The sequence below is a fragment of the Rhopalosiphum padi genome, chromosome 2 (genome assembly GCF_020882245.1).
Source record: "Rhopalosiphum padi isolate XX-2018 chromosome 2, ASM2088224v1, whole genome shotgun sequence".
Classification (NCBI taxonomy): domain Eukaryota; kingdom Metazoa; phylum Arthropoda; class Insecta; order Hemiptera; family Aphididae; genus Rhopalosiphum; species Rhopalosiphum padi.
Window position 1 is genome coordinate 38341180 of NC_083598.1, and position 72089 is coordinate 38413268.

Below are 72089 nucleotides of genomic sequence, written 5' to 3' on the forward strand. Positions count from 1 at the left end.
CTGATTACGACAGAGTGGTGGGTTTCAAGAATAATTATGACATTGGATGGTCGTTGTTAATATAGCTATATTAATTACGACTAAACGTATTTTACCAGTAGAGTATCTACGATTGATTTTAAGTGAGTTACGTTATACTGTACTGTAGTGAAAGTATCTTAACAAAAACTATATTTTTGAACCAACTTGTATCGTGAATTTGGATCAATAAACAAAAATATAGTTTTTATGCGGAGAATGGCAAACGCTATCATGTTGTTATGTCGTATTTATGTGTACGGAAAACAAAACACAACAATTCTGCTATGATGTATATGAATAATTCATAGGCTTAACAATTTGTTTTTTATGAGAAGCATATTTTACACGTCATTAAGCGACCGTATGGTATCGATATTAGGACATGCCATTAATAAGTTAAAGCTAGTAAATAATCTGTATTTCATCATTCATGCATTTTTTCATTTAAATTAAATTAAAAGTTAAATACTTTAGTCACTTGGATAAAATAATTTTTTCAATAATATCTAAATTAAAATATAATTATTTATTTTATACGGGTGCTTGTTGCTCGCATCATGCAAAATAACTATTCAACCTTTCAACCAAACATCCAAATACAGTTAAACCTCTGATAGGCGGACATTTTTTGTAACCGAAATTTCGTGAGCTATTCAGAAGTTGGTATCCGCTATTCTGAAAGGTACATTTTTAAAATTTATAAGTTTACCTAATGTGTTAATAAAATAATTATTATTATATATTTAAATAAGTATAAAAAAAATTTTTAAAAAGGAGTGCAAATACAATAATTATACATGCATAAATAAAACTAGATTTCGTGTGAATAATCGGTTTTTAAACGACTTTGTCATCGTTGTACACTAGTATAAGCGCTTTATTCTGTCGTTATTTTTAAATTATGATAAGAATAGATATCCGCTAATTGGATAATTTACTATTTAGAGATTTATCCATTGAAAGATAATGAAAATGCCCCCGCTATCAAAAAAAACATCTGTTATTGGGTGGTAACCTTTAAGGGAGGTTTCACTGTATCAATCTATATTATATTATATGGTTGACATTGTTGTTGCTTCCAAAGTTTATTGCCGTGTATTATTTAATTAAAAATAATTGTATACAATAGTCCGTACGTAATAGGTTACACATAATGCACTCGAATCATTATTATTAAACAAAAAAAGTATAGAGTTGACTAGTGACTATAGTGAACTAAGCTGAACTGATATGATGTTTAATCAATTTGGTCGGGACGGTGGTGGTTGGTGAGGTTTGGAATGTGTATGTAACTAACGAAAGTAATTTAAAATAAATGCCAAGCAAAGTTTGCTAGCCTTAAACTTTTATTGTGAAACTTTACTCATATATATATTGTGTTATAGTGATGACGACGATTTTTAAATAATTATCAATTATCATTATTACTGTTACTTTGATCATTATAATATTATTATTATTTATTAGAGCTGACATTTTGATTTAATGTATTACTTTTTCTGACGTTCAGCAGTAGTTGCATAAGTGGAAAATGTTTTTAATGATTTATTTATTTTATAAATGTATGCCTGACGACTTTTTTAAGTTAAATATTACAGTTACATATTAATAATATTATAATAAGATTGAAGAATTTGATAATATAATATACAAGTGATACAGATTAAAAATTAATCTTATAGATTATTGTTAACAATAAATATTATAAATACGAGAGTGATTGAGAATGATCGAGAATGATTAGAAGACATTAATAATATAATAATATGTTAATGCTATTTTTATTTTTTATTTTTATTTATTACAACTTTTTAAGACATTTTCAAGTTTTTTTATAAATTATATATTTTTGTAATGAACGCACATTATAGTAAATGTATTGGTATAACATTATATGTATAATTATTATGTATACATATTTTATGATTTTTTAAGGAAATTCTTTTTTTTTTTTTTGAGCATTAGTACAGTCCTAATAATTATTATTTGCTTCATTACTATTCATAAAGGTATCTATACTGTTAATAGGTGGTACGCTCGCGCGCCGCGCAACCACCACATCGTCATAGACGTCGCATTTAATTGGCAATTCTTTTTTTTCTTCTCCCCGTAGGTTGCGATCCACCGCCGGAGAAGGCCGATTTTTCTTTTTCTGGAATCAGCCGCTCGACAACCGGTTGACAACCCATAACTAACGAGTCGCGATCTCCCGCAATAACGACGAAAAACCGCTCACGATATAAACTCGCTAATAGTCTCCCGGGAATGTGCTCCGAATGTTAAAAAGTTTTTTTTTCCACCCCGCCGTGTTATTATTTATTTATTTACTTTTGTCGTTTTTTTTTCGAATAACCTTTAGGCGCGCGAATGGTTTGGTCCGCCTTTTTTTGCGATGTGGCCGACCGCTAATGAGCCGCTTCGGATAGGATATAGAATTCATAATTAATTTCCGACAATTCGTGACGATCGCCATAATAATACGACCATCATACACGCTGGAACCACTGCTGCAGACCACAACGGCGGAGACGTCCGCGCGCTATCACTAATTGGATAGACATTCGCCTCCGCCGATATTCACGCACACACACACACACACACGCACGCGCGCCACACGGTAATTGGGTGGAAATAATTCAGCTATATGTTATTTATTATATTTTTTTCAAACTTTTTTTCCGCGTACAACCCATCTGAAGTACGCTGTATTGTCGTCGTCGTCGAATGCCGTACACAACCACATATTATGTACGGCTATAGTGTACGGAGACGATGTTCCGCCGAATAACCGCTTAATAACGACCTCTCTATAATATGGATAATATGATGAAGTATGTTTTAGCAATAGTATAGGAGGTGCCCACGTAAGATGTACCTATCTATTAAATATTCGAATTTCTATGCAAATACACCGACGGTAGCTATATATACGTATATTATTATGTTATTACGGTAGTCGATATATTATTATTATCGTGTGTGATATATGCAACAACACGCCGACACCGATTTTTTCGACTGACTAGAACGAATATTATACTGCAGGTGACCCTTTATTATGTCTACATCGCACACTCGTACAACTAACACGGAAAAACGGGAAAGCACGATGGATCGTTCTGTATATTATTATCCTGCCGAAACAGTCATTCAATACTTCACAGCTGTAATAATCGCTCGATATTGCAAGTCTCTTCGGGCTGACTCGGTCCAATGATTTATTATACCTGTGTGTGTACTATTATATAATATAAATCTGCATCCGTGGCACATTGGTGCGCGATGTCTGGCCGAGATGAATGACTGCATTAACGAGGAAATACAAACAATATCTATATATACGATATATTTTAAAACAAGTAAGTTAATGCAGTATATGCGTATTATTCAAATCATCTCGAGGCGTAACTATTCGAGTGATGGCTAAAAAATTAACCTTACCGAATTGGTGGTGAAGCTACGACTTGAAATATATATTATTTAAAACATTTAGATTTTATACATAAATCATAATACGACGAAACAGTTATCTTCAAAACGCTATTCAGTATAGGTTTTTTAAAGGTTAAAAGTCATAAAAAGGAGTAAAATATATTGGCATATTGAAGGTTTTCTAGAAAACAAAGATCATTAAACAACAATCATGTAACAACATGATCTATATGTCATATTTAATTTTACACGAGGTGTTGTATACATTAAGTTATTTTTGTTTTATAGTCTTCCCAAATAATAGGCCTAATATACATAGAGCAGAATGGTTGAACGTGAACTTCTAACCTAACATAATACGTGGAAAACTATCGGCATTTATATCATATTATACATTTTTTATTTATGTTAAGCTTTAATTTAATAGTATATAATTTAGCTGAGCCCAATTCGTCCATTATTCTCTGTACTATAATAATACTATGGTTTAATTCAAGGGTGATCCGATGTGATAGAATCTAAGGTGTTTAACTCAAATACAAAAAATCAATTTAGAAAAAATTAAAATTTAATTTAGATATAAAATACAAAATACACATACTATAGTTTAAACTGAAAATCATTTATAAACACAATTACACGAACATTAATAAATAATAATACGAATAATCTATATGATTTAATTTTAATCATTTCATAATAAAATTGCAAGCAATATATTTTTGAGAAATTTTTAATTTAATAGTTTGTTATCACTTAAAGTAGCTTTATAATACCATGATCATTATAATAGATTTAAATTCAGCCATTTGCATTAGACTATAATATTTTAATGTTGAGTTCTACTACGACTCGGTTCTCGATACTTGCATTCGATGCAATGTGTATTATACTTAACTAATTGAATACGGAATTCGTATACAATATCTAATACAATGATGAATTGATATAATTAAAGTGAACTGGTGGATAGAGAACAATGCACGCACATCCATTGTTTTTTTATCGAATAGCTAAGAAGAAAAATTATTCATGTATGAAAAAAAAATAGTAACTATACTTAATGTAAAAGTTGTTTTTACTTAGTGAACATACGATATTTTTGAGTGGGTACGTCGATATTTGCAGTTATTATGAAAGTATTTTAAAATATTCTTATACCTATGTCCTATAAATATATTTAAAAATAAATGTAAATTTCAAATAAATGAATATAATTCTGTGTGTAGTAATTATCGTTACTTGCATTATATTGTATTATTTATAAGTATACATTTAAATAATGTTTTATTAAACATAAAGTGATCATTTAAAAAAAAAAAGAAAAGTGATTAGGTTTTGTGATTAGAATATTTGCTAATCTATTTGAATTTAACGACATAATTTATACTGCGTTTTACAAAATCGTTTCATTTAGAGTTTAGACTAAATTAGCTATTAATAGTTCCAGTAAAGTGAATCTTTTATTTTAATATACAATACTATTTGATTATACAAAAGTGAATTAGTGTTTATGATTTAATAATAGGCAGGTATAATAAAGAAAAGCCTTATCATAGTCTAAGGAAAAAATATATATTTTTAATAATTTTACGTATCTTATAATATGAAAAAAAAACAATTACAATGTCACTGAACTCTTAAAGATTGCAAAACTTCTAATATTAAACTTTCTTTTATTAAAAAACGTTCGAATTTTATTTTGAACACGTCTATTAGATTTGATAAATTATAGTAACAGTTCAAACTGCTCCAAACAAAATAATTATACACCAAATGGCCTGATCGAAAATCGATAGATTAATAATATTTAATATGTAATAGGCAATAACGATCGAATCTATAAAGATGATCCGTTGTCCAATGTTCTGCTGTCGACTGGAAATGTATACCTACGTCATATATATATATGTTATTAATCATTAATCGTATGGCACGCAGACGTATATAAATCATATCTATTTCGTCGCGTGTCCATTATTCACGTCCAAAAGGTTTTTATTTAATTTTAATCATTGAATTTATTACGATATATATATATATAAATAATGTACATACATCACCTTGTGTACATATACTGACCAATGTAGGTTGCGATTTTTCACCGATCGTTGTTGTGGTCCCGCCCATACGAACCGGTTGCATCTCCGGGGTGAGAGGGGAGCCTAGTGCACCAGACCTAAGCCCATGTGCAACTTTTCGCATACGCTCAGTACACACGAACCGTGTCCGTTCGCTGTCGATTTACACACATTCGGGTAGATGTGGTCCGATGACGACGACGACAACGACGACGACGAAGAAAACGACAACAAAAACAATAATAAACAATGTCGATGGGGTGCGCGTATAATAAAATTATATCATAGTGTTGTGTGCGATCCGCCCGTGTCCGGTATTAAACTTCGATAATGTTTATTGTACTAAACTTTAATCTATATCGAAACAGCATATAACATTTTTATAGTGTTCTGCAGTTATTGTTCACAGCGCACGTCGACGCCGAGAGCCGTGCGAGGAGGAATTAGTGCGCTTCAAAGGACCTGAGGTGAGTCCGGCGGGCGTTTAAGTCTCTTGAACACGAAAATCATTATTTCATTATTCTATTATATTTTAAACGTATGACTTTACGATGTTACACAGCACCTATTTGAAACGTGCCACGTACGTTTCGTTAACATTCGCGTGTCTCGTCCATAAACCAAAATATCGTTAAATCCCACAATCAGAACAATGGCGACCTCGTTAAACCAAAATATTCCAATAATTTTAATAAACATAAACTCCGTTTTTGAAACGACCATAAAAAAAATACTTTATAAAAACGTATATAATATACATATATATGCGTGTGTATATGTGTGTAGTACTTACTACACATGCGAAATCATTCTCGTTTTAGTTCGCATAGTAATAAAATTGTGGTTATTTAAAGTATACACTCCCTACAACATTAATTGACATCATAATATTAATGGGAGAAATTTTTTTGTTTTAAAACATTGGTATTTTTGTACATTTAATTCCGTATAAAAAAACATTATTTTATTATAACGTATAACCGAGCGCATCGTTTAAGAAAAATCCTTAAATAAATCGTATACTTCACTTATTTTTAGTTCAATCCGACTAATTACAACTATATAGCTCACGCTACATGTTTCAATAACAATAATTATCTAATTATTAGATCATATACGAACTATAATAAATATAGATTCTCTCCGGGATTTTCTAAACCCGACGGCGATTAATGATATTGAACTGACGGGTCACAAGATCATTACACATTCAATTATAATTATTACTACTATTATAATAAGTCCAAAAGTTATATTTTAACAACTACCTTTTTAATCTACTTGTATTTTAATTATATACCATAATTTGATAAATGCTGTCTTAGCGAAGTTCTTAGTTATTATCGTTGAACTATTCTTAAGTGTCTTTAAATAACATTTGTATTTAAAACAAACTTACACATGGTGTGGTTCACGGCGTAGCGTTTAAATCTCCATACAGGTTTTGTTGACCACGATACATTCCAAGTATGCGTATCCTAGCATTTACAAAAACCGTAAATTTGAAATTATGCATAATTTAAAATAAAACTTATGCAGTAAAAAATAAATTATTACCAAATCGTACATTGGGATTAAGTGCATAACTTTTGATTTATATTTTATTTACTCGTGATCGATTTGTTATATGTGTATTTACTGTTCGTTAGTTTTAAATTTCAATGAGATATATTATAGAAGTTTTTAATACATTTTATTAACTTGATAATGTAATTCGAGATGAGCTTTATCCTGGATAAAAAAAAACCTATCACTCATTTAGTAACAAGAATTGTATTCTTTTACAGCTGTTAATATAGCACATACATTAATACATCACACGCGATTTAAAATATATTGCATATCATACAGGATGAAAGGATCAACAAATATTGAATTCTAATAGCTATGCTCTTTCAAACTAGAGAGTCTAAAGAGTGTGCATGTTAATAGTGTGAGTTAAAAATTAAAATAAACTGCGTATAGAAGCCTAAATAATATAAAACCATTTCCATTTAAATTGTAGTTAGTGTAATTTTAAAAGTGTCGAAAAATTAGAAATAATTAATTTATAAATTTGTACAGATACCGACAGGTAATGGATACAAATTTCGATCTTTATAGAAAGTTAATGAGTCAATTTATATCTTGGAGTTGCGTCAATGTTATTAATATTTATCACTAAAATACATAGTTTTACACTAAAATTAATTTCTAATAACGAGATAATAATATTTTAGATGTATATTTTTAAATATACATTTTATCTAGTACGCATCAGCTATTTGTTTCGTTTTTCTCAGTCTTAAATTTCAGCGTGTCATACTTGAACGACACCTTGCAATAATATTATAACTCAAAATAATTACCATTATATTACATAAAACAAAAAAAAAACAAACCTAAGGTGTGGTTAGGGCCGAGATCGTATGCAGTTATAGAGTGTAGACCGTAGGGCACCGATCAATACATATTGTTAACGGTGGACAAGCAAAACGCTTACATAATAAGCAATAATGTACACTGTACAGTGTACACAACTGCAAACCGTTATTGGTATTTATTCGAACGGAATTTCGTTTGACTAACAAACTCATTCAAAACGTTCTTCCTACACGCGAGCATATTATGCACATCGAACTCGATCGTCGTCGTATACAAATTATGGCACACGTCGCGGTGTCTGTATAAATATTATTATCATATTATTATTATACACAGTGGCCCCCGCTTGAATGGAACACAAAACCAGTTTACACGATGACGTTATTTAAAAAAATAAACTACACGTAAAATACGACACAAAATTAAATGTGTATATTATATATTATTATACACATATATTGTATATAGCACACGTCGAGCCTATATAATAGAAAGGCGATTTTATTTTCTTACCAATTTCGTGCTGCATAGTTCACTATTTGGCTGCGATTAAGGCGAATACGGTTAACCGTATGTGTATGTAAATTTTGCCACAACCAGCCGGTCCGTATAGTTTATATATAAAATATGAGTTATAGTAGTTATACACGTATTTATTATACCGGGTGATTTTTTTCTTTATAAGAATTAAATTATTAATTACATAGAGAACCCATTCGAATTGTGTTTATGTTTTTTAAAAACTTCTTACTTTATATTTTACAAATATATATTTTTTGAAACTATTATAATATTTATAGGTATATTGTGAAGAAAATTAATCTTATAACCTGTGTTTTCTAAACTTAAAATAAAATAAAAAAATACTTACTAAGCATTAATTGTACTCTATTAGCTTTAGTAGTCAAATTCAATATACATCATATCAATCAAATGGTATAACCAAATATTTGAATTTTAAATTTTCGAAATAATATATTTTAGTACTTTAAGAAGCTTTCGATGTATTTTCGTCTGTTCCAGACATATATATTGTATTATACCTAGTCAAACAAATAATCGATTAATTGTAATTAATAATAAATCATATATTGAATATTAGCTATACACGAATAGAAAAGGATTAATTACACTTCATTCCATTCCTCTGGCCAAAATTTTAAATAGCTATAAAATGAATAGGTACAGCATTAAATCAGATATCAGATCTACACACACGTTATTGCCACATAATAGCATATAATATTATCAACATTTTATAAAAAATATCTTAATGAATAAATATAAGCAATAAGCATATACCTAAATACTAATTATGGGTTGCTATTAAAAAATCGATAGTTGTTACAGCTCTAATCAGCTAATGAGATGGCGCGGGAGATACGATTTATTGTGAAAAGCAATAATTAAAAGCAAGAAAAAAATGAAGAATAGCGTTATTTCCGTACGTGCATATACTATGACCTGGCCAGGTTTCAAAAGAATCACCCTGTATAATACGATACACGACTGAGGCAAGTCGACATCACGAGTGAAACACCGGCTCTCTGGTGTCGGTGAGCTTGACGGGTGGATCGTGGAGAGGGAGTGGAGGTATCGTCGTGGGAATACGTGACAGGGGAAAGTACACGTGATCTAGTGAAGTTTTTAGATTTTTTTTTATGTTTTTATGCCCATACGAATTCCCACATCTGGGAAGAAGCGAACCAACTATACGCCAGATAGGGGAAAATCCGCATCGGCAACCGGTTCAGACAACACGACGACAACTACGCGAAACGAGTGTCACAACGTTTCCCTCGTTCGGCTCGGCAATGATAATAATAATATAGCCACGATGTCGTATAATATTGAAACGCGAGCGCGCCGTGTAAAATATATTATATTATTATATATATATACTTTAGACGTGAAATCAGCGTCGTGCGACGACCATATATACAACGTAGTCTATACAGCAGGTACCTATCTCGAAAATAAAACGTAGCGTTTATTATTGCGTCAGTAGATGATAAAAATAATATGCCTGGACACGCTTATCCGTTTTGTGATCGCATAGTATGGTGTACATAATAATAATAAAAAAAACAATAACATACAGAGTGAATGATCAAGCATGTTAGCTCTACGTGTTTTCCTTCAATAATACATTTATTCAAATTCTGATTTTTTTTTTTTTTGATTTTTCCAATTTTTGATATGAGCGTATTTTCAATTATTTAGATTTTTATGCCATCAAGGAGTACACTGTGATGGTCATTTTTTTCATATGAGAACCAACTTTCTTTCCAGTAAATTGTTAATCAAATAATTTTGTTTTTTAAATGTTAATCGTATCAAAATCAAAATTCGAACAAATAGTGCCTGATATAATATGATTAATGTTAATTAGGTACTATAATAAGTATAATGCTATTATATAGCCTCAAGATCTTCAACACAAATTACCTATCAAAAAAGTAATTTTATTAACAATATTATCTAAAAAAAAAAATGGTATTTCTCATTTGAAAAAAAAGGTAATATCGCCTCAAGGCAATTCTCAATAGTAAATTAAAATTAAAGTTCTTCACTATACTTGAGTGTTCTAAAAATCAGAAATAGAATATATTCAAAAAGGAAAAACTAGGGGTGAGCGTAATTGACGAATCACCTTGACGTGCACACAACACTGAAGTGACGAAAATCAAAGATTTACCACAAAGTCCATAATATAGATCTGTTATGCGCGTATGAGCTTATAGACAAAATAATACATACCCGAAAGTCGCTGAGATGATTAGAAATATGTCGATTTTAAAAACAAAAAACAAATAAAAAATTTAAAAAATTGCGTATATACAATAATAGTAATAATGTAATAATAATATCATAAGAAAATGTCATTAATAATAAGTATATTAGTTAGCAGATTAAATTTCTGTGGACATATCTAATATAATATTATAGTATCTAAGTACTGCAACTGTTTACAGTGCACGATTGGTTCCAATTTTGGTTTTTTCGGGCATTAAACATAGAAATTTATTTTATTTTATTTTTTTACGTATTTGGCATAGTAGAATCAAGGCTTTTCCATTTCTTTTGAAAATATAGTTATTGATTATTTATTTTTATTTAATTAATTCAGCGTCCGACGGTTGGTTTTAGGAGGCCTTGGATGAAGTGATTCCGTGAGTCTCTGATATGATATGGCAATAATATGAAAATTCTAATCCTAGAAGTTCTCGTGAGTCGTGACACAGGGAAAGCCAAATCCATCAAGAATGCGCTTTCGTAGCATACCAAATCATTATAGATTATGAGCGTATAAGACGACATATTTATAGTGATTAGTGATATAAATTAAAAGTATTTTCCTAATAATATAAGCCTATGAAACAGTCAAACAAATGAGCTGAGACATAAAAAATGTAATGATTGTAAAACACCACAGTCATGACGAAAGGAGGTGAGTCTCTAAAACACTAAGGGTGTGTGTGTGTGAGTGTATGTAGTTTTATTGAATGTAATTATTATTCACGCTAATCGTATTGTTCTAAATTTTGGATTCCCGATATTGTCCTTACATTTGTTAGATTGCGTACAAATTTACAATATAATCTGTAATGGATATTAATAATTAAAGATTCAGATTAAAGAAACCAACAGGTAAAATATACGACGAAGTTCAGCCAAACATATTTTGTGATAGTCTGGCTTACTGTAAACTTCGTTACCAATATCATAGTTTGGCTATTGTAGTCATATTTTCCAAACTGGTTAGCAATCACCAACCATTAATTTCATGGATATTTTTCCGAACTATATATTTTACAAGTGATACGCAAGTGCCATGTACAATATGTACTTTTATAACTTATTTTAGGAAATTTAATGTATTGCAATAAAATGTAAATTCACATTAAGAATAAAATCATTTTTTTTTTGTAATTTTTTTTATATATTTTAATTTTTAAATGTATATTTAATTTACGGGCCATTTTTGTTTGGAATTAATTTATTTTAAATGCATTTTTAGTGTACTTTTAAGATATTTTCATAATAGTTATACAATCAATTTTAATCACTTTTTAATACGATAAAGTTTGAGTCTTAGTAATTACTGTCAAACGATAGTTTATTTCTTAAATTATGAAGTGAATAACATTATTATTAATAGCTATTTTGTACGTGCCTAAGTATATGAGTAATAATTTTAAATCGGTATTAAAATACATCCTCCTAAATTAACCCCCCCACTTATACATAATACGTGTAGCCAAGTAAGTAATACTTGTTTTTCGATTTATTTTAGTGAGTGATAGGTACATACAAACACAAATCCGTCATCTAAAAGTATAATTTATAAATAACGTTACGCAGACTGCTTTAAAGATAAAATTAAACGTTAATTTTTACGTTTTGCATCATATATATGATAGCAGTAAATCTATCTTTTATTTCAGATCGAAAACAACTTGCTAATTTAAACTTTAAAAGGAATTTTCTGACAAATGAGGTTAATTATCTTGCATTGCATTCCCATATTAATTTTATAGTTCCCCATCGCCAAACGAGAGCCAATTTTCTTTTCCATGCTCCCTTTATCTAAACCTACTATTTATTGTACTCTCCCTAAACTCGTCTTACGTGACTTTCAAATGAGAACCCCATTTTTCTTTTCGAGTTTTAAATTCTATTTCAATTTTCAAGTTACATTTTAAGGTATATTATTCACTTCAAAAATTATGTAACATAATATTATTTCATTGGGCGTTGGTCTCTATATTGTTATAAAATAAAAATAAAACAAAAATACGAACAATAATAAAATACCTTATAGAATTTCAATTAAAACAGAATATGAGCCATTTTTCATTAATTAATTTATCCGTCTAGTAAAGTGTTTATGCTTTTCAACTCATATTTATTAAAATTAAACAACTATCGGTAACTTATTAAACTAACTAGATTATAATATAATAACAAATTCTTAAATGTATTCTGTATTACAAATGTGATTTAATATTTAGATCGATTTTTAAATTTGACACGTTCATTTAAGGTACAAACATACGGAATATAATGTATATAATATGTAATATATATATTACATATTTATTTTATTATTTAGCGGTGATTGGTAATAACAATAACTAACACATTACATAAATCCTTGTCTATGCATAATATTACTTATTTGCATTAATGTGGATGAAAAAATCGAAGGCGTATAATATTCCGATTCTGACCCTAAATTTAAATTAAATGTATAAATAAGTTATGTTTATGATTAAAAACTTGCGTGGTTCTGATGATTGCAAAAATTAGATTTAAGGTAAAAGTAAGAAATTAATTCAATTTATTCGATATTTTGAAACAACAAAAGTGTAGGCAAAAAATTACCATAGTAATGTGCATACTTTTTTTATCTATATGAATATTTCATGACGTTAGTAAAAAATTAAACATTATTCTTATCTAAAGACACCTATAGACTTCAACTATAAAGTAATTGTAGATATTTAATTTTTCCATATGAGATATGAATATTTAACATAGTTCGTGTATAATAACCATGATTGATACGTAGGTAAATCATACATCAACTACACTGTAAATATAGACGGATTTTTCGAAAACTGTTATATTAAATATATTTTTATAAATATAAAAATAATTTTAAAAAATAACTTTATTCTTGTTAGTTTATTTTGGTTTCTAATATGCTTAAATATTCTTTTATATAATATAAAACGAAAAAAACTCATCCAATGCCGATTTCGCTTGTTCCAACTCGCGATTGGAGGAAATAACCAATATTGACATAATTCTGAAACTATTTGGATCGTAAACTGTCACGTACTAAAATAATATAAAAGGTAATATCATCTTGTTGCGAGCAGCCGCGAAATATAATTGATCGGAGCGACGACGCAAACATCGCGTGTGGATTTGCATATTAAGTTGTAATTCTCAAGTCGGGCGGCGGATCACAAATACAACGAGATCGATCGACAAACAAAACTGTTGTTATTCACTTCGACTATATTGGTATAATAGTAAATTGCGACGACGAAATCAGTTTTCCGTTTTTTTTTTTACGTAAAAACAAGTCGAAACAAGTCACTCTTCCATAAGTTTAGAAAGTCGACCGGTGTAAAATATGAGGTAAAAATAAACAACTATGATTGAATTTTTTCTTTTCCCGTTTCGCGTGTACACAGAACTTGTGCGTTTGGTGCGGCGTGGTTGTGTGTTAATTGCATTAACGTACAACCGATAATAGCGCTATAGACCGGTTTTTCGAGCAAACGGTTCGCGTGTGTCCCATAACAAGTAATCGTATAACGTAAGATATACACCATTTTTATATTATAACGAACCTATACGCGTAATATAGGTAGAACGTTATATATCCTGACTGTAGTGAGTTAGCACACATAATATTATTATTATTGTTATCTCGTGTTGAAAACTGTCGAGAGACTTGAGAATTCTTTGGGATTTCTTTGTGCGAACGAATGGTGCACTTCACGAACAATTTATTATAATTTTCCGTTCGTGTTTTCGATAAGTACACACGCATATTATCATGTTTTTTGTTAGTTGTACGTTTTCCTATAATATGCATTATTAAATTAATTATAAAATGTAATTACAGAGTTAATTTTATTTCTTACGAGATTTGGTGATTTGCGATTTTAGATTTGAGTAGAATACCCTGCAAAAGCACTTAAATTTAACATACAAACTTTCGGCTATCTACAATACTTTCAAAATATCAAGTATTAAAATATGGATGTACTCATTTTAAATACTTATAAGTCAAAAGGTTGTATTATCTGTAATCGATGACAACACTTAAAAAAGTATCTCAAATCATTAAAATGTATTTAATATATTTTTATTAAAAAAAAAAACTCTTGATTAAGAAAATTATTGATCAGAAAGTATTTAAAAAACTTATGCAGTGTTTTCATTACACATTATAATATATTCCATTTACATTGTGTCCGTTTGTTTATAAGCTATAAAATACACAATGTCAGCATTTAGCCTATAGGCTAATAGGAATTATAATCTGTTTGAATATTTGATTTTAATATTACAAATGTAAAAACAATATAAAGAAAGTAAGTTGTTTTGATAATGTTAGTTCAAACCACCGGCCATATTACATGTGGTTTTTATTATATTAATTATTATTTAATACAAAATTCAATAAATAATAAATAATAATATATTATTATTTATTTAAATCATTTTAAGACTATATTTATACTTAGTTCATACACAATACACTTATTATAGTGTTTAAAATATTTTATTGTACGATGGAAAAAAAATTTACAAGATTGTAAAATTCTTTTTTTTTTTGATACACCGATTAGCCAATTATCACGGGTTTTTTTTATCATTTATAGATTCAATTAGGTAAATCATCAATGAAAAAAATGAAAAAATAACTGAAAATGTGTACCGTATTCCTAATGTTTTTGTTAAAATTTTGTAATTATGTGCAGCATATTAATATTTTCATAATATATAATATTATATAGCATATTAGCTATAGGTATTCTAAGTAAACATTCAAATAACCAGAAGTAATTAGTAAAAGTTTAAAAACTTATAAATCATAGCGTAACAAGTATACCATTAATTTATTATAATGATTTAAAAATAATTTAATACATTTTCCTGGATATTCTATATAAAATTTATAATTTAAAAAATGTATAAATTGATACCTATAAAGTCATTATAATATGAATGCTAAGGTCTTATAAATATTTAAATATTTTAAAAATATATAATTCGTGAAATTTTCAATCATAATCTTAGATATGTTTGAGGTAATTATAAAATTATTATCATACGATAAAAAAATAAGAAAGTTACAATTCTGATGTTTGTATATTTTATTATAATATTTTTCGATATTTTGTCCGAGGAAAATATCATTAATCAATTCATAAATACACATAAAAAAACCTTCAGAAAAACACTCGAAGCAGTCGTAGGAACAAAATAGATACCTATTATAGGAGCGTAATTAAATTACAGTGGAATAGTATCAACAAATTTATGTCGGTATTTATATAAATATAATATATACTCGTACATTAAATATATCGTATAAATAAGAAACAAATTTTAATAAATTATTCTAACACCAATTAAAATCAAACTATGGCATACACCTTGACTTGAGCTTAATTTTATATTACAACTAATTATGTGGTTGTATCAAATTATTTATAATAATAATATTATAATGAAATAAAGTTTACTAATTACGCATATGTATATCTGTTATGTATTTGCTATTTATATGTAATATTAATTGGATGTTACATAGGTACCTAAGTATTGAACTACCAAATGTTTAGTGGTATTAGATGAAAAAAAACGTTGTGTATGTGTATACTACATCGCGTAAAATATTATACATCGACGTTAGCATTTAGCAATAAGCACGTCGCCATTTTACAAGACATAAAAAACAAATTATTTTAACAAATTTTCTCTTACTATATAACCTAAAACTAATATACAACCAATTAAATAATTATCTTTGGTAAATTAACGTGATTTAATAAAAAAATTTGCAATTCCTGATCTGTAAATTTCAAAATTAATAAACACTTAATGTCTTATATAATTAAATAATGTATTTTTCACTGTATCAAAAGAAACTTTAATAAATCTGAATCATTGGTTTTATTTAATGTTTTGACACAATACCTATTATATCTTACCTACTCATAACTTGGAAAATACGCCATGTATGTTTGACATATAAAATCAATTATTTTATATATTTTGTAATATTAGTGAGTTCTGAGTTCTGTTCCCTGCTCGCTTCGACCGCTACTTTCACTGTGAGTTTCGTCCCCTGTAGAATATTGATTTTTTTTCTTGGATATTGCCATCTTTTGATACGACTATTGTAACATATTCATCACCAACTAATTTGTTATAAATTATTGGATAATTAGTACTGCTCATACACATTTATAAAATAAACCTTTATCAAAGTTATCTTTAGGCATGTGTTTTACAAATTCTCAAACAGGACTGCATATAAATTTTGATTCAGTACGTCAATAATGCCAATTTTCAAACTACGAAGCGATGTATAAAAAAAAAGTTGTTTAAGTTTGTAGCTTAAACTAACTAATAGCTTGGCGTATTAAGTCACAACATTTAACTTGTAAAAACGTTATTTGATATAGGCTTTACTTATAGGTGTACTATATATTGTCTCAAATTTAATTCAGTATTTTAGATAATATTTTATTTATTAAAAATAATCTGTTTAATATAATTTTAGATCAACTACCCGATCAATTAAATACATTAAAACGTTTTACATAAATTTATATAAATATACAAAAAATAAACAAAATATATATATTAACTCCTATGAAAAAAATATTATAGTGTAAATATTATTATGATAAAATTATTGCTTTTTTTATTTTTAAGATATTCTTTTTATATAATTATTATCTGTGTATATAAACTATATACATACTATACGGAATACAAATAAAAGAAAATTTTTCAAATACTCGTTTGTTCAAAATCCTAAGACATTCCTATATATTTCAGTTAATGAACTGTGTCTATATTTTAATACATTCGAATGTGATAACATTGTAAAACAAATTTGAACTATAATATTATATGAAATATATATAGTATACCAAAGCTGTTCGGTAGAATAATATTTGATACAGCCTTATTCTTTTTTTTAAATTGTTATGTGATCCAAATTTTAATATATAACTAAAAAAAAATAATCAACCACATGATTTATTCCAATTTCTCAATATTTAAATTTTAGTTTATATTATAACAATGTGCTATTTGAGTAAATATAAAAGGTATATAAGGTACTTATAAAATAATTAATAAAAGTGTATTAAAATTTATATTTTTAATAATAAACGTTTATATCAAACTTTTGGTTTTCCATTGTTACATTTCAAAGCTTATTGTGGATTATACCTAATAAAAACAAATGTCTCAGCAATAACAGTAATAATACAACATTGATTGCAAAACGTCTAATGGCTTTTTTCACGAAATGGCAACAAATTATTTACAATCTTCGGGTTTCGCGTCTATCATTTATCGGTTGTATAGGTACCTACGAATTCAACATTTAGTTACAGGTATTAATTAGATATTTTTTTTCAAGCTCCCTTAGGGTTGGCTTCTCTCAAGTACGTCCGCCTGTTTCCAAAATATAACAATAGAAAAATATTGTAATTGCCTATCATCGATTTTCACGGTACACAGAAATGCATACTCCGTCAATCTATACCACTTTTAGTACTCCCGAAGCTTTTGAATGCTTACAATATTTTTCTGAATATAATTTCAAAATAAGCATAGCAATTTACAACACGAAGTAGTTATTACATAATTAAACGATTTGTTAAAATTCAATAGAACCGTTATTTTATTTTACTTTTATTTTTTTTTGGTTCATTATAACAACTAGGCTACAAGGCCCATTATTGGCCATTAGTTATAATTACTAAATACTTAGATAAGAAATCACGATTATTTACAGTACCTATTACATTAGATACATTTTATTTTATTAATTATGTTGTAAGTTATAAAAAATTAAGAGTTAAGAATTTTCTTGTTTTTCATGGTTTTGAGTTTTGACCGAGTGTATTATTATTAAGAGTTTCGGTTATACCGTGGTTTATTCGATCAAATCCGTCGTGTTCATATCTTTGGCAATTCGTTAGTTAATGTTTTATCGTGAATATATTACCACATGCTTCTCATCAAGGTTGTTCTTCTTTGGCCATGAAAAATCCACGAGTTAGTCTGGTGTGTCCAATTTTTAATGGATTTAAAATAATTTCTTCGTTACTTTAAAAATAAGGGTTTTCCCATCTAAATGATGGCTTCTTAATTTGATTCAGTTCTGTGTTTTGATTATCCCAGAAAAATTATTTAATTCAAATGTAATGCTATATTTATTCATTTCTCTAAAAACACGTAATAGCATTTCTTTTCTTTTTTTGTAGCTTAAACCCATTCGACAGAGCACGAATAACGTCGGTGTTTAAATAACTCGTCTCTAATTAAGATGATTCCTATGAGATTATACCTTTTGTTTTGGTTAATACTTAAATTATTCAACATGCAAATTTTCTAATACTGTTCAACTATAAACTTAAATTAAATTTTCTGTCGTATTATTGTTAAAGCGCAGACATAATATGTTTATTACTTATATGCTAAATTCATAACATACAATAATATTCGTATATATACCTCTAGCCATGTTATCGATAATTAAAGAGACAAATACAGGTACAATATTATATATTCGTGCCCTATAATATTTGTTCTTACCATGAATAGTCATCGTTTAATACGCTCGTACACTTACTATAGTAACTCATATTATACTGACTCATGATTATATTTAAGTGTATAGTATATAATTTAACCGTGATTACATGGTAATTTATTTTCATTCTTAGCGATGTCGACTAAGAGGCTACGTACTTACAAATTATGTAGGTATTCCAAATTTGAACACAATTCGTATTATTTTCTTAAAATATAAATATTTTTATTGTAAATTCGCTTAATGCATCCATATTATTTTTTCAAAAACATCATTCAGAAACTTAACTATTTCGTCTGTTTTACATTTAGCGTCAAATTAAAAAACATACCAATAAAATTATGTTAATAAACATGAAACTCAATTATCTTATTAAACCAACCAATTATAATAAAAATCGTAATTTCGGACATTCATTGACTCATGGCTAATTAATTTATCACTAATTAAATTTGATAATATATTTAATTAGTTTGTAAACACACATATACCATTTTTTTTTTACGGTTAATTAGAGCAAATAAAAAATATCTTAGTTAAAAACGACAAGATCGTTTATTATCCTTACACAAATTTCAGGCGATTAGTTGTATCAAGTTTTATATTCTTATCTTGTTACGATTTAGATTTAGTAGTTTAGTACACTATTATATACATTTGAATGTACCAATACATTTAATTTTTTATATTAAGTTCTAATCCTTATTGCCGCACTTAATGTCTTCATTCGATACATAATGGTAAATAATATAATATTACAATTTAAAATAAACTTTTCTATATCTGTAAAAATAATAATTTATGACCAATTAATTTTAATGACAATTATTTGTTTTAATTATAATTATTATTATCTGTATTATTTTTATAATATACTACTGTGTAATTTAATTTTTCCAGATGGGAGACGCCAAGTACGATAATCACGAAAACAGACTGATGTTCAGTTTACAGCAAATGATGAATTCTGAACATTTCGCAGACGTCGTTATATGCTGCGCCGACGGATACAAATTAAGAGCCCACAAAGTCGTACTAGCGTACTGCAGTTCGTATTTGCAAGTAAGTTAAAAAAAATACTTAGTTTTTTAATTAAATATTTAATATAAATATATAATCATTAGTGTATTTAACACCGACCTTTGTGGTTCCATTATTATGGTGTATAAATGACACTATGTATATACCTACCTATCCGTACAGCCATACCCACCCATTTTTATCGTTGAGGTCAGATACACATATACTTACTATAGTGTAAAGTCGACTATTTTTTAGTCGGCAATGTTTTTGATTTTCACTAGAGTAAACTGGTACAAGTTCACAGGGAACAGCTAACTGATCGCATACATAGAAATTAAACTATTATAAGGTTATCGCTTTAACGAATAACGACTATGTACACGTGTGTACAAATTGATACGATATTACAATATATTATTATTTAATAACAGCACACCTAGAGATAAAATCATTTCCCGACGTATGTATGCCATTATTATTATAACAGCTACAATTACCTAAGAAATTTAATTAACCATAAAATATAATATTCACAATGTACTATGTAGTAACATTTCGTAAGACATTGAATCTAATCAATGTAGATATTATTCTATATGAAGTCCACGAACTTAAAGCTGTTACCACACAGAATAACTACTGATACTGCCAATACTGATAATCTTATTGCACGTGGCGTTCGTATATTTAATCAGAGCTCCGTGAAGTATTTTTTTCGTTTTTTGTTATGGTGTAAAACGAACAGCGGACACGTGGAAATATAATAAAACACTAATTAAATTATAATAATATACGACATAATATTATTATTGTACCACTCGTTTATGTTTGCTTAAATACCTACGTAAATACCCACCGTAATCGTAAAACATTATTCGGCGCGTAGTGCGTTCGGTTACCGATGTTTCGTCCGATTGTCAGTCACCGACTGGTCGAAAACCGCTAGTGAATAAATTAACCCTCGTGGTGACGTACCGTTCGAGATTCGCTGCCTTAAAACAGCTGATATACGTCATGAACTCAGAACGCATCATATACATGTGTCTGTGCCGTGCCTGTCGGATTAATTGCTACCATAGCGCGTGTATCGCGAGTTTATAGGTCATTTTCCGATTCGACGGTGGACTTAGATTTATATACTGAACCCATAACACTGTACGCGTAATCGACACCATTGAAAGGCGCTGCAGCCGAGAAATATAAATGAGCGAAAACGAATTTGGGGGAGGGAGGAGAACGGATTTCACCACACGGAGTGTATTATTATCTATCGGCAATCGCGCACGCGTATCATCCCACTCCTCTGACACCCCGCCCCACTAACCCATTCCTTTTTAAAGCACCGGAGACGAATCTGATGTCAATACATACGGACGCGATAAATAAAACTGAAAAATAACCATATAGACCGTGGGACATAACCCGCGTAAGCCCGTACTATACTATACATGACGTGTATTAAAATACCTACAAAATAATATTAATAATATTATATTATTGATTGATGTAGGTACGTACCCGCAGTCATAATATTAAATAAATCGCTACGAATGGCTTATTCGCAGGCTCTCGGTTGGCGCTCGTGACCCGATATCATTTAACGCTAATATTATCATGTTTTGTTAATATATTATAATATAGGTGTTATATCATATTATCATTTAAGTAATCGTTGTCATGTGCCTCCGTTGCAGACACTGTTCCTCAGCCATCCTGGACCGGACGACAGCGTTACGATCATCCTACAGGACGTTGGGCACGAGGACGTGGGCCGCGTCCTGGAGTTCGTATACACGGGTGCGGCCGTCGTCCCGGGACACAGGATGGACGGTTTCGTTACGGCCGCTGGAGCCCTGGGAATCGGGCCGCTCTTGGATCCGCGACGGCATTTGGAAATGTCCTCGGTCCAACCACCGGCTTCCCATTGCCACCCGTGTTCTCCAGCTACAGTTGTGAACGGTCCTACGCCGCTGACGACGACGCCGCCGCAGCAACAGCATCCTTATTGCAGGGTCCGTCAGCCACCCAGGACCACGGGCATTCTGACGCCGTCGCCATGGATTCAGAATTCCCGTCCACCGTGCGCCACTCCCAGATACTCGGCTCCAAAGACCGTGCAATCTGACTCCCTAGTGATTCCGGTGCACCCTCCGACAGCAAACCCGATTCAGGTAAGTTGTAATATTACATGCTATCATTTTCGGGCATTTCTTAATACCACTGCTTTAAAATACTATAACAGTTATTGCAGATTTTGAAATTTCACTTATGTCAGTAATATGCTATTTATTTTTCATTATGAAATTTTCATGGATCCCCGATTAAAAAAATTTAAACAAAAAACACCCAGATATTATAAATATTTGTGAAGTCTGTATGTCATACATATTAATGTTGAATTATTCTTAAATCAAAACTTAGTTTAGAAGGGAGAAAACCCCTTATCTGTTCGGTGTACACAAAATATTTAATTTCAGCATAAAGAGAGAAATTGAATAACTAGATAATAATCTGTATAATGTGTAAGTGTGTGTGTGTGTGTGTGTGTGTGTGTGTGTGTGTGTGTGTGTGTGTATGTATGTTAAGGAATAAAAAAAACTATAAATAAAAAAAAACACTTTTTAAAATTTACGAATTCGTTTAGCGGAGTATCTAAATACGAAAGTACAGTATAGTGCAAAAACATTTTATTTGATATCATTAATCAAATGTAAAAGTTAAAGTAACAAAAAATGTATACAGGATATATTTTCCATATTTATCACAGAGTCAAACTTTATCTACTCAATACTTACAGTTTTTAAGCTGGAACTTTTTTTAATTTAGTATGTGGTTTCATAGTTGTAAACGAAATGATAAAAACATCGTTTCTCTCTTTTTCTGACTTGTATAATTCTATAAATATCTAAAACTAAAATGTGTACCAAAACTATGATCTTTCTTATTGTAAATGTGTAAAGATATACAAAATATAATATAGTTATAATAATTATTATAGAATTAAATTGTTCTGATTATAGTTATTAATTTATTATGAAAATAAAATTAAATTAAAATTTATCGATTTATGGTGTATCGTGTATACATAGGTACAATTGTTTCCTTGTAATCGCATTTTAGTATCAAAACTCGTTTAAGCATCAACAGTAATTAGTAATTTCAATTTGAATAGTTTATAACGTAAAATGTTACACGTGAATTTTTTTAAATTAATTCACTAAATATAATATATATAATTTAACCACTCAAAATAATCACCCGATGACACGAGACGTTGTCAGCGCAATTTTTGTTTAGTATTAGTTATTACAGATTTCGTTTGAATCTCTATAATTTATAGTCTCTCAAACACAGCGATTATTACTTACGACCGGTCGTTTAGGTCGTTATATACAGAATACAGATAGATACGCGTCTGCGGTCGATAATACTTGATTTCTATACTGTCCGACGTATATGCAATAATATAATTTAGAAAACTCGCATTTACATTGATGAGTATACGTTTTTACTTATGTCGTGTACCAAAATATCACGGGTTTGAACGTATATTTTATAATTGTTTTGAAAAGTTTAAATTATGAAACATACGAAATAAACATGAGTGATGGTAAAAACAAAAAATTACATCGACCCATTTCATCGAACCCGTATCTAAATAAATTGTTGTGTAAATTGGACGGCCAATGTGGACAGGCAGACGGCTAATTATATAAAACATATTATCTGAATTTTTTCCGTTATTAAAACAAGTACAACAACCGATGAATTTAAATCAAAAAACTGAACTAAATACGGCCATGTTTATTATATTTTAATACTTGGTTCAGAAAAATATTTACATATTTATGACCCGAATATAAATTTAGGGCCTCAAGTGATTTAAATGTAAACGTATTCAAAATTCTTAAAACAACATGTCTACAAGACAAAAATGTTAACTAAAAGAGGCATATATATGATGTGCTACATGAAGCTGTATAACACATCCTGCAGTATTCATGCAATATGTGGTTCACTAGTATACCTACTACATTGTATTATTATTTGGACGACGACCGATTTTGTGAAAATATGTATGGCCTGCTATAAATTCAAGTCCCGGAAAAGTAATCATTTTTTCATATGATAAATCGACGAACGCAAAATGTGTTAGGAAAATGGTCTTGAAATATACGTAGCAAGAAAAATGACTGTAGTTGGAATCCACAGCTATGAAATATTTTGTGGTTGCTATTTTACTATATACTTTTCTACTACTTATATTTCAGTGTGATACCAGACGTTCGTATAATATCAGCGACTGTATTGTACAAGTGTTTATTATATAGGTACACGCACGCGCAGCGGCAGCGATGACAACATGACGGTTAATGTTTTGAAAGACGTAATTGTAGAAAGCTCGGTAAACTAATAAATTAAATATAATAATGTGTACTACACTTTCAAAAACAACAAGCCCGTTGAGAGATTCCAGATTCTACTTCTTAACGTAATTACTGCACAGTAATAACAGTTTAGAGGTATATTCCAATTAAAAATTCACAATAATATAACATAATAGGTAATACCAAATAATATTACAATAAGCAAATAACGCTTAGTATTTTTTTTTTTTTTACTTACTAAAGATGTTTGATTAATATGAGACTACTCGACTATGCATGATTTGGCAACGTTGATGCAAAATTTACAGTTTAAGATTTCGATCATCAAATAAATATCAGATTTAATTAAATTGTAAAGGTCAATGGTTAATAAATATAAATAATTTTAGTCTTATATTTTAAAGTGATAACTAAAGTATATAATATTTTTACATATTGTTATTGGTTGGAAAAAATATAATTAGTTTAAACTGAAAACATTGTTTAACAAAGTAATACCTAATTTAAAAATAAACATTGTCACAAATAATTTGTCAGTATATTATATTTATGTTCTGGTGCCAATTTTCCAAAATTTCCACAATTCTGTAAAATTTGAAAATTATATTATATATTTTAGTTGCCGTTTTGATTATAATACTTTTCACTAATCTACATGCCTGATATCTATTTTGGGTTTGTTTATTATATTAAAAAATGTATATCACAGGAAAAACACTTAGAGCTCATAGGATTACCGTATTTTTATAACTGTTCTATAAAAAAAAATTTTCTGAATAAAAAAAGCTTTCTACAGTACACATTGAACTCCGATTTTTTTTAATTTGTAAAAAAAAGCTGAAAAAAATGTCTTTTTTAAGACTTATTATAATGAATTATAATAAAATATTGAAAAGTGAAGTTCAATGTGAGTTTTATAATATTCTAATCTATTAATTAAATAAAATAATTAAATTTAGTTGATTTTATAGGACTTGGTCGTTATAATTCCCGTAATATATTTTTAAAGACAAAATAACATTAGCATCGGGCACCAAGTCGACGTAATATGCATAATTATTTGTATTTTAGTTATTTAATTATTTGTCAAACCGATGAAAACTACTGGCATGTAACGACATGTAAATTTTCTGATAAATTAATTGATTTAATGAATTTTAATTTTTGTTAAACAAAAAAAAAAAATAGGAAAACCGGAAAAACCTGAAAATTTTACTCAAATTTATAGCAGCTACACTCTTCAACAAAATTGCTTTACTTATTTTGCTGTAATACAAAAACAAATAACCAGATATTTTTAATTTTTAACATATGTTTAGATTATAATTTTCTATACAGGTATAATAGTATAATTTCAAACTATTTAAATTTTTTTATGCTATTTATAGACATGTTTTTATAGTTTATATTCAATAATATCGAAAATAATTTCTTACTAGGTCAATAAACTTGAAAATTTAGTACGAGGTTTTTCATAAGTTGTTCTATAGCTATTTAAAAATATCAAAGATAAATATACATTATTTTTTATATATATATATATATTATGAGCGTTTGAAGTTCACATTTGAACAAAATTAGATATTAAAACGAAGAATAAAAATTTCAATTATTTTTATGCGATATTATTCGTGGAAACTTGAAACTCTTGCATACATATATTTTTTTATTTTATATACATAATTATATACATTTTCAAAACATTTAGATTAATTAATAATTATAATATGCCTATTCATACGTACCATGAACCTATTCGCACCGTACTGCTAAATACTGTATTAACCAAAAAGCTTATATCAATAATAATAATTTTATAAATGCAATGTTTTCGAAATTTAAAAATTAAATTAAATTATATCAACCTACCATATTACTAATTGTAAAATAAATGTCTTCAATTGCAATATCAAAAAAAACAATAAAATATAGGTATACAGTTGTAGTCTGACAGATCGCCTTCGCTCATAATCGTTTTTCGTATGCAATGATTTATCATTGAATTCAAATTTGACACATAGGTACATTACAATCGTTTATTCAATGACGACTGACGAGGTGCACTTGACACCTACTGTGTAACAGAGTGGTTACCTACCTACTTTTCACCTTTTTAATTTTTCTTTATTGATTGGTAGCTGTCGATATTGTTATTATTTATTATTTAATATTTAATAATTAATTATCGATTCAAAATTACAAATCATATTAGTACGTCTGCAATAAGCCAATAAATAACCGTAAATAACCGTAGATAAGTGACAACGATGGTACGGTTTGAAATGTGTGATGTCGCAGAGAAACGGGCACAACCGTCAACGGATACCGAATATGGCAACGTCGCTTTAAATACATTACGCTCAATGGTATAACAAAAAAAGTATATTGTCAATCGTACCCATATCAAGCTTAACTTGCAATATAGTAATATTATACAATTTTAATTTAGTATTATTTATTTTTAATTGCAGTAGAATTAAAACAATATATCGATTTTGTTTACTGGTGTCTGGCATATATAATTTATTTTTCCTTATGCTTAAAAAACTTTTGAGAAATAAATAAAATATTTTCTTACAGGTAATACGATAATTCATATTTATACATACTCATATTAGTCATATTATATTCTTATGAATTAAATATATGTTGAAAATTATACGTATACCTACAATACCTACCTAATACATATAACTATTCAAATTATTTTAGACTACCAATGTATGTAATTAAATATCTCTTTTCGTTGATAATAATAATAATTATTATTATTATTTTAATATTTTATAATTACTAAATAGACCAATCTTTTCAATACCTAATCTAGACTGAGTCTCTAACGTCTAAACATTTATGTTGTATGAAGTAATTACTACTATTAATTTATCTGATCTTTAATATTATGCACACTACACAAATGTATCATGATTGCCATATACGTAGATTTATAAATATGCTAAAGTATGCATTAACTAGATAATATTTAGTAACAAAATGTAAAACATACTCTTTACTAAATTTAAACTAGTTGATATACAATTTTAAAATCAACAACATCAAATTATTATTATTTTTAAATTATTAGGTATATAAATAGGCACTGAAGTATAAATTAATGCACATATAAATATAAAACACAATCGCATTTCGAAAATTTTATAATACTAACCTCTCCTTTTTTTTCTTAACGTTAACGTAATTATTTTAAACATAAAATCATTCAGTAAATGTTTTTATTTTACGTCCAAGAACCGAGTGAAATTGAATTTAATTTACATCTACATTCTATAAACGCACAATTTAAATATATGTAAATATAATATGGCACAAGCGTGCAATTAACATTTGATAATCGACGTTTGTCCTGTGTAATAATAAGTGATGTAAAATGCAAATCAATGAGTAGAGGCATCTAACATATTTTGTACGTGTGTTCATGATGATTTATTGTTTTGTGGTTATCAAACCATAAACATTAAACACACACACGCATAACACGGGTGATTTTGCGTAATGCCACCGTCGCGCCGTGTCGAGTTAAATCGAGAGTTGTCTTTAGAAATTTTAACTCATTCTGTAATGAAAATAATTATTATCGAATTACCCGATTAACAACATAAGTGTACATAATTATATACTATACACGCATCACAGCGTCAATGTGCAAATGGCATAATATTATATCCTAATGCAGCGTTTTGCGAATCAATAATAAATATATAGATATATTTATGTGTGTACGAGATTGGACTTAAGATAGTACATTAGGAAATAAAAAATTCAAAACTGGCCTTTCTCTCTGCATACTTATCTTCCGACTCCGGTACCATCGTCGTAGGTATATAAATTACAAATGTATGATTTCGTTTAAGATATTTGGATAGACTCCGATCGTGACTGGTCTCCGACGTCCGTGGGCGATATTCCATATCTACGACTTAAACAAAAGCGCGTTGATACTTTCACAGTGTTTGTATTTTATTTTCATAATTGTTATTTTTATTTTTTTTTAATACATTAAATTAAATAAAACGTGGCTAGAAGAGAGTAAAAACTATCAGCGTAGCGGATTGTATAGTATATAGTGGATAAACACAAATCGTATTGATACATCTGTACTAGTATAATATATTTTGTGATACTTTTTTTTTACGAATTTCGGATAATACAATTATGGGTGTAACGTTAAAGCACTTAAAATGGCTTCGATGTTACAACTACTTTACGTATACTTATCACATAAAAACCTGAATGACTTATGTATATAATATAATGATGGTGTTCGCCATTGTACGTAATTTCTATAACCCATGAATCATTTCACCCAATTCATACACATAATTGATACGTTACCGCCTCTGCTATTAATCTTGTCAATCTTATATAAACTCCAAAAATTAGTTTTAATGATATGTACAGTGTTCTATTGCTTTCTATGTGTTAATTTTAAATAATTCTAAAACCCGTTTTCTTTTTAGGTTACGGAAATCCAAAGAGGACCGCTTCCTATTCCGCTGCCACTGACGCCACCGGAAGAGCCTACGATTGTTTCGATACCACCGTCACCGTCAACCGACAGTGACAGAGACACGAACCAAAAACTTAAAGTTACCAGTGATGCTAACAATAATGGAATCCCGGAAAAAGACCGAAATGCGAATCAAACAAAAAGTCATGTTTGTGAGGAATGTGGAAAAACTTTCGTAACCAAAGCATCTCTTAAGGTATAATTTACCACACTCAACTTATCCAACTATGTGTGGAATTACACACTAAGATTTAAATATAAAAACATTAAAACTTTCAAATGACTAATACGCCCGTATTCTTTCTAAAAGTTATATAATTAAACATCTAAAAAGTGCGAGTCAGTAACCGTCAAACCATTTATTGGCCAATTTACGAGGTAATCGGGTAATCTATTATTATCTATTGCCAAACACTTTGAATTAATAATTAGATATAATTTTAAAAATATTCGAACATTTCTATATTGTTTACGATTATATACATATCCCATAGACCAGTGGTTCCCAATTGGTGGTCCGTGTTGATGTTAGGGGGTCCTTGGTTATTTAGTACTAAAGTGATATTTTTATTTTACTTTAGTGGAATTATTAAACACGTATAGTAGTCATAGTATTTATAATATTTATATTATTACAAAGAGGGGTACTTATGTAAAATTAAAATAAATCTTATAATTTTTTTGTCATTTTTATAATTAAACAAAATCGAAAAGTAATTAATCACAAATAAGGGGTCCCCCTTCCCATTTTAGTTTTAGCTAGGGGTCCGTGGCTCAATGCTAATTGGGAACCACTGCCATAGAGTATCGTCATGTGATGTTGGCCAAGTATAATTTGTTTCTTCCAAATCACTATTATGATGCTTAAAAAATAATTAATATGTAATTTATACGGAAGTGAAACCAGAGACTGTCATGGTTAAAAATCAAAATATTCACTGGGGATAGAAATACTACCAAAATATTTCGTGATACAATTTTCTAAAATTCTACAGTTGGCGTGTTAATAAAAATATAAAATGTTATAGGCAGTGAAAATTATTTAACTAATTTTTTTTTTTTAAACAAACCCAGTTAACTGAAAATTATAGAACGTCTATTATAAACTTCTGTTTCAAATCGTAATAATAACGCGTAAACACAGTCATTATAGTAAGAACACACGATTAGTCATAAATGTTATAAATATAATAGTACAAAACGTATGATTATAATGACTGTGCGAAATGCACAAAGCTTACTCCTTTTCGTCGACCGTATACAAAAAACAATTACCTACGTGTCTTATAAGGTGTCTTTTCTGCCGGTACAGATCCACCAGAGGACCCACACGGGCGAAAAACCGTTTGTGTGCGAGTCGTGCGGCAAGCAGTTCAGCCAACTGCGCAACTACAAGTATCACAGGTCCGTACACGAGGGCACCAGAGAGTTCTCTGGCAGTTGCCCGGAGTGCGGTAAGTTATTCAACGACCGCGGTTACCTGAGCTCGCACATGAAGATCCACCGGAACCGAAAGGAATACGAGTGCGAGTACTGCACGAAGAGCTTTAACCAGCGGGTGGCGTACAACATGCACGTGCGCATACACACGGGCGAGAAGCCGCACAGTTGCCACCACTGCGGCAAGTCGTTCACCAGGAAAATGTTGCTCAAACAGCACCTGCGCATACACACCGGCGAGAAGCCGTTCTCGTGCGCCGTTTGTCACAAGCCGTTCGCCGACCGGTCCAACATGACGCTGCACATGCGCCTGCACTCGGGCGTCAAGCCGTACGCGTGCGCTGTGTGCGCCAAGTCGTTCACAAAAAAGCACCACTTGAAGACGCACATGAACTACCACACGGGCGTCAAGCCGTACTCGTGCGACAAGTGCGGGCTGAGCTTCAGCCAGAGCAGCAACATGAGGACACACTTGAAAAAGTGCAATGCCGTAGCGACACCACAGCCGACGCCACCACCACCTCTGCAAGCCGCCGTCGCAATGGTATCGTCGGCCGCGCAACCTGTCTGAACGAGTACGGCCACTGCTGCGTCTCGTCCGGAACGCGTGACCGAAAGACAACGTCGCCACTCGCGTTTTTCAAACAAATCGAAACGGTTTTCATCGCACACTTTCCGATTTCGGCCTTCTTCCTCTTACTACGCTCGCGACGGATTTTCGACCACAAACTCCGTCGCTCTGTAGCTATTATAAACGTTATTATAATTTATGATTTTGTGTAATATATTATGTGTATAAATTTTATATTTTGTTCTATCGGATCGATATTCAGAAACGGTCAAAATCGATTTAAGTTTTAGTCATATCGTTTATCGAAACATGTCATCACTATCGTACACACCGCAGGCCGATCCTGTCGAAAAATTAAAAACGCGTAATCCACAGTTTCGTACAGCGGCGTTGATAATGCACAGCTGCAATGTTATGAAATGAAATATTATTATAGCAATTACAGTGAATTACTCACGTATGATTACGACCAGGTACCTACCTATAATTGTACGATAATTATTGTTAATTCGCACCTCGCGATTTCCACGAGTTAGGTATACTCAGCCCATAAACTTTCTACGAAGACGAACGATCGATGACCGGTTGACACGGTCGCGTGAAATATCATTATAAGTGTAATGCGATAATAGTAACGGTCAGTCTCGAATGATCCGAAATGAAGAAGTGCCCAGAATCATCAACGAAGGGGGGAGGGGGGTGGTTTAAAATATTATAACTGTATATGAATAATAATTATTAATTTAACCAATTAGGTCGTATATATATACAATATACTGTATTAAGGCTAAAACATGCGTAATATAAATAATTATCAATACTATAATTACAAATTATGTGCATTTGAACAACTCTATACAATGAATGCGTAATTACATATTATTTTAATATCTATCAAGATTAATAAAATACTAAAACCGTTTAGTGCAATCGATGACTTGCAAAATCTGCCGGCGTATCGACTTCACGGGCGAGATTTATTTCTTGATATGCGACATGATGACGTTTTCTAATCACTTAAGCAATTTGACCGGATACGTTTTGCTTGGCGAACGACCAGTGCGTATCCGTTCGCTCTCAGTACCAGTGCCAAGTTGGTGATTAATCGTCACGCACGAGTTATACCTAGTAATCAATAATAGTATCTAGCTGGACAATTATTATTTGTCGACCGGGTCTAGGCAGGTATTATTAACTCAATCCGAGGACCACGAGATTCCTGTGAAATACGTTGTTTAGCCTCGCGTATCGAAATTAAATTATTTTATTTTATACATACTATGGTACGAATGTATGATAATAATAATATTCTAAAATGTATACAATAGTATTTGTTATCAAAACGTACAACATTTAAATCGGACCATATGGTTTATGCCAGATCAGAACTGGTTCATAAATACCCCCAATGTTATTATCCTGTATTGGTATGTTATGTACAAACAGTAAAAATCTGTATTATATTTTTAGTAAGTATAATATAATAATATATAATAGTAAAGTATGATTATTGATTAGTATGAAGACTCGATCTAGGTTTGCTTAAATTGAGTTACTAATGTATTTTAGGCTCGAATATTTATGGTATTATAATAATTATTATTATGTGAACGTTTTTTATGTAAGTATGATCGTATGATTTAAATAAATAAAATAGTTTATTAAATTTGATACGATTCTTTTAATTTGATCTATCGCATTAAATTCTTTTATAATTAGTATCCAGACTTTTATGTTAAAAAAATTAAAATACAATGCACTATGCAACATTTTTAAATATTAAACTTAAGAGGACGTTATACCCGCGTGTTAATTTTTAAGCGAATTACGAGCATTTTAAAGTTTTAATATTTTACATAACTATAACTCACTTAAAAATTAAGATATCAATAAAAACCTTATAAGATGTCCTAGATAATATTATTACCTTTAAGTTTGATAATAGGTAAATTTATTCTAATATCAAAGCTAACATCACAAGGTTCTGCTGAACGCAAATTTACTATGATCTACATTACTAAGACAGAGACAACACATGCGGGTATAACATCCTCTTAATATAGTGAATTCTTAAAATAGGAAAAATAATATCAATGGTAAGTATTTTTTGACTTTTTCAATTAAATACTATACATTTAACATTTTTATTCTAAACTAATTATAATCAATATTATGAACTATCTACGTTTCTCCGCTGCAATTATTTTCATATCATGGGTTACAAAAAAAGTTATTTTTTAAATTATCTTCTTAAATCATGATTTTTATTATTTCATTATTTATAATTTTAATTTTTCTATTAAATTATTTTATTTTACCAATAGTGATAGAGTAAATTTAATTGTTTTTTACCGAAAACAAAGCGTATTTTGGATACTAAAACAAAAATAAATGAAAGGAAAATCTGGTTTTTCCAATCACATTTTTTCAAATATGACTAATATTGTAATAGAACAATATATAATGTAAAAATAATAATGGCTACCTGACTTTTAACTATGTATATAATATGTCTAGTGAATAAAAAATATAATTGCAAAGCACACTCCGCCAAGGAGGAAGACAGAGTGCCATTTCGGCAAAACCGATTCTAAACGAAATCGAAAGCGACTAATGACTATGGTGTTTATTATAATTTAATACTATATGTAAAGTGTAACATTTTACAAGTGCATATAACATATATTTCTTTAGTATGTTGTTTCAATCGTACGCCGATCGTGATACAATTATAATCAAGATAGTCTTACACTCTTACGAATGTTGTGTCGCCGGAGTCGGCGGTCGTCTGAAAAGCTGTACGCGCACCGGACTGTCAATTCTTTTTTTAACCGATTTTCGATTCCACGGCGGCGGCATCCCAATAAATCATTAACGCGGTGGTTTGTCAAACGCGATTTCGGCGGCCCCGTTCCTCGTGCCCGAGGTCGTAAATACGTCACCGTTTTAGTACGTCTCTATTTACAAATCAGCGGCCCGCAACAACCGGGGTACACAGGTCGTATCTCGTATCAGGGAACGAGGTATTACCATAACGCAAATTCAATAACCCGTAATTATTATTTTGAGCTGGAAACCGCTCGCTGGTACAAGCCATTACGCGGACGTGACGCGATCGTAAATCTATATACGGCACGTATGCATACAGGCGCGTATATACATTACACATATCATACGTATGCTACAGGTACGACGACGAGCCTCGGGAAACTGCGTAGGATTTACGAGCTGCGTGAGTGCCGCCGGAACGAGATTTTTTTGTTGTTTATTACCGTCGACAATTATTATTATTATTAAATGGGCGCGTAACTATAGGTATACACAGCAGAGATCGGACCGTGTATTATACCGACCGGTTTTCGCGCGAATAGCACAGTGAACTATATAATATTATAATACACGTCGAGTTTGTATAATCTATACGCGCTTAATATGAGGAGCTGTAGGTATGTGAAACAGTAATTTGTCGGTGTTTCGGCTGCGGCGACTGCGGTTACTGAAAGTCCTCCGAATGACCGAATCGTTCACGAACTGATCGAACGGAACGTTATATTATTATTATACTATTCCCTGAACTCTCGGGTCCATTTTAATCGTGAACGGCCACAGACACTATCGCCATGATATCACTATAATATAACATAATTAATCACGTTCAAACTGAATTTTAACTTAAATCAAAATAAACGATTGGCTAAACGAAAATACGTAACACTAGTATTGCTCTCTGAATCTTTTGAATATTTTAATAAATATTACTTCTACTTCAACGACTCCGAGCAATTACGTTCGGCTTGAAGCTATCGAGTCTCGATTCGGTTATCTCAGCGGATTCTTAAATCCAAACACGCCCTTTGTCAACTATAGAATCCCTGAGCAAAAACCATTTTTTCTGTTTAGAAGTAATTTACAAATGTCGAGATAAAACAACTCTATAATCGAATTCAGGCGTCTAACATCTCTATCGACTTGGGAATTAAAGCTATTCAGCTTGTTAGGTTAGGTTTAGAGTCAGTGAGAGACGATAGGTTATAAGAGAAGCGGAAATCGATTAGCGTTAGTCTCGAACTAATATACAAATAAGTACATCAAGATCATTAACACTAAAAATATAAAGTGGAAAGGTACATAACATTATGCACATTTTTTAAATCTATATACATTTTAACATTTTTTTTAGGATTTAGGCGTATTTTAAAACTAAATAACTAATTATACATTGTCTAATTTCTCTATTAGTAAAACATGTTCCACCGACTTCTCTTGTATAATTAGCATATTAATTAAAGTACTCATATGCAAATATAGTAGAAACTTAAAACTTACAACAGATAGTATGTACCTACTGTATAACAAATTAAATAAACAACAACTTTTTTATCAACAAAATAAGTATTTGAAATAATTTTTTATTCAAAAGTGTTTAAAAAATATTTTTTTTTGCAGAAATTTAAATGTTTAAATTTATATTACCAGGTCTTATCTAAACATTGATTGAGAGGGAAAATAATTTTAACATATAAAAATGTGTCCACGTCATAGGCGTGTCTATGACCTGCAAAATTTAAAACACTAAATACAATTTCATAATATATTAAAGTTATTTATTTATCTAAAATTAATTTAATTATTATTAGATGATAAAGCTTATTTCGAAATTTGAGAGTCATATTCCCGAACCCTAACCTAGTTGTTTTTTTTCTTTTAGTGGGGGGGGTCTGTAACCTCTTCAGTCACTTCTCAGGATAGGCACTGTTATACATGACCTGGTAATGAGATCTAGACATGTCTATGGTCCATTTTATGATAATATATATTACGATAAAAAATTGTGTTTCATAAAATTGAATTTTCAAATGTAAGTTAATATTCCAATATAAAATACTATTTAAAATATTATTATTAATCTTAAAAAAATGAAAAATAAAAACATAAAATAATAATTTATCTTAAACAAAGTTCCAATTAATGGATTGAGAAAGGCTGATCAATCTTACACTATAAAAAAAAACTTAAGCTACCTATATAAATATTTTATGGTAATTAAAAATTATTGAAAACGTATAACTATTACTACTATTTTAGGATGTTATATTTAGTTGAATACATAGTAGAACTGATTTAAATTCAATTCATGCCTATTATGTCAGTACAACCATTTCATCATCAACTGATTCGTTACAACAAATATTAGTGTAATTTATCAATTTAAGAAAATAAATATAAAATAATTGCAATTATACGATCGTTCCTCAATTCATATATTATCTATATAAAATGTATACTAAATTGTAGTTTATATGTTTTATAACAGACGTAAAATTAGTAAATACTAATACTTAATTTAAATTACTAAGTTTTAATTTGTTAACATTTACTTATAAGAATTTAGTATATAAAAATGTCCTTAATTCTAATAAAATGTATAACAGCCATACAATACAATAATTCTATTGTTTAAAATATTTTACAGGAGATTTTATTTTTCAAAGGAAAGTAATACTTACTAAGAACAATTTTTTATTATAGCTGAACATTATAATACCATTCAAATTTAGAACAAAACAAAGAATCAATGGCTTTACAATGAATTATTTTTTTCGTCCTATACACTGCATTTTTATTGGTAAAAGTGTCATTCTAAAATGTGTGTTGAAAAACATCTGGTATGTGAGCATCAACATTCAATACACAGTTTATTACATTTTTCAAATATAACGTTTTTTATATTTTCTGCACCCTTTTTAGTTTTTAAGGAATGTGTGAAACAATGCTGATAAAACAGCTATATAATAATAATCAAAATACCATAAGTTTTAATAGAACATTTTTGCTACTAATTTTGTTTAAAAACATTTAAGTAAGCTCAAATTATTAAAAATATAAATGTACACACGTTATATTCATATTTATAAACGTTTTTAAGTATATTGCAGTAAACGTGTATAATACGTTTTATATGAATCATTTAACATGATTTTTAATAAAATATAAATTAATATTATTATGGGTAATACATACCGATTACGATTTGTCCAGGATCCATATTTAAATTTCTACTGAACAATTTAATCTTCAATTTGAAGCTTTTTTATTTAAAACCTATAATTATTAATATTTTTTAAATGCATAGCACTATAGTTATTTTATCCACGAGCCGCCACTTACATATTACCGCTTAAACCATAGCCAACGTATGATTATAACGTAATATAAAAGCTGTTATTATTTCACAAATTCACCATTATAAACCAAACCTTATGATTAGAGTTATGATAGTAATAATTTGTTTTTTTTTTTTTTGATTTCTAAGATACACTTCCGAACTATGTTATATAGTATCATATTATACAATGATAATTCCAGTATTTATTGCATACAAATGCAATTGATAATTTAACATAATAATAGTAAATCCGTCACAATATTATATTATTATAAATTATAATAATTAAATCAAAATAAAGGATATAATTATTAAACCACATTATACATGAAATTTATAGAACTACCTCGATTTTAGCAATACTTAAATAAAACATTAAAAATTTGATAAGGTAAAATTGTTGAAATTTTTAATATGCACCAGTAACTAGTGTAGTAGAAGTAGAACGTATTATTTCTTTGTACAAATATATTTTAAGTAATAAAAGATTTAATTTTAATGAATATAATTTGGAAATATATTTAATTATTAATTTTAATTCAAAAAAGTAATACATTCATCTTTTATTTTTAATTAATTTAATTATAGTTAAGAATTTAAAGTCTTTTTATATGACTTTTGTATTTTTATAGTGCAATTTATTATGTATTTTTTGTTATAATTATACTATTTTTGTATATTTTTATAAAATATATCCCCCCAATCGAAAATTCTTGGGGACGCCACTGTATAAAACTATCAAATAAATTTATTTTACAAAAATGGTTAATCGCATAAATTTAATATCCAGTTGCTTTCACTATACATGTGTGAAAGTATCATTCCACAACTACTCTGGGACAGATTTTACGAAAATAATAAAAACCGTTAAATGATATTTTATATGATTAAGTAGTACTATGATTAGTCGTATTATCTCGTCATGTTGTCATTAAATAAAATTTATAGCATATTTAATTTAGTCAATTTTTGATGTTCTCTAGTCTATGACTGACAAATCCGTGGCACGCAAAAAATAAAGATATTAAATTTTATTTTATAATTTCATATTTTATTTTTAACATAATAATAATACTACAATATAAATACTTTTTTTTTATCGTTTACATCTTATAAAAAATTAAATTGAAGGTTTTTTCTTCAACTTATTCATGCGAATAAATCTTTTGGGAAATAAATTTCATCAAATCTGATCTAATAAACCGACTAACTGATGAAAAGTTACGAATTATAAACCAAATATAAAATAACTAGTCATCAAGTGTACAAAAAAAATCACATCTAACAAATTAATAAATACTTAAGTATACTATAGGGTATGTAGGGCACATCATATAGGTGATTTATCGATATAATATTTTTTTCAGTCTTACCTCCTAAATTAGTTCCAATATATGTACAAATTAAGTATACAAAATTTCAAGTCGATCGGTGATGATTAACCCGTGTCCCCCAACCCCTAAAGTTCAAAAACATGTTTTTGTTCAAATAACCACGGTTTTTAAAATCTTTCATTAATTTCTTGTTGTAATTGTTTTTTATAAAAATACAAGTAAGATATTATCTATAGTAAATAAAATTTTCTATAACTTTTATTCTATACAGTTTTTTGATTAACGTAATATACTATACTACTATAGTATATAATGTTAAACACTAGTATTACTTATAAGTTATAAGTTTATAACCTATATTTATTATTTATTAACAAAAAAAAAAAATGAGAATTTATTACAATTTATATACAATTTATATACAATTAAATACAATAAGTAATAAGTATAAAAGGTTATATAATTTTACGAATCGAATAAAGGGGGTCCAGTGATACTACTTCAACTTGAATGGTTTTTTATTAGTACATTTTTTTTAGTTATTTGTTTAAATCACTAATGATAACTAATTATAGTTTAAGTGGCGAAGAATAATTATTTGGCAGAGTAATAGAATTTTCTATATAGGCAAAGCTGTACTGTACTTTTGGGATTACTTTTTTTCGGAGACTCTGTGTAGCTAAGACTATGAATATAATGGGAAAGTTGAATCAAAAGTATTATAACTCAAATAAGATTATAATAACATCTTATTTTAATATAATAGGTATATTATAAGGTACATCATACAATTTTCAGTTCAATATATTTTATATTCGTATATTATTATGTGGCATATAGATGAAAAGTTGTGTAATGCCCAGATTGTTGGAGTAAAATTATTGCAAATACACTTCAATGTCATAGCTGGTAATTTTATGGAAAAAGTTCAAAATAATGAAAAAGGAAAATGTATTACTTGATAAAAATATCTAATAAATTATTTGAAATTATTCGTCAGTAGAAGGTGATTTTATTGGAACTTAATAACATTATATTTATGTATCATTTTAATTATGTTTATTAATAAATAAAAATTGAAATTATCAGACGGGTAGAAGATAATCAAAATCAATAAAATATCCAGTAATTTGCTATTGTGTTGTGTATTATGTATTAAACAAGAAACTTAAACATATCAAAATGGAAAATATAAGAGAACTAATAAATATTTTGTTCTTATTTTCAGTTGCACCACTATAATATGAATATCACATAACAAGTTTGATACAATCATTTACTATTTAGTGACCTGGGTACTCAAGCACTGATACTAGAGAAAACCCTGAAACTTTAAGATAAAGTGAAAAGTTGTCTACTGATGAAATGGTCGAAGTAAATAAAAATTGGAGTGGTGTATTACAAAATCATCTAAATCAAATATGAAAACAATTAAAACCTACTACACACTTTTTATAAACATATATTTACGTACAATAATCGTATGAATATCTGTAAAAACTATAATAAGTATGGCGAACCTGTCACACGTGTATTCTCTTTTAGTCACATGCGTAACTATAAAAAAAAAGATTTTATGTACTTTGTAGGAATTTTTTAGATTTTAACAAAAAAAAAAGGTCATCAAATTTGAAATTAGTCGACACGCAGGTGAAATAAAATTCAACTAAAAAATTTTATTTGACACATGGGTACAAAAAAGGTACACCATTTGCACTTTAGCTACATAATAGGTGATCCAGGTACTCACTACTATTACTTATTCATTTATTTTACTGATGGAGTTACTAAACAGAGCACGAAAAAGGTATCTAGTTTTCACAAAGAACTTGAGAACGGTTTTAACAATTTCAAAAAAAATACTAGCTATGAAATCGTATATCTTTAGTATTTTTGTTATTTCATTTTTAGAGTTATAGAGAGTTTTGTTCACATAAACCAATTTTGCTTTACATTCCGTACATTATGTAAAAACTAATATTCAAGGTAAAAATGTTTGTTATTGAATAAAATATACCTATTAAAGAAATAATTGAACTATATATTTTGTTTGTATAAATATTAAAAAAAACAATCGACATCTTTAGTGCCGTAACAAAAATATGTAGAAATCATTGAATTTAGTCGATCAGAATCAATCTTCAAATATACCTGTATGGACAACTGTAGTTTTGTTTTTATTATGTTTATTATGTACATTAACAATGAGTTTTAATCATTTTTTTTTCAAATTTTAGATTACATTATTATTATTTTAAGATAACTGTGTGCTGAAAAGATGTGTCTCACTGGTTCGCAAAATCGAATTCAAACGATACACTTTGCCGTTACTTGATGAATTCAAACTAAATTAAATAATAATATATTAGATCATTCAACACCAAACACGAAAACTGGTACCACGAACGTATGCAAACAAGCTTATTGGCGAAGGTGCAAAACCGTTTGAAATCAATTATCAACGCAGAAACACATATATTGTACGCTGTTTCGCATTTATATTGTACTATCTCTAAATCCTGTACAGTATACGAAGTTTCACGCGTGAAAAATTAAATAATGTCACTTAAATGTAATCTACACATATTTTTAACACTTTCATTTGCTTGGTTTTGACCAAATATAAAATACAGGTTTAAAATTATATACAATTATAAGAAATATTTTATTTTATTGAACCAATGGCATTATGGCAACTCTATACAAACCAAAAAAATATTTGTTTTTCTGTTTTTCGTAAACCAACAAATCCCCTATGCAAGCCCCTCTTTAAAATTCAAAATTTAAAAATTGTGTTCGATGTACCAACACAATATACACATCCTTAGGTATGCTGGTGTACGATTTTTAAGAGCCATGAATATTATAGGCTTCACCGAAAATTCTGGTAGTAGCAATCATATTCTGGTAATCATTATAAATTGTTTTTTTAAGTGTGGTGGCTTTGGGTCGCTCTCTCACACACACACACGTATGTGCATATACACGTTGCCTCTTATTAATATAAATATTAGGTACCTTAACCGACGCTAACAGACTCATCGACGCGTCGTTTGAAACCGTCGATACTTTATGGACATTGCTGTAATTACATTGCATCATTGATATAGCACTGAAATTCTTATATTTTGTATAATATGATATGTAGATAGAAACATTAGAAACTTCTTTGGCGGAACTTCGTCAGCCGTAGGTATGTGCACGATAGACGCATCAGACACCACTGTTACACGCACTCGTGGAGGACGATAGTACAATTATTATTACGGAACGGGACGACGTGACACACGCGGATAGAAACGACGTAGATGACCGCGTTTTCCTTATTTTGACAGACCGACCAACGGAAATCATCGTGGTTACTCGCTCACGAGTATTATATACCATGTTCATACGACGTTTAGGTACCGTGGTCACCGAAAATAATTTATAAGCTCACTGACCATATTGTATGGTTTAAGTCATTCGCCGTCGTCGGTTGGAAAAGGGTACTACAGGTAACCGCCGACCGTTTTTCCACGTCCGACGCGTCGCACTAATGACTGTGGGCCAGTTGAAAATATTAAATTTCATACGGTTTACGTTTGATTGCAAGCGGGTAACCGAGATAATTTCCGCGTAGTCGATCCGAGTAAAAAGCGATCACCGCAGTTATTTTTTTCGCGTATACACAAACGCAATCACTGTAGTTTAAGCATTTAAGTGGCATGCAAGTAATAAAGTTTTCACGCCACTTATCAATCAATATTAGACTTCTCTAGTAAGAAACCATTAAGATTTTCTATATTTAAGTAAGTAACTAAAAAAATAATTTTAATAATCCTTAAATACTGTTAACAAAATATAATTCGAATTTTTGTATTTGCGAGAAAGTATTAAAATATAAGTAGATACAGAGTATATTAAGACTATTATTATGTTTTCTCCGACTATGGGTGCACAAATCTTGTTTTATTCGTATTTCTATTAAAAAGTAAAGCCTGTTGCACCAAGCTACGACTGTACCTTCATTTAAACTACCTTCCTCTACCAGCAATAAACATTTGTTTTATACGTCGTAACTCGTTTCGCGTTTGAAAACCTTTTTGGGGTTAAATGATATTATGCCAGTTCTCGATAGTAAATAGCACAACTCTCTTCTGTAACTGTCATATTAATAATTATGAGATTTCGATTTTTCTCTTTACGCTGAAATACTATAACATGGGTACAAAAATGCATTAATAAACCTATTCAATTAAAAACTCATAACATTCATAAATGTTTTAATTACACTTATAAAAAATATTTAATACTCAATTAAAATCGATTTGTTAACTTCATAATTTATTCATCCAATATTCAATGTAATTTAGCATATTTTACTATTATTTTAAATTTTTAAAACTATAAAAATTCTATTACTCAGTAATAAGTTATAGACATGGAGTTAATCGAAAATAATATCATAATCTTTAAACTATTTATAAAGCATCGTATACCTCCAATTACGCAAGTACCACTTACATTTTATATAAACTTTAAATTTATTTGTAAGTAATACAATTATTGAACATAATTAATTTTTCTAAATTGTGCTAAAATCAATCTCATTTATGATTATTTTATAAACTCTAATTACATCATGAATTTAAATAATCTTATTTATTCTTTTCAAGCCGCTTACATATTTCAATTATGTATTTAAATACTATCTAGTTGAACTCTGGAACTCAAAAATATATTATATTATACATGTTTAATTAAAATTTCAAATATGTATTGTTTAATATTACAGTAAGAACTATAAATTGAAAAATACTAAGTAATAGTATAAGCTCCTCGTAAAATCTTTATATAGTGTCTTGCGCTTATACGTGTATCAATATTTTCAATATCTACGGTCTTATGTTACACTCTTAACTTATAAATTAAACAGTTCTATTGTATAATAAAATTAAATTATCGTTGATATACCATAAAAATAAAATTTATTAGACAATCGATGCTTTAATAAATTAATCTAATTCTCATTTAGACCACCATTTCAGTATAAGTATTTAGTAATAAAGTAAATAAATACGATCATAATGTGTATTGTGTATAGCTGAGCGTTTCGACGAACTAATCTAACAATAAAACATATTTTGTTTCTTACCCACATATTCGAATACTGTTGGACCAATTTTATCCAAAGACAAAAAAATAACATTTATCATTTATTACATTATTATACTCGTATAATACTTTCAACTGGCCAAATTGTTTTTTTTTTTAAACTTATTACACACATAATGTTCGGTCGGTTGCAACTTTGCAAGGTATATCTTATTGATATAATATTATTATTATATCTAAGGCTGTTGCCCACAAACGCGAAATATGACCTAAATGCGACCCAAAAGCGCATAAAAAAATATCCCATAAACGCAAAAAATTACCTTTTTCAACAACTCATAAGCGCAAATAAATTTTACAAAACTAAAATGTATTTTATTAAAATAATAGTCATTATTAATTTTGAATAAATGAATTAATTAAATAAGATATAGTATTTAATGAAATATAATAATAATTTTCAAGAATACAAATAAACAATACTATAATACAGTATAGTAATTATAAATCCCGAGAATATTTGCAGAACCATTGCTGCAGATTAAATAAATCATTCGTTACGTCGCGGAATGCACGATAGTACTCATCGTGGCGGGTAGGCACATAGTATCGCTGACATGTTAACATAATATGTGACTTTCAAGGGGTGTGGAGAGCCACATGGATAAGCGAAGAATCGCATACAGTATAATGAATAATGATAATTTACTTCGCGCACACTCGCACGACAACACGTACGCGCGTTTAATATTATCTGGTGTCTGTATTGAAGTCCTTAAAAACGGTCCGTTGGCAATCCCCTTAACTTTGAGTTACGCGTATACATAAATCATAAATGAACATATGGGAGTATATTATAAGGTACCTTACTTCGCGGTGATTAATAGTTCCGTTTAGTATGATGTTTTGACATTCGGTAAATATTTTTGATCTTCAAGTTGAAAGAATATTATTTTATGAGTTACGACAAGCATATTATAACTCGTTATTGTCGTGATAACACGCCAGTGCGTCTTTCTGTTGTTGGAAAACTTTATTCCGAGCAGGTATCATAACCATATCATAAATTACATTTATTTCGGAAAGGTGCTTCTGCTACATGCCGTCTCTATTGCATTTTGTAGTAAATATTAAGAACGTCCGCACGTAGGTATAACAAAAACTTTGTAGATGTGTTTCAAAGTTACAATACCTACTAACGACTAACGAGTGATAATAATTTTCTTACGCACTAGTTCTCTTTAAGTGGCAATTGGTGTCTATGTAATGTCGAAGCTGCAATAATCTATACTGTAAACTCGTGTACTAAACTTCCAAGTTACTTACTTTTACAAACACAAATTCAATGGAATCGAAATTGATTTTTTTAAATTCTACATTAATAGTTCTGATATCGACATGAAGATGTCGACTAATGAAAGTTAGCAAGTGTTTACAATTAATCGATATGACGATAGCAATTTAGTAGATAAAATAATGTCGGCCTCTAGGTAGAAGACTTGCGGGAGTTAAGCTCTCCTTTAGTAATAATTTTAGTCCGAGAAGTGTGTTCCATCTACATTTATAATTTATAAAAACTGTGAAACCCTCCAAAACAACATATTAAAAATATATGGCGACATTTATACTGCAATTATTAAAATTTATAACGACTGCGGAGGTAACTGCTAATAGAATCCAATGAGCTATTTAATATACCAGTACAAAAAACTATATACCTTGACTAGAAAATTTAAATTGATAAAAAAAAAATAATAAACAGTGAAAGAAAATCAACCGTAACATGTTATTGCGCTTGTGGCTACTTAGAAACCAATAGTAACGCAAAAACGAGGTGTGTGGCACACGCATAAGATCGATTCAATGCGTATTCTGTCGCTCGGGGAGTCGTCTCTGGAGAAATATGGTATGTGTTTTATTTCTAAACCATTACGATAAAGGAACCTGTAATAACACGATTAATAAAATTAAAAAAATAATAATAATAAAAACGATAAATATTAACAACCAATTAACAGTGTCAGTGTAAAATATGTTTATTTCGGCGGATACTAAATTATATGGATGCCTACGTTGCTCACTAGACTAGTGGTCATCATTCAGTTTTTTTTTATTTTTTTTTTTTTTTTTACCAATCTAACAACCTATTTACTACAACTATACACTCCAATGTGGGAATCAAACACGTTAATAGTGAATACTTTATATCACTTTTACACAAATCTATTTTACTTTTACTGTAATATTTGCAATACTAAATTAATTAATTATCTACAGAAACACAAAAACGCCAAACAAATCGACCAAAACCACTGTGAGAGTTATTGTTGTAAACAAGTTTTTTTAAATGTACAATAAACTAAATGCACGCATGCTAGTAACCGTGTTTTTATTTTCTCTTTTTGTATAGACGTATGGTATTAAAATTCAAAAACAAATTCAATGAATTTACTACACTAGTAGTGAACTCGAATAAAGACTATTTGTCATTATAATGCTAGCCTAGAATCATCAATTTTTTCTAAATTTTCTAATAACTAAATAATAATATTTTATTATAATATTTTTTTTTTGAGGCCAAAGGCAGTAAAATCTAAAATCTTGTTATAACCATTTCTCGCCGCACTAAACACTATATTTGATGCATGCTTTATAATATTATTTTATAATTATATATACCTATTACCTAGTTATAACATATTGATTGCAGGTGTTTTCAACATAAAAAAAAAATAGATCTGAAGCCACAGCAAATCATTAACTATGCATATTACATATTAAGATTTAAATTTGAAATATTAGATTATATTTTTAAACGAATAACCTGTATTTTTTATAATAAAGAAAATATATTTATTGAAACTATTTCGAACAATCTTAATTACTAAATATTTATATGGAGCTATCAAAAATAAATGTTCAAAAAATACATGAAATGTTATAAGATTCATACAAGAACAAGACCATAAAGATTCTACCATTTATTTTAATACGAATTTCTGAGCATCACATATATTTTGTAAGTGCCAATAACTAATAAGTATAAATTTTATGTTTGATTAACGATGTGAATTATATTCAAATAATTATATTTAAATCTGAACAACTAAAACGTAAAATTCCAATGTCAATTCGTTTTTTTTTGTAAATATTCTTTAATATTGTTTGTTATGATTCAAGTTTATTGTAGTATAAACTATAGTTACTGAATCAAGAATAAATCTACTATAATTATATCTTACCTAAAACATTATTATGTATGAATACATATATACATGATACATTATGTATCTACTTAAAAAGTGAATTAAATTTAACATAAAACTATTATTTACGAATAATCGTGTAATTATATATTATTATATCTCGCTAAATAATATTGGTAACTGAAACATATTATTGAACATAATATATAGTTAGATGCGACTGATATTTAAAATAATAACTCTTTTTTCTTTACTTTTTATGACATTTGTAAGACCTTATTACATGTTATGTGATTTCTAGAAAGTAATTACCGCACTATATTATGTTTATATCACTATTATTCAAAAATGTAAACTATTTATTATTTAATCTACCTTTTTTTAGGTATATTATACTTTTTATATTATATTTTTCGATTCTTGTCACAACAATATTGATATAATAATTATTAACTAATTCAATTTTTTTTTAAGAACTTAGCCTTCAGTTCATACTCGTCCGTTTAAAATCATATTACCTATGTTAATTAGTAATTACTATTAATTATTATATTTATAGTTCTTATAATCTACATATTTGATATAATTGGCAAGCAATTATTTAATTATAAATCGTTTATTGTTAAATTAATATAACTACATTATAAATATCGAGCTCGACTTCCAAAACAATTGCAGAATACTGTGTTAAATGTAATAACAACATATTATCGGATACAAAATAATTAATTCAACTAATATTTTATTATAAAACGTAAGGTTTTAAATTCAAATAAGGTAACTTTCTATTTAAGCAATTATTTACTGACTAATTTTAAATTGGAACTTTGACGATTATTCAAAAATACTCCTCTACTATATAATAAAATTAAAGCTACTTGATTAGTTTGATGAGAAAGTGTATTTTGACAAGTTAACAGTAAAAAATCAATCAATTTTTAACTGTCATAAAATACAAAATAACATTCAATAACTACTATTTATATCTCTATAAATTCAATGCCCTCTCGCTAAAAAACTCGAAAATCGTGTTTAAAAACAGGACGTAGGTACTGTAGTACTACTATTAATATGTAGCAGGTACATTATTACCTATATATTACTCGATAAAGGAAATACTCAATAAAATATTATGTGCAACATACATAGGCATATTAATTTAATTTAAAAATTATAATTTTGGTTTAGTTTGCTTTAAAAACAACGAAATGGAAACGGATATTATATTCTAATTACTAATTAGGCTTTAATTTAAATGTTTGTCGACTTGTCGTGTTCTATAATTGGTTTTGTTAATTATTTCTATGTTGTTTCAGGATAAAAAATAACTGTGTTAAAATGTATACTATTAGCTGATTATTTCAGTTTATGTGATATACGAATTTCATTCAAATAATTGTTTATTACTATAATAACACTAAAAATATTAATAAATAATCATATTTTTGATGATTTTTTCAATTTTTATTTAAAATATTTAAATCCTACTAATCTTTTACTAAATTATATTTTAAATAAATAGTTGTACAGTAATAAAAAATGTCTATATATTAACCATATTTAATAAATAAAAATTATGATAATTATTTTCCTTGTTATTTTATTAAAGTGATTCAATCGTTGTGATGACATTTTTTAAAAACAATAATATATTGTAAGTATTAACTAACTATCTTATATCAAGGTAAATTAAGTGAGACAAGTTCTCTGCAAAAATAACCTAGTTTATTTATCCACTTTATCTTATCAACAATATTTTTAAATTTATTTTGATAAAAAATGATTCATCGGTATGTTGCACATGTAGGAATATGTAAGTGGGATATTCAGGATAAAAAATTTAAATAAATAAAAAGATTAATATGACTGGACGTAAAGAACACCTAGAAAATACTCATAAAAATGTTTTTATGATAGTTACCCGTTGCTAAAACTGAAATTATTGTACATTATTTTAAAAAATATAATTTTTATGAAACTATAATTTTAATACAACTTAGCTTTAGCTTATATGAATAATTCACATTTTGTTATAAAGTTGGTACCTATCATTTTAATTAACAATTTATATTGTACCAATCGCTCATTGACTATTTTTTTATTTTTTTTTTTTTAGTAAAAAACTGCAAAATATAAATCTCAGTAGGTAAATACTGTTTAAACTGAGCTCTAAATCAAACCTGTTTTTTGTCAGAAATGATTTATCATTCCATTAAAATTAATAATAAATCATAAACTTCTATGTAGAGCTGTTTAGTCCCCAACACAGAGTTTCAGTATATGTATATCCATGTATTTTGTTTTTATTTAAATAAAATTATATACCCTTTATATTCTAATAATTATAAAATTTGTCTCATGTATTAAATTACTACTAGCACATTAGAACCAACAATTAAAGAGATTAAAAATTAAAAAGTTTAATCATCGATTTTTTGGAACATTTCTCGATGGAATCTGAAGAATAAAAAGTACACTCGTTTTGTAAACATACTCATAATAATATCGTACACAGCACGTGCATTAGGTTCCTATAATTGACATTCGCCAATGTTAGTCAGCTGTTGCTATGAGCTATTCAGCTTATTTAAATATTGAACAATATACCAATGAGGAAACTGAACCAGAAACCGCGTTAATCGATAATGGGACTATCTTAGCATCAGAGGTATAGAAGGAGTTTTGGACTAGGTAATTTAAACATAGATTCGTAGTATATTAACAGCAATACGCGATATCCGTGAGGAAATATTGCTGCTAACGGGACGTGTTTATGCATTCGAGCAATTTAGTGCCAGACCGGAAGAAGGATCGAATATAATATTATACGCCAACTGGTGACGACTGCTATTGAAGTTAAAATACGAATCGACTACTGTACAAAGTACAACTGTAATAACTCCACATAAAGTTTATTCTAATAAAATGTCCTATACTCCCATCTGCAAATATGTATAATGGTATTATGATGGATGAAGTGAGTTGAGAAACTGAAATGTTGTCCTTACAATAACCGCCCACAACTTCAAATACTATGAGTGATATAGATTTTTGCTTTCAGTGCTATTTGGGTCATTTAAAATAAACATTTTTCTTTTAAATTTCAATTCAACAAAACTTCATTGGTCTTTTAAAATTCAGAAAATTATATTATAAATCAGTCAATTTTTACAATTGTAATTTATAGAAACTATATGTTTTTATATTTTTTACGTAACCTAAGCTAGTCGATTTTTTTGTTTCGTTTTAATTTATTACCTAATTTAGTCTTTATATAACATCGTAAATCAAGTATTAAATACTAAATAGATATTTCAATCTAGAATTTTTATAGCTAAACTGGTAGTTTTCATATTATTAATGTTACGTGTATTACTTATAGAAAACGCATACCCTACTACTACATATATAGATTTTTGACAGTTTTCATGTCTTAATAATTATATAGATACCTACTCTGAGGGTCATAATAATATATCTAACATTGACCGGATATTTATACATTGGATATTATTGAAAAGAAAACTGGTATCAATAGGTAAAGTTCTATTATAAGGAGTTTTTGGTAGAAGTGATAAAAATAAACTACGATATCAATAAAAACTGCCATTTGAAAAAAATATTTATCTTTATGACTATAGACATTGTTTACGTGTTCAAATCACGCGTAACTTCTATGCCCTATAAAGAACATTTATAAGTTTCACATGATCGATTAGATTCGATAGATTACCAGTGACATTTAATCACCAATGGAGTAGAAATAATTGTACGTTCTTTTAAAATAACAATAATTTCTTTGTATAAATCATTTTCATTTTTCCAAACGAATTATAATTTTTCAATAAACATTTATTCCTACTGGTCCAAACATTTTTAGCCCGTTATATCAATTTCTTTATTTAATATAAATCAAAGTCAATGTGACGACTTTTAATAATTTAACTTTAAACTTTTATTAACGTAATTAAACGTAATACATTATCTAGATTCCTTAAATACATATAAATTTAAAAAAAAAAGTATTTTCCGTAAATAAACATAGAATATAAATATTAAATAAATCTAGTTATATGATTATATTCTATATTCGTATGAAAATAAGTATAATTAAAAATGCAGCGCTTTAAATTATGTTAAAGTAAGTACCAAGCTGTATTAATATCTATGGCATTATACTTATACGCACTAAAATAATTATAGTTCTCGAATTGAAAATTGTGTAAACCGTTACTTAATTTTGCAGGTGATCATGATTACATACAATTAAGTATTCCAAAACACATAACTTTAAACAACTATTACCCAACAGAATATTTTCAACTACCAAGTACATAATTATTTATATTTTTTCTTATGTATAATACGTTTGGTTAAGGCTTGTCAAAAAATTTATTTTTTTTATTTTTAAAGTAATAAAATAGTTAAATAAAGTATTATTTTTTTTTAAACAAATATATATTTATTAAACATCTATGCGAAATTCATTCTAATAGTAATTAGTAATCGCTTAATAATCGCTTGATATTCAATAAATATTATAGTACTATAGTCTATAAATATAAATGATTCGTGTCAACAGAACTAACAAGCTCCCGATGCCCTATTTATTGTTTTAAGAATATAATATGTGTACGACATTGCTCAATGCTCATTTTTAACATTTTAACAAACTGAAACCAATAATAATCAGTTATGAATTATATATAAGAATATTATAAGTTTAGGTAATATACATTTATAATATAATAAATTGTAATACGAAATATTACGTGTAGCTCATGAATTTGTCAACAATTAAGTTCTAATTTAATGTATACAATTTTCAATTAATGATTGTTTATTTTTAATTATTAAAATTTGGAATATGTTAAATGTGTTAATTAAATGAAAAAATCATCTAAATCATAAATATGTTAAAAATCAAGTAAAAACTTTATACTATTTTATGAACTTAAAAATGTCATAATCTAGTCATAACATAAATATAAATTATATAATATATAAAGTGAATAAAATACAACTAAAAATAGATCAGTAATTTATATTTTACGTGAAAACCATAATTTCGGTAATTTTTTATTTCTTTAAAAGCAAAATCCACAAAACTATTTGATGCAATGTAAGTAAGTCACGTGTGCAAGTAAATCGTGCAATAAGTAGTCAAAATATTATTATCATCAGTTCTCCTGTGGGGAAAAAATTGTTGATTCATTTTTAATGAAATGCTCTATGTAAATGCATTATTATGAGATCACTACATCTTTATGGTTATGGCAACCCCAATGATATGATATTTTATGCAAACCCAGTGCGTTCATGTTGCGATTGTTTAATTAAAAAAAAAAGGTTCAGTTATCTAAAGTTAAAAAATATTGTAACCTTTCTGGTCGTAATAATATGTATTAATATAAACCCCACTAGGTGTCTCTGATTTGAGCATTCCTACCATATCAGTATTATAGTAATGTTCATTCTTATAGTTTTTCTTATCCTCTCGTAATTATTGTTTATTGTACACTTATGTATAGATTGCTGATTTTACGGGGAAAAAAACCTTACACTCCTTAGACTAGGTGTTTATTATAATAATATTACAGTGTGTACCTCTTAGCTATTATTTGTATATTATATTATTACTCACCAAGGCTTAAACATCCTTGTTAATAAAAGTTCGAGAAAGACATCAGAAGTTTTCATCTTTACCTGCAGGGATATAAATATGTTGCAATTGTTACTTATTTGTTTCGAATTTAAAGTTCAATTAAATTAGATATTAAATCAATCGTATACACATAACACATTACACACGTATAATATATAGTTACTAGCCTGCAGCGTGTAAGTACATTTCAGAAAACGACATATAACTTAACTATAATATAAAATATATGATTCATATAAAGAAAAAACAGAAAATTGAAAACTGTCAAGCTCCATACAGGATTTTTTCAACTTAATCTTGCGAAAAAAATAAAATGTAATTCTTTTAATTCTTATGTGCACCTATCCAAGAGATTAAAAACTGTCAATACATGTATTAAAATAACGAGTTGATTATGGATGAACGATCAATACGTTTAATGAAATTCTAAATAAACATTATTTTTTTTACACTTTAATCTTAAAAAAACACGAATTCTCATTTTAAGATAATATTTTTGATTTTTTTTATCAACAATTTTTTAGCTGCGGGGTAGAATCAAATCAATAAAATTTAATTCCTTACATAATGTTATTTATTATAAATAATAAAAAAGCAATTTTTTTTAAATATTGAGTTAAAATGATAGTATATAATTTATAGTTTATACTGTTATTTAAACTATAATGATTTTAATTACAATATTTACGATCTGCATTCTCCAGTGATGTCACCAAGGTGGTAATTGAGAGGCGACTACATTTGAGTTTTTAAACACGAATGTAAGAAATCAATTCGCTATAAGATAATTTTATTTTTATTTTAATAATAGCTAGTAAAGGTAAGTCAACAAATTTGAACCATAACTGAGAACAGTGAAATAATACAAAAAATTGTATATTATGTTTTGGTATATAGCCATATAGGATAAAAATCACAACTAATAAACAATATAACTATAAGTAGCTACTAATTATAACTACATATAAACAGTTATTCATCATAACTAATTGTGTATCACTAAAATATATTGTTATCACTAGCCACTAGTTATACCACTTATTCATAATAAATAAAACTTTTAGTCTTAAATGGTTTAGAACTTTTTCTATAAATAGCTTTTTTTTAAAGAGAGATAAAGATAAAGGTGTTCATGTATATAGTAGCCGATGCATGGGTTTGTCGATATGTCAGGTGAATATTGAAAAAAATGCTTATTGGCTCTGATAAAATTTGTGTTTATTACCGTCGTTCACAATCTATTTTAAAGCAAAGTTATATGTATTTTCTAATCTTTTAAGAACTATTTCATTTTATTGTTTATTTGAGTAAGAATATTGTTCGATATTTATAACTAATCGAAATCAATGTCGTCAATATAGAATACAAATTATTGAACAAAGTACTATTTCTTTTTTAAAGGACAATACCGAATCATTAGTAGATCACAATTTATTAGAAAAAAAACATTAACCTATAAATAATGAACAGAAATGCATTATAAAGAATTCTCAGCGTTTCTTTAAAATTAAATCGAATAATTCTCTGTAAGCCATAGCCCCACGGGGATTTCTATCCAAATGGCACTATACTATTGTTCACGTGAGTAAGACCAAATACACATACTTATATGCCTAATACCGTTATAGTTGTTATACCGATAACATTTTCCAAGATAACAGGATAAAAAAAATTTAATTAACCTAATTGACTTAAATTTCTAAATATGTTGTATTTTTAGTAAATACAGATTAGCGGCTAGTGCAACACATTTAAACTATAATATTAAAAATATCATAGTTTTTATGCAAATTCATAATTAAAAAAAAAGATTTAATTATTATAAATAATTATTAATAATAATATTATTTGGATCAATAATATTTCCTAATTTACATACAGTTTTAATTGTTATGTGATCTTATAATTCATATCTTAAATAATATTAAATATCATTTTTTTTTAATACACTGCTCAATAAAATAAAAACTAACCCGTGCGTAATGTGTGTAATATAATAAAGTACCCTTTTTATTTTTTGTTCTTAGCTGAATTCAACTGTGATGTTATATAACAACCTACAAAAAATTGAATATTATATTTTTTTTTTTATAAAAATATAGTCAACTATCTGTGATAAAATATATTATACTTGAAAAATGTTCATCTTTAAGAATTCTAATTTGCTTTAATAATTTATATTTTTATAGAGTGTAATTCGTCAAGCGTGCTCACTCCCATTTTTTCTTTATAATGAATTTATTCAAATTTTGATACCTGGAAATCTAAATATATTCAAAGGCTATATTTTCGAAAATGTTTATACCACTCAGTGATATAAACTTTTGTTTTTTCATATGAGAACCCACCCCCCCACCATCACCTTTACAGTAAATTATTTAGTGGATATATTTTTTTTAAAACTTTGATGTATTAGTTAAAAATTAAAACAAGTAGTTTCTTATTTATTAAAAAAAAATATATTCAGGATAATAGCCCTTAAAAAAAGTATAAAAAAAAATTTAATATGATTATTATCGGATCTATTTATTATACTTGGACCTTTTTTATAATATATTCATTTTGATAGGTTAATATTAATGACTATAGTCCTTAGTACACAAATTTATATAACTCAAAATTTACTAATTCGAATTTTGATACATCATTATTTTCTGAAAAATTATCAACTAAAACATACTCAGTAGGGAAGAAAAATATTCATTTAAAAAAAATAGAAAAACAAAAGTTTGTATTTCCCCACATACAAGTACTACAAAATATGTCAAGAATTTGAAAATATGGATTTTAAGTTCATATAAAAATATTTTTTATTTTGAGTAACTTCATAACTGAAAGAAAATGATAAACTTGCTCGGTGAATCACCCCGTAAACTCAGTCATCATGTTTATTTTACTGTGTTTTAAAAACGATAGTTTGTTTGTGTAAAAATAAATATGTACGAGCAAATTAATATAAGTAGGTATACATATACATATATATTATATAGTAATAACTGGCCTGAACCTAAGTGGCAACCACGAAAGGTAGTTATTTAAAACTAACGATTTAAAATATAAAACAAGATTGGAACAAACTAAAACATAAATATAAATATTACCTTTGTTTTTTTTTTTTGAAGTTATACATCAACATATTATATATTATCATACTATATTACTATATATATTAATTTCAATTAACTGTATAAAAATTTCAGAAAATACGTCACTTTAACATCTATATAATATATATATTTCTTCATCAAAAACATAATACCTAAATTTTATATTAAATCATTGTTTATAAAATAAATTAAAGATTCTGGCAGAATAATATTATTATTTATTAACCTACCTATTTATTTCGTATAAATTTGAAATTAATAAAATTAAAATTCACCATTATTATTATTTATATTATCTACATAAGTTTATATCGATCATTAGATTGTACATAATCTTAATGTTAGGGTCTTAATCAACAAATATTACTTTCTTTTCTCAAAACAATAATAATAAAAATTAATTATCGTACAATATTAGATTAATTTTTAATAGGTTTAAAAATCATAAAGCTTGAAAATTAAAAATAATTTGGAACACAACGTTTTTACCATATCAATAAAATTATTTTTGCCATTTGATTTTACAATTTTTAAATTAAATAAATAAAATATTGTAAAAAAAAGTTTGTATTAGGTGTTTATATGTTTACGAAAAATAAATATGTATTTTCCTAATGGATTGTAAATGTGCCACTACACAATGTATATGTATAGGCAACACATTGTACAAATTGCATAGTATCCTATAAAAGTATAAATACAATGTACGCATTTTCCGATTCTTTTGCTGATTGTAAACCGTTTATTTGGGACAAACAGACATGTATTCGTTCACACTTCAAACCAACTTTGATCTAACGATGTGATAAGAATTCTGTAATCAGATTTGAGTTCTTCTATGTGTCTTCTTAACAACGGCTTTCCTATTTTACACAATAAATCTGAGTTTATATATGTCAATATTCAAAAATTCACGAAACTATTAACTATTTACACATTGTTTACTTAACACTCGTAATTTACACAAACAAAATATGTCAAAACTGTCAGAGCGGAAAATTAATTAAAGGGCGAAAATTCAGGAAATTTCAGTTACAACATGAGGCAGAAGACCTACAATATTATACGACACAAAATCAAACTATATTACAATAATCAAAAATGACTACGGAAAAACAACCGTGCCTTATAGCTATAGAGTTTTTGCATTTTGGTAATTTTTTATTATTTGAAGGAGAAAACTTAATTCAGATCACGTCGAACACTAATTTTTAATTAACTTAAAATAACGCTATAATACAAGTACATTTCAGAATACTAAATATTTGTGATATAAATATAGACATTTTTTAAAGTTTAAAAATTAACCAGAATGTTTCGTATAAAAAAAATATGGTAATCCAACCATTTAAAGAGGTGTAATAGCGTAAGAATTTTTTGTTCGAGGCAAGTTTTTGTACTAAATACATCGCTTCCAATTCTTAGGACTAATTTTTAATAATAGGTACATAATAATATACATTTAAATAAATATATTTTTAAGAACCCTTATAGTAATATCATAACGTTAAAATAACGTCTAATCATATTATGCAATGCATACAAGATACAAAAATAATAAAGGCCATATATATAATAACTAATAATTAATAATTAATAACTGCAATAGACATTATAATGTAAGGATAACCACAGTAGTAGTTGCAGAGGGCGTTACGGGCGTTGGATGGCTTAAAAAAATTCCATACGATCGTGTTTAATAATATAGCAATCATACAATTCAAACAACTCGCATGAGTGGATGATATCATAATATAAGTAAATGATAATGAAAACAACTGTATTCTTTCTTAACTACTCTTAAAGAACACAACAATTTAAATATTATGTTTGTATATATTATAATAATTTATTTCTTAGGTTGTTTTTATGAATATATGTACAAATGTACTGACATTATAACATAACTGCTATTATTATATACAATATAATCATACATTTTTATTATTATTATTATTATTATTATTGTAATAAATGAAGCCACAAAAATATAGATAATTGGCTTTTGAAATTTTTAAGTGAGCTTACATAGTGAAGGTGATTTATGAAGGCGTTTTACATTTTGTACAAAAAGAAAGTAAGAGAGAATTACCAGTGAAATTTGGGACATATAGGTGTTGTTAAATTAAATTGTATAATTTAGTTAATTTAAGAAATATTAATATTTTTTTGCAATGCTGTCCGAATCGGGACCAAGTGCTTCATGGGGATAGTCTGCTATTTTGAGGTTGGTTCGGGTTTCACTGTGTTCATGACAGAAACAGATTATAAAACATACATTTTATAACACACGAAAATAATTTTAGTTGCGCTCTACAACTGGTAGATAAAACGCATGCAAATACGTAATAGGGTCAGTTATATAGTATTACACTATAAATAAATGAATAAAAAACTTTCCAAGTTAATTATCAACTGAAAATAATACAAACTATATGTGATAATTTTTTATTTCAATAATTTCTCTCAATTTTTAGAAAAAGTTGGTAATAATATTTTTTGAATATAAATAAATTATTATAAAGTTAACAAAAGGTCAAAAGGGTTACATAGTTATAACTTATACAATATAGTACAGTATAGGTTTTGTAGAATTTAGGTAATTACCAACGAATTACGAGTAAATTCTAAAAATATTAATATTTATAATTACCCTCTATTTACTATGGTACAGTTGTAAATACATTTTAAATAGCTCGCGTGTTTTGAAATCGTTTTTAATAAACACTTAAATAATAAATACAATTATATAAATAATATTATAACTTTCATTACCTAATTAAAATTAGATGATACTTTCATTTTTACACATTTGGCTATTGAACTAGCTTACTACCCTAGTTGTAAATAAAAATTAAACTAGTATAACCGCAAAATCACTTTTAATGATTTAACAATTAATATTTTTATGAACATATCTACGGTTATTGTCATGCAATCGATATTATTTCTCACACTCGTGGATTGATAAAATATTTTTTCTACGCATATTTTAATTCATTTTACTCTATTATTAAAGTATTTCGGTTAGTGGTTACAATCAATTTAATTTTTGCCCTTATTAAATATATTAATTGATAATAGTTATTTTATTTTAAATAAATCAAATCACCTATTGCGTTCTATTTTAGATCAAAATGAAGTAAATAGAGAATTACATAGGAATATTTAAACATGCATGCGGATATACTTTAAGTTGTCAACACTCAACATTAGTCAATATTACGCATTGTTTAGTTGTATAAATATTATATGTATAAGACACAGACATTTTTATGTTTTTATGGTATATAAGACTTATGTACCATAAAAACGTCATAAGTACATAAATATATTATATATATACAACAACTTAGACAATGAAAATTGCCTCAATAAGTTTTTCAGTGAATTCAAAATTATAGTTCCATTTTTCACCGTCCAAAGAGTAAGGACAATCGTTTTAATGGAATTTTTCAGCGTAGATTTTCGTCAAAAAGATTATTTTGATTATTATAAAATATGAGTAAATTATTTCAGGAAACTTTTTCTAAAACTTTCAACTGCTATTAAAATTTTTAATTGGAAAAAGAACGATTTTTAAAAATAAATTATAAAAATATAAAATAAACAATAATAATTGTTAAAATAATTTTAAAATTCATAAGTCATCTACGCTGTCCTGGAAAATTAACCGTTGATTATTTTATTTTTAAAATCCACTCGATACAAATAATTTGTTTGTAATAATGTATATTATAATTTATATCATTGCAATCATTAAATCGATATTTACAAGCAAATACGTATAGATCGTTGTTGTAAATTCTAGATAAGTTTGGAAAACTATTTTGGCAACGTCATTTGCTCCGACGCTACCAATATCGGTTCGTTATCAAATGTTTGGCGTTCACCGTTAGGATTGTTAGGATGTTATAGGAACCGATATTGGAAAGGATTACATGGAACTTTAAAAACAACGATAACTTAACTATATCGAGTAAACGTTATGGTCGGTTCATATAGTTACTGTTTCCAAAACTAACTCATCTAATGAAAAGCCGAAAAGTATCGCGATATTTACACTTGTATACTTTGTACCTAATATTTAATTTTATAGTATGTGTATACTGTATGTTACTTATGAATTACAACTTAGAACGGATACGAATTACGAAATGCATAATAATTTCGGAATTGATTAAAAAAAAAAAATACAAAACAATTAAGCGTTTCGTATTACGAAAACAAAATCAAGATTTTCAATTTACATAATTACATCTAAATTACAGAAATATAAATAATAACAATCAAATTTAAAATAATGTGGTGTACTAATAAGAATCCTGTTTACCGTCTTTAAACTAACGCTAAGGTGTAGTACCGCAATACTCACTAATCGAAGAACGGTGTAAATAGGTTTATGATAAAAATAGGCTTAAATAGTTAGAAATAGTTTACAATTAATCAAAATCTTTTAAAAATGTTTTTGTGTATAGTAAAAAATAATAATAATATATACCATACCTAAAAGTTATGTACATTAAATATTAATACACATAGTGACGACAATTTTCTAATCCCCATGAACAATATTTTTGAATAAAAAAAAAAAAAATATTTAATTTTGTCAAAATTTGAAATTCACATATACATATTATAAATAATTAATTATTATTTACAAAATCGTGCATGTTTTAAAATTGCTATAAAAACAAATAATGTGGTATATTCTATTTATATTTTAATATATTATATTCCAATTATTTTGACCAAACCTTAAAAATAGTTCTCAAATTTTAAATCATTTTAAATCAAACTTAAAAATAATCTCATTATTTAGAAAATTTCATTGGTTATATTAAATCAGAGAAAAATTCCAGATTTAATTGTAAATGGTAGGTACCTATAACCTATATAATTTAATACTCTTCATCACCATGATGAAAAATATATTTTATTTGTAAACATTTGTATAATTCTGTTCTGAACTGTTCTGAACTCTAATTTTTGCCTTATGGGCATACATATTATTGTATATTAATAAAATGATAATTCAAGTAACAGTGGAATGTTTCAGGTTAAAACCATTTGAATCTAACCAACAAAAAATAAACTTTTACGTGTAAGTATAAAATGTTAACATTTAAACTTCATATGCTCATAAAATATATTTGTGGAATAAAACTCAGATTGATATTATAATTATAGTTCTTGTAAGCCAATCTGTATGAAACCTTGTATTAAATTTTCAAGCTTTTCGGTGAGCATACATTTGTTTTATAAAAAAGCAAAAATATTAAGCATTTAAAATTTTAAAATATCTATAAATAGCTTAAAAAGAGACAAAATATTATGAACATTATCCCATGTGCCTACATAGAAAATATAAATATAAACGTTTGATGAAAATTCAAGTATCAACATTTCACAATCGATTTTGTCGAAACATGGTTTCTCAATTATTAGTACTTGGAAATGGGAATCATTTACTAATAAAAAAAACTTTAAATATCAATTAGATTCACTATAGTATCAGCAAAAGCAATTGGAGACGAATGTCAAAGCATTCCATTCAAAATGGTAAGATAAAAAAGATAAAAAAAAAATGAATAAAAATAAAAAACGCATTGATACTATTTAATAATATATTATTTATTACGCTCAGAATCGCGGCGGTAACGAGCGCGTCGTCGGATCGGATCGCCGCGCCGCCGACCACAGGAACGTACCACGCACGGTAAACACTATAAACAGCGTCGTAGTCTGACGTAGTCTGATGTACACCAACAGACCCGGTGACCGCGGTCGCGTTTACGATTTCCATTGAACAGGGTCGCATGCAGTTGACCGTGCTGGTTACCGTCGGCACAGGCCGCGCGGTTTTTTCCGGCCGCGAACAAAGCGCGTTCGCGTTTCCGACGTACCAGGACAGTATGGGGCCGGGCGCGGCGACGCCGCTGTCGCAGGACCGTGGCGCGTGCGCCACGCGATTTGTGCTGACGCCCGTCGGCTCTCGCACCAGGGCGCCATCCGACGGGCCGTCGAGTGTTGACGACACGACGAATTCGTGTCGGCGGCCGACGCGTGGGTGGACGTCCGAGAACAATGAAAGCGGCCCGTTCCGCGTCCCGCTGTACCAGGACCTCATGCGTACTGCGCGTCCGTCACCGATTCCATCCGTTCGGTTTTATTTTCATTATGCGGTCTGCGACGGACGCACTTGAGCTCGTGTTTGTGGCGGACGGTGGTTTTATCGTAGGCGTGGCGTGGATAATATTATACTGCGCTATTATAATATACTACGCGCGTGTACCTACTCTGATATAACATAATACATAATAATAATGATAATATTATAGACCTGATTTTTATGTGTTTACATCATTTTATTCAGACAACGCCGATGTAATCGAGGGAGATAAAGTTTCATGTTATTATTATGACGTTTTAAGAAGGTCATTTTCGTGCGGATAAAAAACATTTTTTATGTACGATAGTATAAACCTATTTGAATTCTAATCGTATAAATGTATTTATCTATTTTACTATTATAGTATTAGGTGATTCACTCGCTGTCACGTTACAGGCTTATTGCGTTAAGAGGACATCATCATACCCGCATGTGTCGTCTCTGTCTTACGAACATAAGGGCATAGCAAATTTGCGTTCAGCAGATTCAATTTTATACTGTTAGCTTTAATATTAGAGTCAAATTACCTAGTATCAAACTTAAAGGTAATAATATTATCTAGGGCATCTCATAGGCTTTTATTGGTATTTTAATTTTTAAGCGAATTACGAGCATTTTAAAGTTTTAATATTTTACATAAATATAAATCACTTAAAAATTAAGATATCAATAAAAGCCTGTGAGATGCCCTAGATAATATTATTACCTTTAAGTTTGATACTAGGTAAATTGACTATAAAATTAAAGCCGCTGAATGCAAATTTGCTATATCTTACGTTCGTAAGACAGACAACATGCGGGTATGACGTCCTCTTAAGAGTAATTATTCTTAGTTTTCAACTTTTCCCAAGTTATGAATATAATTTTGTAAATTATGAATCAAATTTTAGTATTAAAGAATAATACTAGTAAAGAAAAATATTAGTTTATATCATTATATTTAATTATTCTGTTCGCAAAAATTTTTCACAGCAAACAAATAAAAAAAAAATTATATTGTTTACGTTTTTGTATACCCTCTTCCATTCATCGACAGAACTATCAGTATTAGACTATTAGACACATGCCGTACCTATACTTAACAGTTAGAATTGACATGTGGATAACGTCTGCAAAATCGTTAAATTTCCGCTGCGCATTCGGTAAGTAGATTGGAAATACAATTTTCCTTTTATGTTTAATCAACTATCTAAAAAATTTTTGACTGTTATTGTTTCAATATACGTGCTTTCAAACAGATGTAGAGATGAAACTGAAAACGTACCTAATGCTTTAAATATAATGCATAATAATATTATTATATCGTCGAGTGTCTGACTCACAAAATATTCAGTTACACTATACGTACTACTACAGAATTATTTATGTTGTTATAAAATTATAATTGTTTAGTTGTTTAAAAGTAATAGACAATAGTCTAATTTCATTCGCATCTCATTCCCATCTCCATATTATTTAGAAAAGTACTTAATAGAAATATTTTACTTTTGACCCTCCCAAAATGCAAACTTGACCCAATTTGTAACTAAAAGCCTCAAATTGAAGAACTAGAACATTTTTAATGCTCCTAAATGTGCCGCTATAGATACAAAAAAAAATACACATAATTTTAAATTCTCTAAAAGCCATTAATTCATTGTTTAGCTCAGATAATTGAACTAAAAAAGTAAAAATACTAACTGTAAAAAACTAGAATTTCAATTATTATCAAAATATTATAATCATTAATTTTGCAATATTCGTAAATTTATAGTTTATTTGAAAATTCAGAGTAATAATTTTTCTAATTAATCAAAAGATACAATGTGACAATATGTAGCTATAGTGATATACAAATTACCAGTTCTACCTTTCAATAAAATATCCACTGTCACGTTTATTATTATTATTACTATCTAATAGCATAGATTAAATATTTAATATTAGTATATTAGTATATTAGTATATTAGTATATTTAATCTATGCTAATAATAGGTACTTCGTTTTATTTTAAATGGTCATTTAAATATTATATTTTGCGCTAAATTATAAGAAACGTGTTAGACAGTGCGCTCTAGTGGTCAAATTACTTAATGTGTTTTAATTTATAAATAAAAAATGTAGAAGTATTGAGTATTTAATTATTCAAAATAATTTTCTCAATATTCTCAATTTGTAAATATTGAACATATTTTTAAAATTAATTTAACGTGACCATTGATATTATAACATAAATATTTAGGTATAATAGTACTGATAAGTATTGTAGTATTATATTTTTGTACTAATTATTGAATATTTTTGGCTATTTGAAATAGCATATTCAAAAACAATAAAAAGCAGTGCTATTTAATAAATAATAATCAATTATAATATGAATAGAACTTTAACTATAAATCATTATAATGTATATTAGATTCTGAACGGAGGGATAAAGTTATTGATTTTACGATGATATGATGTATAGGTATGTTTTTTTTTTAATAAACATAATTATAAAATACTTTAATCTGTGAAATAATCATTATATGATTTTTAAAGAGTTAAGCTATATTTTTTGTCTAGAAAGATAATTTATATATTTACTATTGTGAAAATGTTTTTAAGATAGCTCATAATTTTAAATAATTTTTATTTTTTAGTAATATAATTAAAAATGTCACAAATTTTGAATCTAGATTTATGTTAAATACAGCAATTCTAGAATAACTATAAAGCTCATTCCACGATTTTTTTAAATTAACAATTTAAAACAACAACAAATGGCAGAGGCGAAACTAAAATGTAACTATGGGTATAAATGTATAATAGATTTATATAGTAATTACTAATTAGTAATTGCAAAATACGAGTAGTTTAATATTTACTTTTTAATTTCAATCACTTTGCCGATAATCGAATTCGAATAGAAACTTGACGAATAACTATTTATTTTTTGTCATTATTATTAACCTTGTTGATTTTAATGTTAAATGTCCTAAAGTTTTTGAATCTGATATTGTTAAGATATAATATATAAAGCTACCTACATTTTGGTCAATGTGTTCTTTTATTGGTATTTATAGATGGAATTTTATTTATTCAATCACGCCACATTGAATGATATCAAAGTATAAACGTGAATTGGTTACCAGTTTTTTTTTCAATAATGAGAGATATTAATTTTTTTAGCGTTGATTTCGCATGTTTCAGAGAACTTAAGAAAAATAAATAAATAAGTTTATACTTAAAATTGTTTAAATTTATGCTTCGTAGAATCAACTTTTGTGTTGCTACTTTGTTAGTTTTACTACTTTAGTATTAGAGTGAATTTAGTAATTTACATAACATCAAACTTACAAAAGAGTAACTGTGTTTTTACCATAACTTTTTTTTACTATATTTTAATTTTGATCAGAGTAATTTATCCGTAAGATATTGCGATTTTAAAATGCTAATGATATCTTGCTTTAAAATATTGTAAAATACTAACGTAAGTACATATTCAATGTTCATAAGTCATAACTCTAAGTTTTATAATTGGACAGTTCATTGTAGCTAAAACCACTAGGTTGGTTCTGCTGAACGTAAATATGCTATGCTACGCATGAGCCAGAGAGAGAAAATAAAATACGGAACAACGTAGAACCAAACGTCAAAACGAGTGAGATAAAAACCCTACGCATTTCTGCGGTAGTTGTATACCAATCAGCTGGCAGTCTAGTCCGCCGTCCAGTATCAGAACGGCGTAACCGTCATCATGGTATCCTGTTGTGCGTGGTTATCGTCGGTCGCGTTTCCCCCGCAAACGGTGTCCGACTGACGTGCACGACTCGCGGCGCTCGTACACTGAGGCCCTGGTACCCGAAAATCAAAGCCGTGCAATAACAAGCAGTTTACCAATCGAACACATATTTTCCCATATTATTCATGTCAATAACATCGATGTCGGCGGTCACCGGAATCGAATACCCAACCGGAACGCGGAACGAGATTCTCGCTCTGCTGGTCATTTATTATTTTCACTATCCGACGCGAAACCTCTCTACCATTTCTCGACCGAGTCGACAGACCGACCGACCGATCGAAACCTGATCAGCCGATTGCCAGTAATCACAATAACAATCTAATTTTTTTCCAGTTCGTTTACCCAATGCTATTATGTTTAAAATATAAGAAAATTTTTAATTACATTTTAACTTGTTCATTGTCTGTGACGATTAATTCTGTCCAGAAACATAACTATAATATTATAATATATCAATATATTAATATAATAATATATTATGTTTTAAACGATAACGTCCAAGTAATAAATCAATAAATAATAATAATCACCTCAGGAATTTTTGTCTAAAATAATAATTTTTATAATATTTAAAAATGAAAATTAATTATTTTTAAAATTTCATTAATCAGCTGACAATAAAATGAAGTATTATTATTTAGTATATTTATTTTGCTACAAGCATTTTTTCGAGTATAATATATGCATTATATTATTTATATTGTTAAATGCATTATACAATTATTTGTATTACTAATAATAACAACGATTAATCTAAAATCGTAACGTACGTATGTTGGTTATAAAATTACAATAAAAATAAAGTATTGTTCGATGATTATACATTTATAATTTTGTCGATCGAAATTAATAATTCTCAAAGATATTATTAAGATGAGCAAAACATGAACACAAATCGTACATTTATAATATATAAATATATATTTCCTATCCTATTAAATATGCAAAAATATGTAAAACAAGATTTCACATATTTTATACATTAACGACACTAAACAAATTTTGACTAAATCCATTTTCATATTCGATATAGCTAAAAAAACTTTAAAAAAACACAGCTAGCCATGTTTATTACCGATTTATTGAAGCGCTCTTGAGAAAATCCCCGATCAAGTCAACAAACACTTTATAATTTACTATAATTATTTTAAACGTTTTGTTTGCACGGGTAAGCCGTTATGGTAGGTACGTAAGGTATATAATATTATATTATTATTATTAAATTACAATATATAAAAAAAAATAGTTACAGCTAAAACTTAGAACGCCAAGTACAATATTAGTACCACGGCGATAACGGCGTTCTGGTCGGATCGTTCGTCATGCGGCCCTAATGAGCGTGCGGCGCACAAAAGCGTGCCCGACCGCAGGCAACTCGGCGCGGCACGTGTCTCGGCGCGCGACACAGAACGTTAACCACCGGGGCCACCGCGTTGCATGGCCCCCTGGTCAGTACTCACGGAAATGTACAGCTAAGGCGAAAACGGTAAACTCGCAAAAAGTTGCGCACGTGACGAAAAGTCCCGAGAAAACGATGGCACGGCAATGACGCTGTGGTGGTGCCGTGGTGGTGGTAGTGCGAATGACGTATACCGTATTATTTTTTATTACTGGAGTACCACTCGAACTCGACCACCGCCCGTGGTTTACAAGTTACGCGCGTCACGTCGTTTCCTTTTATTCCTTTATTTTTATAGAAATTAATCGAAAATAATAAAATCGCTTTTAATGATGACTATAAAAGTATCAAATACTTTTGCATTGGAAAAAATAGGAAAAAGAAATACAAAATCAAATTTAACACAAAAAATAAACACAGGTACAAGGTATATCCACCTTGCACAGGTAATATTATATCAATTTATTATCAATGAACATTATCACAGTCCGAAAGGCTAAGATTAACTGTGTTTTTCAATTTTCAATTTGTCGTTATAAATTACAGTATAATAATAAATTAATTACTATAAGTTATAATATTATTCATTAATAAATATTTTAATGAAAAACAGTTAACATGATTTTCAATATTTAGTAATTTTTGAATTAAAATTATACATTAATTCAAATTGAGATTTCTGTAAATTTGTAAGTAATAGTCTAGACAGTCTAGAAACATAATTATTTTTAAATATTTAATCCATAGTAATCAAGCACAACTAAATTAATTACAATTTACAAACCTCTACCGCAAAATTGGCATTTCATTTGTATTTTGATAAATTTAAAATGTTTGTAAACTATAGCATATTATGCTCACAGTCGTTCGTTGATCGTTGTACAAAAAACGCGACCAACACTATAAAATAATTAATTTTCAATCAATAAATAATCGTTTGCTAATGTTGTCACAAACTGATTGAAGTGTTCGTCGGGGTCTTGCAACAACTGCCGGATAACGAGTTCCGTTCACGACTAAATAACAATAACAATACGGAATTACGAATCTGTAAGGAATTCACAAATAATAATACCTATTATTATAGTAGGTGCACTGTATTATGAAAAACGATGACGGCCGTTGTGCCGTATCGCGCGCTTTGCCTGGCGGACGACGACCACTCGTTCATGCGACACTGGTATCGCGAGCCGTCCGAATTTATGCCTTGCCGTACGGTTCTGCGCAACACACACTGACGTGTCGGACGGACGGACGACACGGTCGGTTGCTGCGAGCGGGTCGTGTCATGCACGTTGCACACTCCGACGAACGCTCGCGGGCTGCTGCTCGATTGCATGAAACCCTGGTACTTGTGTGTCCATAATGCGAGTACTAAGACGTTTTACACACGTGTATTACTCGCACACACAATATAATATAATGGTATATATATATATGGTATGTGCGCTGCCGTGTTTTAAACGTACATGTGGCGGCGGCTGTACGCGGCCGTACGGCTGATGGCTGACGGATTATATTATAAATGCCGACGACGCCCGACGACATTGTAGTTTTATTGTTTTCGGCATTTAATGAATCAAAAGGGACGTCGTTTATGTTATTATAAAATATTAAATTATTTATTTTTACGTGCTTTATTATTACAGAGAAATTTATGTACGCCACGCTACAAGACATTATTATATTTTTATGACGGTCTATAAGATTAAAGTCTGTGCCCTCCTTTGTAATAAAATAAATAAAACACTGGGAGGGATTAAGGACTAAAATATTTATAGATAATATTAAATTTTATCCACGGTTCTAGAAAATGACGATGATAATAATAATAAATTAAATATTTATATACGAGTTAAATAAAAGAGTATATATATATTTTATTATTACTATATAGATTAATAACGGACCTCTTTTTAGGTTATTATAAGGATCAATATTTATTGTTTTGATTAAAATTAAATCCTATTTCAGTATCACAAATTCCTTCAATTTTGAGCATTTAACTTGTGTTTTATTTTTAAAAGAAAATTAAATATACACAACAGTCCTTAAACAATTGTTTCAACTATATAAATCGTAAATAATTATTTAACTTAGAAAAAGGTTCACGAGTTCAAATATATTTGTACAAAATTAAAACCCTATCATTCTGAACCGAGAATTTTTTCAGGTTTTATTAATTTTTAATTAATTTCTGGCACGACAACAATTTTTTTATTTTATTGAATGAAAACGAATATAATATACATTATTTATTTGTACATTCATGTGTTACTAACGTTCTGTATATATAGTAGGTCCTGATTATTTAATAAATAAATATATAAATAAATATTAGATTATTTATTTACACAATATGAATTATTAGTTTAAATATTTCTTTAAAAAAATTGGAATTATGTTTGTGTGGTGTGTGTTCTTTGGAGAATAACTCAGTCCCTTATTTACCCCCTGGATTCCCTTTTTGATACTCTTAATCTTTTCCAAAGCCTTTTCAACCTGCACAAATACTAAAAATAAATAAATAGATAAATATAGATAAAAACAAAAAAAAAACACAAAACAAATCGATATTGGTACCATTTCATGGTAAAAAATTCAAATAACCATTGTTAGTTGGATAAATAATTATTGTATTATACTTTATGTATACAAATACAGACAATAAATTAAGAATAATGATAATTATGGAAAAGATCCAAATACGAGTAGGTACATAATAAAAAGTTTTAAAGTATTGTTAATCGGCATAATGATGAATTTAACTATACAATAATGTGCCATGTGAAACTATATTATATAGAAGTATAGAACTATAGAAGTATTATTTTAAAACGAAATATGAAATATAATTCATCACAAATGATATTATTATACCTATACAATACACTATATACGTATATATGTGAATATTTTTCATTTTGTTAACAATAAACAGAAATAGGTACATTTTTTTGTGCATTCCATAATCCTATTGTTTTATTTATTAATATAATCAATTATTCGCTTCTAAGCCCTATTAGCATTTAGAACGTATGCATTTATGTATTTTGTAGTTGTAGTGATAATATTCGTAATTATAATAAATATCTGAATAATTAAGAGGGCGCAATATAAGTATGAATAAATGCGAAAATTGTTTTTTGTAAATATGTCTGCATTCAAGGAATATAGGTTACTTAGTGGTTTTGTTGTAAAAACCCCTATGAACAAAGTTGTAGAAGAGATTTATATAGTCCGATTTTTAATATTTAAAAAACCTAACAACCGAAAAAAGTATAAAACTGGCAGTATTCGTCATGATATATCTTACAAATATAATCAGATATAAATTTTCTCTTCGATTTCATAGGTGTTTTTACAAAACCATTTAACCATTCAAATATTCAATAACCAACATTTTTGGAACACGCAAATATGTTTGAAGAATATTTGTCGAGTATATTCCTAGTGTTTTTACTACGGCGCCTTCTTAACGTGTGAAACAGTTTTCATGGTCACTTACGTATATTCACAATTTTGTCGTGTGAACATACTCATACATTTCTGGGACCCTAGTCTTGATATTGAAAAACGATCGTCAACAAGTGCAATGGACTTCGATTTGAAGGTCATTTCAATAAATTATATAAATATATATATATATAATATTATAAATTAATACTTTTAAAATATCTTTTAATATTTTTTTAAGAGAGTTAATAAATCTGTATTGACAATAATGTCGGACTTAATTAAACAAAATAATTGGATAAAATACAATGAAAAAAAACTGGCAATTTATAATTTATTTCAAATGAAAATACAATATATTTTACTGTTGTAACATAGCAATAAAATGTAATTATATAATATCGAATTATCAAAGTAAAATTTTATTACACGGGTTGTCAATTTGTCATTTTATTTTTTGTTTAAGTCATTTTGTTCATTATATTTCAAGAATAAGAATTTATTTAATTATCGTTGATCAAAGGTTGTTTTATTTTTATTTGCTTGTGACTTACTGTACTCTAAAATATTTTAGTTTGTTTAGCTTTAGTTACTTTGAATGATTAAAATATAAAACTATGATATAGTTTAATAAGTATAACTGATTTAAGTAGATATATTACGTATAAAATACATATTTTTAATTTTTAATATATGCCATATGGTATTATATTATAGTACTTTAAAAAAAAATGAACAAAATCTTTGGTTATTCTTGATTATTTTATCAATAATTATCAATATACAATATGGTATTTACTCTAATCATATATTCATATTGACGTTAAAACATTAGATAATATAATAGGTAATATAATTTCTTAACAAGTTCTTTTTAGAATAAAATATGGCGTAGCGGTAGCTCATTACTATTAAATTATAATATTTACTATAAGTGATAATATAAACCATTAATATTAATAATAGAGAATAGTATTGTATTAACGCTTTCATATAGTTAGGTACATTCAATTAGTACGAAATTTATAGTATAAAATTATTGAACTATTAAATAGTACTATTTATAATCAATGGTAAAATATAACTGCGTTTGTACAGATATTTTATATCAAATTATTAGATTGTATTAGACTGTAAACTAGCAAAAACATTGTAATTACAAGTTATATTATGTCCTGAGTTTTAAAGACTGATTAAATTATTAAAAAGTTAAAAAAAAAAATTGAATGTAATAATAATAATTATTATTTTATTTATTTGCAAATAAATTTCTCTTTGTACATAGAACTTATTTTGCAGAATATAAAAGATTACAATGAATAAAAAATACAAAGCGTGTATGATAATATGAGTTAGTAAATATTTTCAAATTACTATCCTCCGATAATAGCTATAATAGCTTGTAGTGGAGTGTTATTTTTAAAGAGTTCACAAAAAAATAATAAATAGTCATCAAGTTTATACAGTATAATGATATAATTTTTCGTAAAATGTTTTGTTG

General features: G+C 28.0%; 1 protein-coding gene across 2 annotated transcripts; it reads left to right on the forward strand.

The window, feature by feature from the left end:
• Nucleotides 1-5665: 5665 nt before the first annotated feature.
• LOC132920898 (zinc finger protein OZF-like) lies at nucleotides 5666-31453 on the forward strand. 2 transcript variants are annotated; one of them, XM_060983625.1, is made up of 6 exons: nucleotides 5666-5873; nucleotides 5944-6001; nucleotides 20170-20331; nucleotides 21987-22463; nucleotides 29159-29404; nucleotides 30521-31453. In XM_060983625.1, the coding sequence occupies exons 3-6, from the start codon at nucleotides 20170-20172 to the stop codon at nucleotides 31217-31219; spliced, it is 1584 nt and encodes a 527-aa protein (XP_060839608.1). In that variant the 5' UTR covers nucleotides 5666-5873; nucleotides 5944-6001; the 3' UTR covers nucleotides 31220-31453. The 2 variants fall into 2 exon arrangements, with proteins under 2 accessions (XP_060839608.1, XP_060839609.1); XM_060983626.1 differs by lacking the exons at nucleotides 5666-5873; nucleotides 5944-6001; nucleotides 20170-20331 and adding an exon at nucleotides 21468-21802.
• Nucleotides 31454-72089: the final 40636 nt, after the last annotated feature.

Bases quoted from the DNA above. Each gene is read 5' to 3' on its own strand.
- LOC132920898 (XM_060983625.1), top strand. From the start codon at position 20,170: ATGGGAGACGCCAAGTACGATAATCACGAAAACAGACTGATGTTCAGT. The intron at 20,332-21,986 runs GTAAGTTAAAAA...CCTCCGTTGCAG, and splicing joins ACTGCAGTTCGTATTTGCAA to ACACTGTTCCTCAGCCATCC. The intron at 29,405-30,520 runs GTATAATTTACC...CTGCCGGTACAG, and splicing joins TAACCAAAGCATCTCTTAAG to ATCCACCAGAGGACCCACAC.